Source organism: Glycine max, chromosome 19, assembly GCF_000004515.6.
Source record: "Glycine max cultivar Williams 82 chromosome 19, Glycine_max_v4.0, whole genome shotgun sequence".
Taxonomy (NCBI): domain Eukaryota; kingdom Viridiplantae; phylum Streptophyta; class Magnoliopsida; order Fabales; family Fabaceae; genus Glycine; species Glycine max.
Genome location: NC_038255.2, coordinates 47,831,593 through 47,903,030, shown reverse-complemented (window position 1 = coordinate 47,903,030; position 71,438 = coordinate 47,831,593). Strand labels below are relative to the sequence as shown.

At 32.2% G+C, this 71,438-nt stretch overlaps 7 protein-coding genes across 12 annotated transcripts in view; 2 read left to right on the top strand and 5 right to left on the bottom strand.

Annotated features, from left to right (window-relative positions):
* Window positions 1-1,643, bottom strand: part of LOC100784196 (chitinase 10-like) — a 1,690-nt gene extending 47 nt beyond the window's left edge. Inside the window, exons 1-2 of the mRNA NM_001289245.2 lie at window positions 1,134-1,643; window positions 1-555 (exon numbers count right to left, since the gene is read on the bottom strand). The exon at window positions 1-555 is cut by the window's left edge and continues 47 nt beyond it. Of these exons, the coding sequence (NP_001276174.1) occupies window positions 189-555; window positions 1,134-1,585 (819 nt within the window). The 5' untranslated portion in view covers window positions 1,586-1,643 and the 3' untranslated portion in view covers window positions 1-188. The remainder of the gene's footprint in view (window positions 556-1,133) is intronic.
* Window positions 1,644-21,819: 20,176 nt separating this feature from the next.
* LOC100783661 (probable WRKY transcription factor 47) lies at window positions 21,820-26,673 on the top strand. Of its 3 annotated transcripts, XM_006604702.4 has the most exons (7): window positions 21,820-22,143; window positions 22,244-22,315; window positions 22,397-22,537; window positions 23,421-23,543; window positions 23,610-23,774; window positions 25,432-25,545; window positions 25,787-26,673. In XM_006604702.4, exons 1-7 carry the CDS (start codon window positions 21,895-21,897, stop codon window positions 26,405-26,407), a joined length of 1,485 nt encoding a protein of 494 aa, XP_006604765.1. In that variant the 5' UTR covers window positions 21,820-21,894; the 3' UTR covers window positions 26,408-26,673. The 3 variants fall into 3 exon arrangements, with proteins under 3 accessions (XP_006604765.1, XP_006604764.1, XP_014626911.1); XM_006604701.4 differs by having other exon boundaries at window positions 21,821-22,143; window positions 23,421-23,774; XM_014771425.3 differs by lacking the exon at window positions 22,244-22,315 and having other exon boundaries at window positions 22,064-22,198; window positions 23,421-23,774.
* A 6,904-nt stretch (window positions 26,674-33,577) lies between these two features.
* On the bottom strand, window positions 33,578-37,513 carry LOC100782602 (probable polygalacturonase). 3 transcript variants are annotated; one of them, XM_006604700.4, is made up of 7 exons: window positions 36,807-37,513; window positions 35,974-36,291; window positions 35,547-35,667; window positions 35,297-35,471; window positions 35,082-35,152; window positions 34,101-34,772; window positions 33,578-34,002 (listed from the first exon to the last, which is right to left on the bottom strand). In XM_006604700.4, the coding sequence occupies exons 1-7, from the start codon at window positions 36,822-36,824 to the stop codon at window positions 33,971-33,973; spliced, it is 1,407 nt and encodes a 468-aa protein (XP_006604763.1). In that variant the 5' UTR covers window positions 36,825-37,513; the 3' UTR covers window positions 33,578-33,970. The 3 variants fall into 3 exon arrangements, with proteins under 3 accessions (XP_006604763.1, XP_003554577.1, XP_025982962.1); XM_003554529.5 differs by having other exon boundaries at window positions 33,578-33,999; XM_026127177.2 differs by having other exon boundaries at window positions 33,578-34,772.
* A 12,783-nt stretch (window positions 37,514-50,296) lies between these two features.
* LOC100782067 (proline--tRNA ligase, cytoplasmic) lies at window positions 50,297-55,229 on the bottom strand. The gene is made up of 13 exons (XM_003554528.5): window positions 55,063-55,229; window positions 54,891-54,973; window positions 54,711-54,796; window positions 54,460-54,552; window positions 54,147-54,263; window positions 53,594-53,781; window positions 52,705-52,771; window positions 52,234-52,356; window positions 51,997-52,149; window positions 51,631-51,915; window positions 51,306-51,524; window positions 50,700-50,793; window positions 50,297-50,529 (listed from the first exon to the last, which is right to left on the bottom strand). Exons 2-13 carry the CDS (start codon window positions 54,946-54,948, stop codon window positions 50,465-50,467), a joined length of 1,548 nt encoding a protein of 515 aa, XP_003554576.1. The 5' UTR covers window positions 54,949-54,973; window positions 55,063-55,229; the 3' UTR covers window positions 50,297-50,464.
* A 2,106-nt stretch (window positions 55,230-57,335) lies between these two features.
* On the bottom strand, window positions 57,336-62,426 carry LOC100781518 (protein transport protein SEC23). Of its 2 annotated transcripts, XM_003554527.5 has the most exons (6): window positions 62,204-62,426; window positions 61,348-62,103; window positions 59,405-61,225; window positions 58,149-58,265; window positions 57,994-58,065; window positions 57,336-57,852 (listed from the first exon to the last, which is right to left on the bottom strand). In XM_003554527.5, the coding sequence occupies exons 2-6, from the start codon at window positions 61,813-61,815 to the stop codon at window positions 57,715-57,717; spliced, it is 2,616 nt and encodes an 871-aa protein (XP_003554575.1). In that variant the 5' UTR covers window positions 61,816-62,103; window positions 62,204-62,426; the 3' UTR covers window positions 57,336-57,714. The 2 variants fall into 2 exon arrangements, with proteins under 2 accessions (XP_003554575.1, XP_006604762.1); XM_006604699.4 differs by having other exon boundaries at window positions 61,348-62,426.
* A 3,236-nt stretch (window positions 62,427-65,662) lies between these two features.
* LOC100780978 (PSME3-interacting protein) lies at window positions 65,663-68,356 on the top strand. The gene is made up of 7 exons (XM_003554526.5): window positions 65,663-65,858; window positions 65,996-66,070; window positions 66,168-66,225; window positions 66,528-66,583; window positions 66,864-66,926; window positions 67,120-67,188; window positions 68,057-68,356. The coding sequence occupies exons 1-7, from the start codon at window positions 65,802-65,804 to the stop codon at window positions 68,312-68,314; spliced, it is 636 nt and encodes a 211-aa protein (XP_003554574.1). The 5' UTR covers window positions 65,663-65,801; the 3' UTR covers window positions 68,315-68,356.
* A 435-nt stretch (window positions 68,357-68,791) lies between these two features.
* On the bottom strand, window positions 68,792-70,959 carry LOC100783128 (acyl transferase 4). The gene is made up of 2 exons (XM_006604698.4): window positions 70,466-70,959; window positions 68,792-69,861 (listed from the first exon to the last, which is right to left on the bottom strand). The coding sequence occupies exons 1-2, from the start codon at window positions 70,877-70,879 to the stop codon at window positions 68,977-68,979; spliced, it is 1,299 nt and encodes a 432-aa protein (XP_006604761.1). The 5' UTR covers window positions 70,880-70,959; the 3' UTR covers window positions 68,792-68,976.
* Between the last annotated feature and the right edge of the window lie 479 nt (window positions 70,960-71,438).

Sequence of the window (71,438 nt, the reverse complement as noted above, 5' to 3'; positions counted from 1 at the left end):
ATGGTGGCACTACACGATCAAGAATAATATAAAACTTTGTTTGTCAACTTCTGTTTTGAGTACATTAGGAAAATTCCATGAAGCAGGTAGTATTTGCTTTCTTTCAATACATTATTAAAGTCTTGGCAGAGAAAAAAAAATTAAATTAAAGGAAAAGAAAAACACAAAACAAAAACATAACGAAAGAGTTAGAAGGGTTTCTGATATGCACAATCCAAGTTAGGTCCAGTGTCCACGTTGAACAACTTCGTATACCTTTCGAAAAACCCAATCCGATCATTCACTCTTGCATCACCAGGAATCCCACATTCCAGTCCACCATTGATTATGTTAGTCACCAAACCATAACCCGCTGTTCGGTTTGCTGCTATGTCATCTTCTGTCGGCACATATATCCCAACCATCACATTGTGGCATGAAGGTTTTGGCTTTTGCTCTGTCATCCAAAACCACATAGCAGTTTTGAAGGCTATCACAGAATTGTTCGCCACAATCTCTGGGTTCCTCAGCCCATCAAATCCCAAAGCCTTCCCTGCTGGACCATAGTTGTAGTTCCTGCACAAAATCTTACCCTAGTTATTAAACAACTCAACTGCTTCTCTTATACATTAAGTAACATTCACAATTATAATTGCATGTGCATGTTTTTCTTTATATAATATATGATGTGAGGGGGTGAGTTTTTTTTTATTGCAAGTGATAAAGTAATTAATATATATTCATATTTAAGACTCAAATTCAAGATTAATTGTTAAATCAGAACAAGAATAAATAGGTAAATTAGCCTTGAAAAATGTAATGTGATGATAAATTGATTCTTAGAAAATAAAAAAAAATATAAATTTAATTTTTAAATGTGTAAAAAATATGATAAATTAATCATGTAGTTAAATTTATAAAATTATTTTGTCATCAAATTGTAATACTTAAGAATCAATTTAATATTAAATTATATTTTTTTAGAAAAAAAATATATTAAGTTATATAATTTAGGAATCAATTAGTCATTAATTATATGCAAAATTAAATTATTTAAATTTAAATTTCACACTTTTAAGGATCAATTTAATTATTTAAGTTATAATAATAAATAAGAATTAAGAATAAACCAAAGAAGCAATGATCATACATACCAAGAAAGTTGAATGGGTCCTCTACCCTTGTAGCTTTTGCCTGGGAAACAAGGCCATTGGGTGTTAGTAGAATCACAGTAATTACTCTGAGGACTAATTTCTTCCTTGAAGCAGAGACCCCATGCAAATGGGCCGTCGGGTGCGGTGGCCCAGCCGCCAGTGGTTTCGTGGGAAATCTGAGCGAGAAACGCAGCAATCTCACGCTTGCGTGTTGCTAAACATCCGGTGGTACCAAATGCAGGGAAGGATTTGGATGCACGAATGAAGGCGTCGTAGGGGTAGAAGTCTTTGGCTGGGCATGCAGTGTCATCTTTGTGAAGGAAAAATTTGTCATAAAGACTTTTGCTGATGAGCGAAGAGACGGGTATGTAGGGCGAGGTCCATGCTTCAGCTCCAAATGATGCAGAGTAGAGAAGAGCAATAGAGCAAAGCAATAAGGTGGAGGATGTCATTTGGCCACAGGTGTGGTTAAATGTTACTATGTTGGTGACAATTACTCTTAATTTGTTCAAGTGTAGGAGCAAGGGAGAAGGCTTTTTATAGGCTGGTGTGTGAAGAGGGAATAATCACACAAAAAAATTGGATAGCAAAATGACGAATTTGGCGGATCTGAATCACATGGAATATTAATTATAAGTGGTTTTTATCAATTGATCGGGACATGCGTTGTAAGTTCATTTGGTACGGGTTGAATGCTTTTTCATACAATATTTCTACTGTTATTTTTCATCCTCTTTTTCATTATATATTATATAATTATATTTTATAAAATATGACCCTTTCCTAAAGCATCAATATCGTCATTTGTGTGTTTATAAAAGTTACGTACACCAATTTGTTTCTACACGCAACCTATCTTGAGTTTGTAAACTATTTTTTTTCCTTGTATTCCACTCTACCAGGCGGCTTAGGCCATTTTAATGGAATTCCTTGTATTCCACTTTTAGTGGTGTAAATCTCCTTAAATATTTGAAAAAAGAAATGTTGTAATTTATCTTACTCTATTTAAACATGAATTTAAAAAAAGATATATACATGACGATAAATTGAATTCAGCCAATTGACTCGTTCTAACTCATTTTCTAAAACTGACCATCATCCCTCCTTTTTTTGTTGGTTGACTCTTGGGACCGTTTGCAATTAGATGAAGATAGAACAAGTAGGATCCACACTCATCCACTGTTCGTATCAAATATGGTCTTTTCCTTGGTGGGGATCTAAATCCAAATTTGGCATATTAATAGGAAAATAGATTGTTCCATAACTTTTTATTATACCTCTCTTACATACAAATGTTTATCTTGTATAATTATTGTTATAATTTTAAAATATGTTTTTTAATTAGTGATGATATAGTAAGCATAAAGAAAAGGTTAAAAAAACAGTGAAAACATCATGATTTGAAAAGGTATAAGGGGGTAGGGGACAAAGCTACACACTATTGAACAATTCTGGGTAGTTAACGGAGCACTTGTTAAGGTGGAAATGGAGTGTTGACAATGACATAAGCCACAAAACACATGAATTTGGATATGATTATCCGCCTGCAGGCTTTTGGCCACGACTGACATAAATTGAATAAAATGGTCAATAATTTTCTAGTTTTTATAAAAAGAGGTGAATAAGACTAACTAGAGACGAGCGAATATGTTACTTTGTTTAAACAAATAGCTCTGGCTCGTTCTCTGTTTTTTGCACTAACTTGATTTTTTAAACCCGTGATAAAAAAAATATTCATTGAATATAAACTTTAAACTTAGGCAGAATAAATTATTTCAAGTTGTCAAAGTAAAGAAAATATCACATCTTCGCAATATAAGTATAACTTTGGTTTCAAATGGGCTATATTATATGCCAGATACTTAACCATACTATCCAGGTTTGTATAATGATTTTATATACGATAAGAACAGAATTATATTTTTTATTTGGTACACAAAAACATACATTTTTATATAAATAAATTGTTATAAACTTTTTAATAATACATGAAAAGCAAAAAAAACGAGTATCAATAGTTTTATGCATAATAGATTCCAAAATGATCGAGTGAGGAAGACGAGTGGGACGAACATGGGAAAGCATTAAGGGAGGGGCTAACGTATTTTGGGGTGGTCAATGACTCAGTAGTGCCCTGCCCACCAAATGAAGAATGGTTGACCTGACTCGAGCATCAACTTTGATTCCTTCCACGCATGCAGGTGCGCTTATTGATGACTCCATTTTAATTTATGAGTTGTGTCTGCTAAATGGCACTGTTAAAGCAATGCAAAACTTTTAGTGTGTTGTTAGCTTTCTTCAAAAAAAAAAATTCCTTATCACGTAGCAGGAATAAATATACCTGTTGGAGTGAACCACAGTAGATGTGCAGTTTTCTTCAAATTTTAAATTGCATGTTTTCTTTTTTAACACCACCCGGCACTCCGGTCATGTCGACTCATTCCATGGATACCAGGTAGTCGAAATGATGTCCGACTCACTCTATGCTCGAGAAGACGAAACGATTAAAAGTACAATACAGAGTAATACCCTAGAGACGTGGCAACAAGATCGAACCAGCTTAAATATGTGTTGTTTTTATAATAAAAGTATTTTAAAAAATATTTATTTAGTAGTTAATTTTGACTTAAATGTTAGGAATTAATATTTTCCTTATTTATAATTTTCAGATATGAAAAGAGGCATAAAATCCAAAAAGATGTAGAAAATATAAAAAATATGAATAAGAAAGATTTTTTATATTAAGTCTAAGTCCACTTCAGTACTATACAAAGGAAGTCAAACCAAGAAGAAAAAACACACCAAGTTTCTTATAGCACTCTAATACACACCCAATGTTCTGAGAACTCTTTCTTAGGAAATTTTTTCTTCTCTCTAATCATTTTCTATTTCCTTTTTCCATCTCTTCTCCTTCATCAATTCTTATACTCCTTTTCTAGTGTAAGACCCTTTATGCTTATGAGAGGCTAAATCCTTAGTTAGGGTCTGACAGACCTAAAAAGTTAAAAGATGTATTGTACAATTCATATATATCAATGCAAACATGTGTTTTCTTTGTTATTTTAATTTCATGTATCATTCATCTTTGCATCATCTTTGGGGTTAGGTACTCGAGAGAGGGTAATTCTTAATAGAAATACAAGAAAAGTCTTGCTCGACAGAGGATAATTTCTAATAAAACTAAATGGAAGGGATATCTTAATAAAATCATTGCTAAACATAGAGTGATTGCATTATGTTCATGCATCAAAGCAATCATCTAGAATTAGAACTTCATACATTTTATCTATTGAATTTTTGCAAAGATATTTGGGAGATAAATAGGTAAAATATGTTTGTCATCGTGAGATATTAGGGACAAGAATTTTTAATAGATGTGGGTAGAAAAAATTTACCTAATTGGTAGAGAAAAATATCAAATAATACATCTTAGGCAAATAAGACATGTTAGGTCCTAACATTCTCATCTCATTAAATTCCCTATTATTTTTTTTTGTTTTCTATTAATGTCTATTATTTAGTTACTGTTCTTTTTACTCATCTTTTATCCCATCTTATCTTTTCCTCTTATAAATTAGAAATTATCCAATGCAAGTACAAAATAAAGTCTATGTGGAAATCGAAGCTCGAACTTCCGAGTCTTTACTACTTGTGACAAATTGGTACACTTGCAAACTAGTTTACAGAGACACCGCAACCTTACATGCCAGACACACACAATCACACATTTCGTACTATGTACGAAGGTGACAAAACTAAGGTCGCACCAATGGCATGACAAAAAGCGAATAATAAGATTGCAACTCATGGACGGTATTGTTAGATAATATTATGTATAAATAGAGGTGAGTTGCATGCCTTACTTCAAATTCATGATTAGACAGAACTAGAGGAAGACATTGATAATGACTTTGAGCTAGAGTCCTTTGCCTTCTTTCCTTGGTATTTTCCGACGTGAACACTTTTCACTAATTCTTTGTTTTTATTCAAATTGGTTTGTTTCTTGAATATAATTAATTGTTTATATTGTGTGAATTTAATTTATTGTTGACATTGACTAATTCAATTGGACACAATTGGTATTACACAATGGTGATCTATTGTACACTACAAAAACAACGTATTAGTGTGGGCCTTTAAGTTGTCATCTAAGTTGTCTCCCAAAGGAATAACAAAAGAATTTCATGTAATTATTTAACTAAGAACTAGATTTTTGTATTTTTGTTTTGTGATTGTCACAAAATAAATTGCAATAAAAATTAAATGACAACAAAATAATTAAGTAAAGATAGAAATATTAGACTTGGATGGTGACATCGATCTTGCTGAATGAATGTCTAGGTTTAAACTTAGAATTCCCTTGATCCATTGTAACTTCACAATTTTCTACTCTTCTATCTTTTTCATCCCCAATTCACTAATGTATTATATCCCAGCTTCCGCATGGTCGTAGATTTTAAGCTACTTGCCCGATATATAATCCCTTGGACATAACGACACAAGCAATCAACATTAATGGTTGAGAATTAGTGAAGTTTAACCAAGATTATTCTATCCCTAGAGATAATCTCAATTAAGTATTTGATTCATGTTTGATTTTCAACAAGGCTCGTCAAAACACAAGTCAATTCCTAAATTCATCTATAAGATGATCATTCAAATAAAAACATTAAGTACAGAAACAAATAAAGAACTCAGGATGAAGTATTGAATTGATAGAATTAAAATGAAATAAGGTTTTTCATTTCCTCTCCTAGGTGGAAGGAATTTTACTCATAAAAATAATACAATGAAACCTAAAGTGCCTGGTGGAATAATGGAAGCGTCTAGTAGGTGGAAGCCTAAAATATAATTCTAAGAACTGCTCTTGATTTCTACACCGTTACAATTAATGCCTAGTCTCATATTTATAGAATTGTAGCTAGGTTTAATTAAGATAATTACAAGAAATTACAAAAAAAATATCTCTAATTAATTCAAGTAATTATCTTCTTCTTCAGTTGATTTATCCTTGAAAAATATCTTGCCCTTGATTTTTTTAGCTTTTATTTCCAACTTTTACAATTTCTCCTTCTAAAACTTTTCATTGATTTTGGGCCTTTGGAGCGCTGGCCAAAATGACATGTTTTGCTGAAAATTATCAAAAATTCATTAAAAATAACTAAAGCATAAAATTCTACCTAAGAAAAAGTAAAAACTAAATTTAAAACTAATTTAATTCAAAACAAGACCCAAAGTTAACTAAAATGTCAAATAAATGTTACAAAATGCATATGAAAATCTAATAAATTTGACGCTTATCATTCTCTATACAAAACGTGATGGCATATCCATTAGTTAGACACGTGCAGAGCCACGTCAGAGGATTGTACGTGTCTCTAAAACTTGTTTCATCTTGCTACTTTCATTAGCACCATCTCTTTTACCTTGTGTCATGCTCATTTGTTATTCATTTCTACTAGGTAATGGTTTTTGGTACTTCATTTTTTGGATTTGGGAATCCTTTTCCTTGTTAGGGAATGAAGAAGAGTCCTCAACCTCATTCGATGAAGATTGAGCAACACGAACAGAATCATCCCTAAATTTGAGTCCATTGCCACCTTCAAACTATGTTGATAGAGATTGAGAATGACTTCGGGGTCCCCTAATAAGTGATAGTGTAACCACATGACTTTTCGCCCCACCATAAAACTTCACATCATCATCCCCAAAAGACAACATAGGACCAACAACAACAACCTCAGATGAACCTTTCTTCAATGTTGCCTCATAAACACCAACACCTATGTAATCCTTAAACCCCTTATTCTTGTCCTCATAAAAAATTGAAACTTTCCCTGTTTCCTGAGAAGACCCTTGATCGGTTTTCACAAATTTCTTCGATTTATCGATTCAATCCTTATGTTCAAAAATGACAATGAACTTGGTTTGAGAAATAGAGGATGCTGGCGTGGGTAAGGGGCTATCGGAGTCCTTACTCTCGCCGCTACTAACGTTGATTCTTATGTCACTGGTGCTGCTCCATCGCTGCAGCACGTTGGAGAAGAGGTGTTGGAGCTTCGACGGCTTGCCTCCAGAATACTCCTTCTGCCTATTCTCGAAGAGGTTGATCCTGTCCTGCACACTTAGCGTCCGCCCCGACGGAGCAATCACTGGATTTGACGACTCTGTCTTCTTTTTGGTGGGGGTGTCGCTAGTATGGTCTTTCGAGTTCACACTGGTGTTGCTACGTCGCAATGAAACGAAGTTGGAAATAGGCTTAGGCTTAGGTGGATCAATGGGTTGGGCCTAGACCTGGGCGTTAGGATGACATCATTTGATGACGTGTACCACCCTTTGACGTGGCTTCAGCGTGTATTGTTGATGTGTCCAATTAACAGACACGTCATCACATTTTGGACGGAGACTAACATATGAATCTCCTACAAAACTTTTGAAGTCTCAGGAATCCAACGAAACAATTTTTTTTCAAAGATCAATTACGAAATTTAAATATATTTCAGGGATCTCTAACATGTTTAAGCTGACGACTTATAACCAAGATAACTAGCATCGCCTACAAGGCCAACTATTAGCATCAGTTATTGCCTACGTTGCAAGTGTCACCACTCAAACCAACAACTCAACCTAAATACATTGCCACAACTTGATGTTCATGTGTACTCATTATTCTGAAATTGTCACATTTGAAAGTAAAAGTCATGTTGGTTAACGATTTAGTTGCAGCCACATGAAAAATAAAAGTGATTAATTTTTATGGCAATTTTGATTTTGTTGTTTAGTAAACTCAATCCCTTATAAATGTTTGACAAAACAGCAGATGCATAGGTCATAATTTAGAAGACATCACTTAGAGCATTAATCTCAAGAAGCATCGTTTAAATGTATGCAAGTATCCAAAAGCACCAAAAATAAAGTATGTTCCTTTTAGATATGAAGGATAACCTATATAAGCATACAAACTTCAATACATGCTTTCGAAAGGATAATTTATATTGATAGAATTAATTACGATACAGGTTACCCTTTAAAATAGTAATCAAATTTATTAATATTAAACATATAATTTGTATCATAATTAAATTAATTACTATTAAAAGTAACTTTTTTTAAAATTAGCTTGCATATAGAATTAATTACATAACAAAAATAAGTTTTTTATACACAACGGGAAACTTGTTTTCATTGTATGTCATAATACATAATGGAAATTTTTTTCTGTTTATGATTAATTCACACCCCTAACAAGGAAAAAAAAATATTGTGTACTGATTATAGCAGAAACGTGTTTTTGTCAAAAAAAATATTTTGAAAACAACTGGGATGAACTTACCAAAAACGAGGTTGAGAATAATAACTCTCCAAGTTGGGTTATTCTTTCTGTAGATGGTAGCTTCCACTTTATAATAAACCCAGTTTTTTCAATCTCAAGAAAACAGTTTTTTTTTTTCTAGGCCCATCCTTGATCATAGAAAGCGTCCAACTAACCATTTGTTTTACTTTTACATCTATCTTTTAGAGGATTCAGCCTATGCCTTACCATAATTTTGCGACATATAAGCAAGCTCAACTCAATGATTTAATTTTTAAACTCTAGCAAAAGAAGGAGTATTTGAATATCCTCATTCTTTTCCATAGCCAACTCCACAAATTTTAAACTCATCGAATTAATTTGACTTTGCAGAAAAGATGCATCGATTTTCCATCCAGCCATACTATCTATATACATGAAAGCCAGATTGCATCCAACAAGCTTTAGTGTCCTTTTTACAATCAATTAGACTTCTGAATTGTAGAATAATGCTGTTTTGCAGTCATTTATCGTCACACTAGTCAACTATACTTGATACTTCCCATTCTTTGGTCAATTCCCCGATCACAATTTTCTTATTAATTTAATCACTCGCTGATTTTTAAAATGTTAGAATTGAAACTTGTTAGTATTTTCTTTCTTATATAATTTTTTATTAATAGTCTTCTGAATATTTTATTTGTTAACATTTCAATTTGTCTATTTAGTCTCTCTAAATAAATATCAACAATTTTTCATTTGATTCCGTATATAGTTAAGAACACAGAAAAACAAATGAAAGACTAATAGACGGACTATATATACTTGAAAAAAAGAAAAAGAAATACTAAAGGTACGGTAAATTACAATTTTAACAAAAAAAAGTGAGATCAAAATCAGGAAATTGATTATGATATTTAGAGGGATAAAAAAACAGATATTTAGGTATAAAAAAATGTTTTAAAGTTACAATTTTATTATGAATACTAGTAATACTGTTACATTTTTATTAAACTCCAGTATATTTGTATGTGGGGAAAACAATAAAAAAAATTAATCTGTACTGTAATAGCCATAGTTTGAAAAAAGGATTTAGGTCCCTCATGCATGTGTTGTGTTTGATTGTAGAATATATGAGTGTGAAAAAAGTATCAATTAGAGGACTTGTTCTTTAGTGTTAAAGGTGTTGATAAATTAGTCTTTCAATAACATTTACTAAGTAAAATGATAGTTTGAGTAAACCACAAATTACAATTAGAAAGCATTGGGCCGGAGAGCTCCATGTTTAATTATATTCTTTGAATAAGAAACTAGTTACTTAAGTATATATATCAGTGAATGACGGTTTGACTGAAATTCTAAAGTGTGTCTGAATTCTTATGTATATATACCTATATCAATGTAAAGCTTAAAAAACATGTTATTCTCAATTGTAATTATTATCTGAAACAAGAACTATATATGTTGACATATCTTAAATAGTCAGCTATATGACTTCATTGGCTTGTAAAAATCGGAATGGTAATTAAGGTATATGTGTGTGTGAGAGAGATTATATTGAAGGCAGGATCATAATAGAGGGAGGGTGGGTAAGTTCGTTGATATATATAGTATATAGTCATGAACTTTATTTTCTTCCCGTGAATGCTTACCGTAAAGGAAGCGGATAATGGAGTATTCTAAACATAGAAGATGTCACTTTTGAAGGGGGAAAAATTAAAGATGTTAACTCTTGATAAATGTGTCAATTTATTTTAAGTAATAAAAGATTTGGAAGTCGAGTAAAATAAAAAAAGAAATAACAAGAAAAAATAAACAATGATTTAAATATAAAAAGATGAATTCAAAATGTAATAATGTTGGGACTTAACATGTCAAAACTATTTGTAATGTAAAGTTAACGATTTTTGAAATTTTTGTTTCCACTCACATCTATTAAGATACTATTTGTGGTTTCCCGCAACGAATCACCTAATTTATTTATTCTTTTTTCTCAAATTTCTTTGCAAAGATAAAAATAATAAATCACATTAAGATTAGAGATGCAAAAATTGGACAAAACAAATATCAATCTATTTCTAGTAATGAATTTATTTAGATATTCTTTTTCCAATTCTTTAGAAAATAATCATTTTTCAATACATTATCCTCTAAACCCTCTAAACATTATATGAATGATCAAGCCATGATAAGCAGAAAAACACAAAGAAAAATAATAGAAATAGAACTGTATTAAATAGATGGTAGACAAAGTTATATAAGTGTTGATCTGTTAGGCTTTCAACAATGGAGATTTTACCTCTCATAATTATGAGAGACTTTACAATTCAGAGGTTAATGTGAATGGAAGAAAGAGCTAGATCACTAGAAGAAAGAAATGGAGAAATGACTAAGAAGGAGACTTATTCTTATTAGAGGTGCTCAGGTTTTAGATTTATTCATCAGAGAGCTCTCAAACTTGGTGTGTTATTTTTTCCGTCTGCTTTTTACTTCTTTTATAGGCTTAAGGTACTTTTCACGCTTCGGATTAAGTCGAGATTGAGCGCTAAGCTTGAATTGCACATTAAGCGAGCTGTTCAATTTTTCTAACTTTTATTTAAGATTTTTTCTTCAAGTTTTTGTATTAATTCTCCTCTAAAGCATTTAAAATCTTCTTCTTTTGACTTATGTTTATAAAAAATTACAAAGATATTAATTTCTTAATTATTTCATTAAAAACAATAATAAATCAAAAAAATTATAATCATTATTAATCAAAATTAATTATAATTTTAATTCAAAATTTGCCATTATCATTGATCTACGCGCATAGTTGAAAATTGGGGACTACCCTTAGACCTTTCTTTCCCTTTCTCTTCTCGTTGGGATATATATATGATATGAGGTCGCTACCTTTTCCAAATTCTTAACATGGGTTGGCCTCCCTATGATCACAATAACTTGGTCCAACGGGAACCGTGACTTTTAGGTTAAAAAGTCGCCACCCTAGCTATTTGCTATGTAAAGCGAAACAAGATAGAAAAAATGGGCAGAAAATGATAAAACTGATTTGATTGATTAAACTTATATTTTAAGTACAATGAAAAGCATCTCTTTGTCGGTTTTTTATGACCATCAAGATGGTTCTAGCTTCCAAGCATTCAGATTACAACTACTCATACGTGCGTGCCGTCTCGCTATATATTTTTGCTAATCTATGTTTTGTCTTATTAATTAACTTTTTTTAATCTCGGGCGCGCACTTATTATTATTATTATTATTTTTATCTTTATTTTATATATATATATATATATATATATATATATATATATATATATATATATATATATATATATATATATATATATATATATTATTGACAGACTTACGTAGGACTCACTGACTCAGAGTACAGATGCACCCTAACTTTGTGAAAAATATGAAGATGTATTTAGTGATATTATTTTTTGCACCCCTAATTCCATAATTTGACCCAAGTTTCTTTAATTTATTTAGTTGCCTTCCATTTTTATCTTTTATTGACTAGTTTTTTCCTATGTTTTGTTCAGTTGAATATTTCACTCTCTTTAAGAAGGTAAAATATGATTTTGGTTTTTCTAAAATTTTTAAGGTTCAGTTTTAATTTCTCTAATTTATTTATTTATTTTTCATTTCCTAATTTTAAAATGCATCACTTTTGTCCGTCACAATAATTAAAGATAACACTTTATAGAGGGTTGAGAAAAGATTTAGATAACATTTTGAAGATAAAAAAGGATGTATTTCAAAGTTGATAGAAAAAAAACAAACAATTTTATAGAAAAGACTAAAATCGAACTTAAAATTTTTTAGAAGAACAAAAATATTTTATTTTTATTATATGTATGATAATAAATATTTATTTTTTAAAAGGATCCTGATCCGCCAGTCTTTATCAAAATACAACAATAATACTAGCAAAATATGTATTAAATGAAGATGGAGATAGATTAATTATTCAAATTTATTTTTTAATCTGTTTTGGCTTGCTGCAAGTACTTAGTTACTAAAACCCTTTGCAGGTTTGCACACACTTGGACAGTTGACACTACCTCGTAATTTTATCTGAAAACTGTTATGTTTAAAATAATAATACAATGGAGTGGAGAAAACAAGACCCTTAAAAGTTAAACCAATTTAAGCAACAGTAGAACGAGGGAGTTCTCTGAATACAAAATATTGATGGTAATAAAACAAAACTAGTTGACAAACGTAAAAGATTAAAGATCATTTTCAATTAGTTGATTTTTTTTCTTTTCTTTTATCTTTCGTCCCCCATTCAGAGATCCACGCCATTCATGCGTATGTTGACATCAGTTTTGTATAAGGATTGATCTTTGGCTCAGGAAAGTGAGCAATTTCAACTAATAATGAAATAAGTGATAATATTACAATACACACATATATGTATATATAACTAATTTAATTTTCATTAATAAATTAATAAACAAAAAATAAAAATAAAATCTGTCAATTTATAGCATCAAAATCCCTTAGACAAATTCAAGTTAAAAGGTTTTCTTTATGTTGGATTAAGCCTATAGAAAAGCCAAGTTTTATATGTATATAGATAATCCCTTAGAGAATGATGAAGTCAAATCAACCTTTGTATATAAAAGATTTCTCTTGAGATACCAAATTATTTATTAATTTAAAGGAGCCAAATTCTTAACGTACAAGGAAAAGAAAAGCCAACTAACAGAGAAATTAACATTGTCTTGAATGATTTGCGGTGATTTCGGTGCTAGTACTAAACCTAATGCTTAATAACAAGAGATTAAGCGTCTATTACTCTATTATAATGGAAGCGTGAATTAACTAGGAAGGGAATAGACTCACATACACGTGAAGTTTGGGTTTGAACTTTGACGCTTTTGGATTGAACGTGCGGGTAATTAAAGTTGGAGTGTTGGGTGGGGACTGGGGATCTCAGCCCTATATTTGCGGCTATGTTATTTACCCCTTCCGAGAAAATCATAAAATAGAACTACTCATTTTCTCTTTTCGTCTTTTTATTCTTTTTAATTTATATTTGATAAAGCTAACCGAAAAATTAACTTAAAAATTTTCATGTTATTGCTTATTATTAAATTGATAGTTTATAAACTAATTTATTAAATTAGAATTATTTAATAAAGTAATTTTTAAATTACAGTAATTGATAAACATAAAATGATATGAGAATTAAGATGTATTTAGATAACTTTGTTCTTACAAACTTTTTAGAGACCTTGACTTAACTTAATTAATCGAAGAAATTCTTTTGATAGGGATGTATGAAGACAAGCCTTCCTATACAATGACATATTATAAAAAGGGAGAGGTGGTTATGTCTTGGATGAACAGACTTTAGTTATTCATCAAGAGTTTGTCCCTCACCTCAAATGACTTTTAATTTGTTGAGGGAAATTGTTAAGTTAAAACCTCATCCTTTAATTATGCTTCAATTGATTTCGTAGTTCAATTTTCCTTAAACGATATTAATTAATGGATGTAGATGATTCAAGTGCTTCAGGGCATAGTTAGTCTACGACCTGGTATGAGATGGTCGGTTCTGTTGCATCCTAGAAGGTATACAGACTATGTTTGATTTTCCGTTCGGAGAACTTCAAACTCAATTTGGAAAAAAAAAACTTATTTTAATGACATGTTTAATTATTCCTAAAAATACTTTTGCACAAGAAAATTTTACTTAAATTTGATTCCAGCTTAAAGTTTTACAAATTTTACTCCAAAAATGTACACAATCCTTAAAAGTCACTAATGCGTTCATGTTTCAAAGGGTACAATTCTTTATAGAATTTTTTTATTTAATAGTAAAAAATTATGTTTGTAGGTAATTATAATTATATTTTAATTAATTTAAATCTAATTAATTTTTTAGGATTAAAATTTGATAAAATAAAATAAATAGAATAATAGAAATAAATAATCCTATCTAAAACTAACCAAAAAATTAATTAAAGTAGCTTACAAGTTAGTATAAACTGATGAAATAAATTTATTTCTCAAACACATTTTTTATCACTGTTTTTCTGTGTGCGTGTGGGTGCAATCGGTCATGCATTAATTGAAGTGTGGCGTTTGTTTAATTTGACTTCGCCTTCGTATCTGTTCCCACAGTTGCCGACCCTAACTAGAAGTTATTAACTCTTTTTGGCTTCTCGATTTAGAGAAGGAAAAACTCTAATTATCAGATATATTGAAACTAAAAGAATCGTTTAATTTCAATTTTAGTTAGCTTAGTAACAAATACCAAGACCACTTTTATTTGAGAGTAAAACAAGTAAATTTTGACTATTAAATCTTATCTGAGTAATCAAAATTCAAATATAGAGGTTACGCAGTATATATATATATATATATACATTGAAGAGTGAAGACTCGAGAAAATACCTAAGTTACAATAGAGTCGGGAGGGGTATCCATATCCAACGCATAAGATGGTCCACGTTTTTGTTCTCACTCCAGCGTCCACCATGATACGTACGAGAACAATGAACATTTGTTAGCATCTCTAGGACTCAAAATAAAACCACATTCTTGGAAACTCTTAGTAAGCTCCAATTAATATGTCATCAATAATAGTAATGTCAATATGAGGAAAGAGGTTTTGTTTGCTTTGAATATTCTTTTGAAGCATGGCTGACTGTTACTGCATGAGGATCACTTTCAATATGCACCTTTTGATAACCCCGGTCCTGCAGCAACTGCAACTTTACCGGCCCTTCATGAACTGCAAGTGTTTCCAATATGTCTGCTAGTAATTCCAAAACATTTAATTATTTCCCCAAGCTACACAAAAAGACCCGTCCTCGATATTCCTTAGCACTCCAGTTCACCAATTCCAGCTTTGCCATTCCATCATAAAGCTGTGTCAACATTTATCTTTACCAGAAATTATTAAGTGATTCAAATTTTTCATGACTAACATGATCCATACTAAAATCGATCGCCAATAATATATATACAAGAACAGATGGAAACGGGGCAGGCACCGATCCAAGGTGTAAAAATACTAAAAAAACATTATTACTTATTAAAAGTTAGACATTTAAACGATTATAAATGAAGAAAAAAAATTTAGTCCGCTTTAATATGTTTCTAGATCCATCATATATATATATATATATATATATATATATATATATATATATATATATAATTAAGTGTTATTAATATTTTTATAAATTAAAAAATATATATAAATTAGTTGAGATCACAAGTAACTATCTATAGTAGGAGACTTAGATGATACAATAGTTAATAATCTTTTAAAGAAGATTTTCAATAGTGAAATCTCTTTGCTTCAATGTTTGAAAGGAGAACTTTTTTGTTGATAATGATCTATCTCTAGGTTCAAACAAAATTGTTTTCAGCTAATTGATACCAACAAAATAAAGCAGATTTCACAGTGAAAGCTCCTTATGCTCCAAATCGATCGCCAACCCCAGGAATCTTTTGCCCCTCTAAAGGAACAAGGTAATTAAACTGCAAATGATGGAGTGGAGGCTTTTACGACATGCATTTTCATGGTTTTGACTCCACCAAAATTTGGCCATAAGTTAATTCATCTCATAACAGAAAGATTTGGAAAGTCTAAAACACCCCATCATGTAAGTTGGAATAGCAAGGGACACTGCGTTTAATTAACAAGATTTCCTTCCCTTCCTTGGATAATAATTTTCTCTCCTTCCTCGCTTCCTTTTCCATATATAAACTCTCTTTTAATTTACATGTTGGAATGGATTATTTTTGTTTCTACCCACCGTTTTGTTGCTAGACCCAAATGCTCGTTGTATTGTATTGCCTAATTTCTCTCTTCTGCTTCTTGTAACATCACAATCAATCCCTCGTCATAAATTAGGAAGAGACAAGGAGAAAGAGTGTATACTCAAACTTTGTAATAAGAAAATAATCTAAATTTAATTTTTAATCAAGATGTGTTGCCTTATCTCTTAAATAAGAAAAATAACCTCATGGTTAGATTATTATTTGAGAGATATGGCAAGAAAAAAAAAAAACAAGGGCTTTTCAGCTTCAGTTTTCAATTATTATTTATTTAATTAATCGGCAAATTAATACAAGGAAATTATATTAATTTCTAGGGCATGCAAACCCATAAAATACCACTGTTTCAACTTATAGCTGTAACACTAAATTCATATTCCTAGAAAATAAATGAACCAGCTGCTAGCTGGGAACCACGACGTGCATGATAACAAGTTGTACATTTCTAGTCTATGGAGAGCCAACTTTGTCTAACTTACCAACAAAGAAAGATGAATTTAATACAAATTTATGTAACCTGGCATTGACTTGAAGATATTCATATAGCTTGCACATCTTATTCACATGGAAAGAGAAATATGGCTTAATTCCTTTTGTGGGGTAATGACAATAGATTGGTCATTCTCTGCCATCGTTGAACATACTTGGTTTTTCTATATGATTATTTACTACTCCACGAGGAGAAGAAAGTCCAAAGAAAAGCCAGACAGATATTCATATCAAATCAAGTGGCACATCCAGATTCCATAACCATTAAGTCATTGACCAATTAAACTGAGACTAATTTATATTTTAATGTTTGAATGTGATCCTCGTCGAACAGCAGGCATGCGGTGGTTTTGGCGTGTCATTGTTTAATTTGAGAAGTTGATGACAATAATATGAAATACTTTATATAAATTTCATCTAAATTTAAATTAGCTTATCATAAAAGGAAAATTATATTCTCCTAATTTGAGATATGTGTGTTTTAGATTGTCTTTTTCTTTTACATTAAAATATATACTCATCTTTCTTGACAAATTTGAGTTTACAAGTCTTTATTTGTTTAATCATCATCAAAATATTCTTACATTATCATTCCTTGAGATGATGAAAGTATTGCATTGTTCTTTTTCTTTTGTTAAAATATTTATTTTCAAGATGAAGACGAGTAATATAAATTTGAGCATGTGTGACATTTATTCAAAGATAAACCTAAATGGACAATGGTATCAAATGAAAAATGCTTAAAAAGAACAAATATTTATGCTTCAAGGGGCATACTTATCATCTTCCAACCTTGAGATGCTAATAAGTTATGAATGTGACCTAATATCAACACCGGTTCACCTAATGGAACAAAGGAAAAAGAACAAGGAAAAAGTTGCAAAATAACTAAATTAACAAAAAAAAATACATATTAGTTCAACACTAATTATGAATGTTGATATAGAGGGCAATGCTAACTGATTATCACTAATTTGTATTTTACTTGTAATGATTTTCTCTCTCTAGCAAATTACACTGACATCTCCTAATATTCATTAAGAGATTGGTCATAACTTATATTTTCTAAGCGGTACAAATTATGACATTTATCAAATAATTAAGATGATTAGTATAACCTATAAAGAGTATAATTGTAATATTTTTTAAACATTAAAAAAGAGATATCGAGAGGCATTTGACAAAACGTCAAAAAATATTAATGTAGCTTATTCTTATTTTTTCTATCTTTTTTCTACTTCAATCCACCTTAAAATGAAGTGTATGTTTATTTTTATCCTTTTCTTTGGCTTATATTTTTCCTATACCAGAAAATAAATATTTTACATTGGTTATTAAGAACTTTTAAAATCGATTATTAATCGATGTTAAAACTACTGACGTTAATTTATTAACATTAACATCAATTGTTTTAAAATTGATAATGTTGTAGCAAAAAACAATATTGGTTTTTCTAAAAACAAATGTTGTTTTGTGGTTTATTTTGAAATATCATATTTGTTTTTTTAATTACCAACCTGTAATTAATGCATATCACAACTTATCATTGAAAATTATACAAAAAAAAAAAAACCATAAAAGTTAGTCATGCACAAAAAGTTATAAACAAAGTATATTAATATATCATGCACCAAAAGTAGTTATAAACATTTCTAAACAAAATAACTTATAAACAAAAATTTACAAATTGATGATAACATATTAGAGTAGTAATGTACTTTAAATATAAACAAAGTCAGAATAAAATAAAGTTAGAAGTTGCATCTGTGAACTTTAATATTATTTGAATTCCAGGAAGTAAATTTTGTGATTATGCAAAACTCCTCCATCTATTTCTGATTTTGTAGTCTTCGTATGATGATTATAAACTATCCTACACTCCATAATCTCTTCTAAGTTTAGATGAGTAAATCTTGCACCAAGTTTTATAAATGGGCACATGATATTAGCACATCATAAAATTAACATGAAATTCATATTAGATAAGTAAATGGTTTTAAATTTTAACATACAGAGGAGTGTTTAATTACTCACAAAACTATTGCAAGTCACTTTGTACTCACTTTACAATAAGATGTTGTTTTGTGGTTTATTTTGAAATATCATATTTGTTTTTTTAATTACCAACCTGTAATTAATGCATATCACAACTTATCATTGAAAATTATACAAAAAAAAAAAAACCATAAAAGTTAGTCATGCACAAAAAGTTATAAACAAAGTATATTAATATATCATGCACCAAAAGTAGTTATAAACATTTCTAAACAAAATAACTTATAAACAAAAATTTACAAATTGATGATAACATATTAGAGTAGTAATGTACTTTAAATATAAACAAAGTCAGAATAAAATAAAGTTAGAAGTTGCATCTGTGAACTTTAATATTATTTGAATTCCAGGAAGTAAATTTTGTGATTATGCAAAACTCCTCCATCTATTTCTGATTTTTGTAGTCTTCGTATGATGATTATAAACTATCCTACACTCCATAATCTCTTCTAAGTTTAGATGAGTAAATCTTGCACCAAGTTTCATAAATGGGCACATGATATTTAGCACATCATAAAATTAACATGAAATTCATATTAGATAAGTAAATGGTTTTAAATTTTAACATACAGAGGAGTGTTTAATTACTCACAAAACTATTGCAAGTCACTTTGTACTCACTTTACAATAAGGTTACATTTAACAAGCAAAGTAATATAAGCAAAAGTATTATATCAAGTCATGTTTATTTTAGAATAGTCTTGAAATAATTTCTAACATCATCAATAAAATGAAGAGTGTTAAACATTTCCTCTGATTCTATGTTAATCTTCATCATTGTGAGGGTCATTTCCTTCCCGTTCTGTTAATGTTCATCCATCGTTTCTAAACTCCATTTATAATATAAACATGACATTAATATGCATGACAAATTTTACATAACTATATGATACCAATAAATTAAATCTTTACAACCAACAATATGATACCAATGATATTCCTATTTTGAAAACTAACACTGATATTCCTATTGTAGGGGTATAAGGCTGTGACAAAATTCTCACACCAATATAAAGTCTCATATTAATAAGCACATACAAACAAAAAGAACCATTACCAAAACCATCAAAACCAAGAACAAGCACGACAATAAACAAGCATCTACAAGCATTACTAACACCATCAAAACCAAACAAGCATTACCAATTACCATAGAGCCCTAGTTTCTCGTGAGTGAGTGAGAATGTCAGAAATAAGCATTACCAACACCATCAAAACCAAACATATCTACAAGCATTACGTACCAACACCATCAAAACCAATAATGAGCCCAGCTTCTTGTGAGTGAGCGAAAACGCGAGAAACAAGCATTACCAACACCATCAAAACCAAACACAAAAATACAAATTACAAAAGACTAACCTTTTGTAAGGCAAGAACGGCAGTGCGAGGGAGTGAGAATGGCAGCGCGAGAATGACAGATCAAGAGAGTGAGAATGGCAGTGCAAGAACGCAAGAATGACAACTTCGAGAGAGTGAGAATGGCAGCGCGAGTATGGCAACACGAGAAGGGTGACAAGGAGAACACGATGGGGTCGCCACAGAGAGTGTGTGAGAGTGAGAGTGAGAAGGATAGCGCCAGAGTGAAAAGGAGAGCAAGCGAAAACGAGAAAAATGGTTCAGAATGAACGCGAGAAGAGGTAGAAACTAATGATTTAATTTAACTAACACAACATCGATTTTTCTAGAAAAATCGATATTAACCAACCAATTTTATTTATGAATATATGTCACCATATTTTTGTTAACATCGGTTCTCTAAAAAAAAATGAATGTTGATGTAGCAATTTTATATCCATTTTTCTACTAGTATACTTTATATTGATAGAAGAATGAAAAAAACTTAAATATAATTTATTTTAGGTATTTAATGTTTTTCTTTTCATATCATTAACTTATGTGCATCCGGACCTTTAATATAAATCTTTATTATAGTAAATGTTACAGAAGTAAAACTCTAAATCTAATTATAAAGAAGAAGATAAAAAATCCTTCAAATCTACATGTAAAGTCCGTGTGTCCTTAAAAATAAGAAAGGAATACAAGATTGTCCTAAAAAAATGAGGAAGGATTGCAAGGTTGGGTCTTCAATAAACCTCGATTGAGATGGACGGTTGATCCCAATGACGTCGTCGTTGCCTTCAAAGTCAGTGGGATTAGGTTTTCCAATCCTGTGGGCCCCACTCACTCCAACTACCATCCGATAGAGAGAGCCGTGCCGTCAACTGGGTTGACTTTATGGGACTACCCCACGTGGATGGGTTGCCTGACCATAGGCTTTTTCCGATCCCTAACCCCGTTTTTTCTTAACGCCGTTCCCAAATCGCCATAAAAATCTGTTTTCACTTTTCAGCGTTTTCTTTCCCATTTTTTATTTTTTTTATAATTTAGTGTTTTTAATTTTTAAAATTATTTTTTTATTTTTAGTCCTTATAAATAATATTTATTTTATTTTTCATTTTTTTTCACTGCTATGGTCTGTTTACAGATAAATACTACTCAAAATATTATTTAAAATATTTTAAACATTAAAAATAAAACAAAAATAATTTATAAAAACTAAAAATAATAATTTTTTTTTAAAAAAAATATAATTATTAAATTAAAAATACCAAAAATATATTTAAATGTTTCTCTTATGAAAATAACAGGATGAGTTTTTGTTTGATAAAAAGTTTTAACAATATTGTTTTGAACTAGTGCATTCAATTATATTTATAAAAAAAAATTAAATTAGTTATTAAAATTAAATTTATTTATAACTATAATATTTTTAAAAATTTATCCTTAATTTAATTAGAAACCTATTCTTGAAACTGTAGAGGAGAGAGAAAAATAAAATTTAAATAAGAAAATAATTAGACTGAAAGACAATTGAAATGAAAGTTGGGTCCCTCCTGAGTTAATCTCAGCGTTGAACCTTTTCCGTGGACCTCTTACTTGCATAACAGCATTACCTTTTTTTTCCATTTTGTGGGACCCCTAGCTCAAGGTCCAAGGAGGAAGGGGGTGCAATGCAATGCCACATTTAAACCCATTGCGTTGAATGCCAACATAAACTACCACTTTATTTCTTCTACCTCTTCTCTCTCTGCATCTCACTAAATACATACATACATGGACAACCCACACCACCGTCAATTGACCTTCTTCCTCAGCCATAGTATAGATCACACAGATCCTCCTTCTGTCAAAGAAATGGATTTCTTCTCAACTTCATCGGCACCTGATCATAAAAATAACACTAGTACCAGTGATACCAATGATGATTATCAGAAGCGTGATGATCAACATGACACTCATGATCGCCATGGAAGCATCACCGCCGATGGATCACCAACACGCGCCACTGACCACCATGTAAACGTGAGGTTTTAGACATGGATTTGCCAAATTCTGCATCCCTGTGTACTTAATGCAGGTGAATTTTCAATAAATTTATTTTGATGTTTGTATATATATGCAGACTGGACTGAATTTAACTTGTGCAAGTGCTGGAATGACAAAATCAGACAATAGTGAAAATCCTGAAACTGAGGTTTGTATATGGTATGTAATTATTTTGCGTGTTGGCAGAATTTATTTATTTATTAATTTTTAATTTTTGTTTTGTTATCAGCTGAGTTCTCTTGAAAACCAATTGGGGAAACTACAAGAAGAGAATAGCAAGTTAAGAAGTGTGCTGGACCAGATAACCAAAAACTATGCCCAACTACAAGCTCAGTTGTTCAACGCCTTGCAAAAACAAAAGCTTCCTAAGGCGAGTTTATATATATAAATTTCCAATTTTTAATTATATGCCTTGAAATGAAACACCTTTCATCCTCACAAGCATAACCTAAAGTAAGGATATATTTTCATCAACGAGCTGATCATATAAATTTTTCCTGCCGTGTTGATTAAAAATTCATTTTTATTTTTATTTTTATTCAAGCAGTATTATGAAATGATTTGTTTGTTATATGTCTGTGTGCTATTTTTTCTTTATATATATATATATATATATATATATATGTATGTATGTATGTAAGTGAAGAAGCAGGGTAGCGTGCCTCACTTAAATTAGAAAGCCTGCTATTTTCATTCATCCCGTTTTTTCAAACTCATTCTACTTAGCATATATAAATAAAAATACATTCTTTCAAACAAATTATGATATAAGTTTTTTTTCAAACAGTTACAAAATATATTCAACATTTAACTTTTTTTTTTCTAATTTATTTTTTATACAATATTTTCTACTTTCTTTTAAATGTATTTAATTAATGTCATGAAAATAACTCTTAACAAATCTCATTATTTTTTCCTCCTTTGAAAGCACCTTCACTGTTCAGACTCTATGAAATACCCATTTCAGCTAAGCGGCAATTAATACTAACAAGTACTTCCAGATAAAATTGACTTGACCCTAGCATATGGGAAAAAAAAAATCTTATCTAGCTGCCGATAGAAGATATAGCACTCCGGAGATAACTGCAAAAAATTCATTTTGCAAAATTCATGTGCACACACACACGTACTTCTACCGGCAGTTAAAACTCAAAGTACTTTAACACATAACTGTCAAAATTCATGCACACACGTACTTGTACTAACAGTTAAAAATCTATGTCCATAGTACTGAACTGATACTTGTGGAACAGAATGTGGAAACAAAAATTGTGGACCCAGGAGCAAGCACGAAATTAGACGTGGTCAATAATGCATCGGTTTCGGATGAAAAGACTGATCAAGATGTATCGGTTTATCGTTCAAACAACGCGGAGGTAATGTCAAAAACACATGATCGTGATGACGACCCTCAATTGACTAAACTGAATCTTGGAAAGCAGGCTTGTCCTGATGCTGCAGAAGATGTTCTTGACCGGTCCTCTTCACAGAGTTGGGGATCATCCAAGTTAGAGGAACAACCCAAAACTGCAGAACAACTTCCTGCAGAACAGATTCCTCTCAGAAAAGCCAGGGTTTCCGTCCGTGCTAGATCAGAAGCTCCCATGGTAATTAATTTCCTTCCATTTTATAAACTCCGCATACTCAATTTTAGCTAGTTAATTAACAAAAGATCCGGCAATTCTAAATCATAGTTTTTACTTTGAGAGCGCAAAAGTTTAATAGACACATGAACCGTTGTTTATAAAAGTTTTTATCATTAATAATTTTTTTTAAAAAAAATACTATCATTACTAAAAGTTTAATAGACACACGGTCTTACCAACCAACCTCAAAGTCAAAGAAATCTAATTCAAATAATTAACAAAGTATATAAATTATTATTAAAAAAATTATATATATTTTTTATTCTTAGGAATAAAAAATACTATTATTAATCAAAAAGGAATTATCATTAATATAACATTGTGTGATTGAATAACAACTTTTAGAATTTCAACATATATAATATTTATTTGACATTGAACTTTTATTTATTAAATATAAAAATATTAAATAAATTTGATTAATTTTAAGATATTAAACATATGTTAGTTGTTAATTGTTAATTTTTTATTGTTAGAAAGATTGGAACACACACAACCTATTTTCTCCTTCACCACCAAATCTTATAACCTCTTTAAGATATGGAATAAGCACTTTCGTTGTACTTGGTGATAATTTCATTCCTAAATTATGAAAATCATCAATTTAATCTATAAAAATATAAATATATCAACAATTTAATTTGTCCAAGTGTCAAGTTATCTTTGTTAACATTGAGTGTATATGTGGCGAGTGAAAGTTGACATGATAAGTGCACGTGCTTTGAAAGACTTTTATTATCCGTCAACAGTGTTTAATTTAGACTAAATTGTGAGTAGAATTTTTTTTTTAAATGTTGATCTTTTCATGGATTAACATGCTGATTCTATCCAATGTAGAACATAAAATTGTCTCAGCACAATTTCCAAAAAAGATTAATCTAAGAAAATAACTTGTTTTTCAAAATAACATAACAAAGAAAATTGCAGCTAATCCATCAAAGACTAATCATTCTTCATCTTCACGGCATCCATGCATTGGTCAAATTCTTGATACATTTGATGCCCTTGCACATTTCGAAATTAATCCCCTAAGCTCCTTATCTTTCCATGGTTTGTAAAATTTTCTAATTTTCTCCATAAATGCATAACACATAATAGGCATCCCTCTTTCATCTGCCTATAGCTTCTCTTTGAGCTCCACTTCGATCCCACTTATCAAAATAAAAATGAAAATCTTGTGAGGAGCATTAGGAAGAACCTCTCACTATTGGAACCAAACCCTACGTGATTGTATATAAACATAAGTAACAATCAAAATAACTTATAATTTAAACATACTAACAAATTGGTTCCTAATGTAAGACACCTAATGTTAGAGTGGTCGTCATACTATAATATATAAGGACAGATTAGTCCGTGAATCATGCACAAATAATAGTTATTCATGCATGAATGCAAAAAATAAGTGAAACTGTTATCTTCTGAATGTTAGACATAATGTTTCAACCAAATTGTTTTTTATCACCTGGATCTTGGTGCAGCGAAGTCAAAAACCACATACTTGTCTTCAACATTGACAATACCATATACAATAAGAAAAATTCCATTGTTAGCATCTTGTCCAACAACACACAGTAATTGAATGAACAATTAATGTTCGATGCTATGGCCCTTTCAGATAAGCGATGGATGTCAGTGGAGGAAATATGGACAAAAAATGGCCAAGGGTAACCCTTGCCCTCGTGCTTACTATCGCTGCACTATGGCTGTAGGATGCCCGGTCCGAAAACAGGTACTTTTCTTCATGTCATACATTATATTCCTTGGACGATGATCTTTAGACATTCGCAAATTACAGATAGTACTCTATTAACATATCTCTTCATATCATCACATCATCAATCAAATCAATTATTTATCTTTTCTTTCTTCTTATCTTTGTCAAGGCACCTAGAGAGATGTGAAAGAATCATTTTTCGTACTCATTTGTGTGTATATTGCTAAAAATATATACTGGTATATATTCAACACAGGTTCAAAGATGTGCAGATGACAAAGCAGTGTTGATAACAACCTACGAAGGCAATCACAACCACCCTTTGCCGCCGGCCGCCACCGCCATGGCAAATACTACGTCAGCAGCCGCAGCCATGCTGCTATCAGGTTCGGCAGCCCCAAGCAAGGAAGCGCTAACAAACTCTGCAGGATATTACTCTTCTTCTTCAATTCCCTATGCTTCAATGGCAACCCTATCAGCTTCAGCTCCATTCCCAACCATCACTCTCGACTTGACCCAAAACCCCAACAACGCCATGCAGCTGCACCGAGTACCAGCAGGCCATGGCGCCACGTTCCCTCTGCCACTGCATGCGGCAGCTGCTGGTCCCCACCTACTAGGTCACCCCTTGTTCTTCCAACAGAAGCTTCCACCGGCAGCATTAATGCCCCTTCTTCAACGACAACCTTCGTCGTCGATGGTCGAAACGGTTAGTGCAGCCATTGCTTCGGATCCGAACTTCACTGCAGCTTTGATGGCAGCAATCTCATCAATCATTGGAGTACCAAGAAGCAGTGATGATAATAACAATGGAAATGGTGCTATTCCAGGGTCACCACAGCTTCCTCAGTCATGCACTACTTTCTCCACCAACTAGCGGAATTTTGAGAAACTATATACTTAATTTCTCTATGTATATACACAACTTAAAAGAGAAGATTAGGCATGCGCGGTGTTTACTGTTTTTATTTACTTATATGTAAAACAGATTAATTAAGAGTCACCTCTGATTCTGAATGCATGACTCTATAAACACAAATCGTTTGAACCTCAAGTTCGACTTGCAGGAGTGTGCATGTAAGTTGATGCTTTTGGTACAATAGTCTGGATATAACTTATGTTATATACGTCACAGATTTGCAATTTAATTCCCATGTGATTTTTTTAATTAAGTATTTACGGATAAAAAATTATTATTTGGTTCTCAATTTCTGAAAAATTATTTCCTTAAATTAATTTATTTCTTAACACGCACTTAATTATAACACCGTCTGTCGACAGAATTATATGATACAGTAAATTAACATTGGGGGCGAAATTAAGTTAAATAAAATGTATAAGGATTAGTAATATTATATTTATTTTTTGTATGTGACTGATCAATATTTTTAATTCAATCTACCAAGTCTTGTCATTTTTCTATAATTAATAGTTTCATTCAATTCTCCAAGTTTAGCATAGCAAGAGAAAGAGGATATTCAAAACCATTGCACGCAAAGAACTAAATTAATATTTTATATAAGTATTAATTAAATTGAGAATTAGAATGTACTTTGAAAAAAGTAAATGTATTTTTTAATTTAAAGTCATCACTATACGCAAAGAATAATAATGCACTTCATAAATTTATAATATATATTATTTTTTTCTTTAGGTATATTATAACATAATAGGTGTCATCAAATATTTTTCATATACAAATATGACATTTGACTAATTTAACTAAAATGAATTATAACTATTGGAAACCATAACATTCTCCCTCTAAATTTTTTAATGTATTATTCTTAAATAATAATCATAATCCTTTAAATTAATAGTTGCGAGCATGATGATTGAATAACTTTTAAAAAGAAAATTGTTTCTAATACTGTGATTTTTATGTATTTTTTAAACAACAAATATTTTCTTTTTTAATCTGCGCCTTTACAACCTTAGCCCTTAGGAGACATGCACGTTCATCCATTCAAAGATGTGTGCCAATATTTTTGAAGATCCCGAAAGCATATCCTGCATTCATGCGGATCTGATAACATAACAAAACTGCGTGACAATAGTCAATCGGGAAGTCGAATGGAAACAACTATCAGTACTATATATTGCACGTACATTATTTAAATTAGGTGTAGAAATCCGAGATATTGGATCTGGAAACCACAATTACACCCTAGCTCTTTCCCACGGTACCCATACGTCTATGCACTATTATTTCATTATGACTATTGACTAAGCAAAATAAATAAGGCAGTTAAGAAAAAAGCAAAATAAATAAGTGTTGGAGGTGAGCAATAAGTGCTAGTATTGTCATATAATTTGAATTTTATAATTATTATTTTAAAAATTATATTTAAGGTATAATTTCTAATTATGCATGTGATTATGTAAAAAAAAAAAAACTACAGTATCAAAATTAAACTCAATATATTAACTCGTCAATCTGAATTAACTAGCAAGTTGTGGTGGGATCTCGGTTGGACTGATTTTTTTTACTAATTTCAAATCTCCCAATTAAAATCTCAATATAAACATACTTGGCCTTACCTGAAAATGGCTGAAATATGGAATGTTGAATTTTTGGCAGCCTTACTACTATCTTGTTGCCTTGTTAATTTTCAATTATGATGGTGAACTTTGATATTCTTAGGTGCATATATGAGTATCGTCAGCAAGAGAGAAATGTTAACACGCTCTCTAATAAAAATAAATTTTTCATTAAAAATAAAAAATTTCGTAAATTCTATTTCATATTTAATGAGCTGCATTTATAATTTTGTAATTTTAAATAAATTTTAACTAATATTAATAAAATGTGTGTAAGAAGAAATGAATTAGAGAGTATACTTTTATTAAGATTAGATGATCATACTTGGAATGGGAACTCCTTATAAAATGTTGTACATGCATGGATTTTTTATTAAAAAAGTAGTATCCCAATTCTCAGGTAAATAAGAAAAGTGGAGAAGTTGTAGTAAAAAATAAAAAATAAATATGGAGAAGCCTGTAAGGATAAGATCATAATCCAGATATCTCCATGATTTAAAGATATTGGAGGTCAGTTGATTACCCGAAATTGATTTCCTACAGATATTCAAACAGCACAGTTTAGTTCGATGCACTTAAAATACTTTTTTATTTAATTTGATTTTTTATTATCTAAGTGAGTTGACGGATGAACCAAACCAATCATAAAATGTGGTCAGTTGACTTTCTTAACCTACTTTCAAAAAAATTAGTTAACCTTTTACCCTTCCCATTTTTTGACAGGTTAGTTGGTGGATGGAGTGGACTGCCACTTCTAATTTAGAATCAAATGTCAAGTCCCAAATTTATCAATGTTTGAATGTCAACCTAATAGAATTTCTCTTTTGACAAGCGTCGTGCGTATTCTTTTGATGTTATTAGAATCACGTTTGGATAAGCTTTTCTAATTAAAAACATTTATGTTATTTTATTTTTTACAGAAATTAAAACCATTTATCAGAAAAGAAAAACAAGCAAAATGAAGTAACTTTTCATTATTTATATCAACTTATAAAGTTTAACTTTATAAAAATTACCTCAATTGACTTTTTAAAAGACTAATATGTATAAATTGGTTGGATAAAATATGTTTTATCCTTCTAAAATATGGAAATTTTGAATCAATCTATCTAAAAATTTTCGTCTCATTTTAGTTCCTCTAAAATAAAATTTTAACATGTTATTATTCATTCGGTATGCTAAAGTATGTTTAACCTGTTAATAAATCCAACATATTAATTAATCCAATAGTTTTAACTTATAAAAGAAATGTAATCATTTTACCTTTATATTCACTTCTTTCGCAAGTGTTTATGAAAGAGTTTATCAAACCAATATAGAAAAATAAGTTATTTCGAACACAAAATAAGAAAGCACGAGAGCATAATATATTTGTTTTAATAAGTTCTACAAATTATGTGACCCAATTATGACATTACACATTTATTTTATTTTTGTCATTCTTTAGTCGGTGTTCCTTTTCCTGGAATACTGCGTTGATTTAAAGAGAAGATATGGGATCAGGCAGGCGGTTATTGCTTTCTGCACTTTCCATATTATTTCATGCACTTTTTCATTTTGGAATGTTTAATTTCAAAATGTAAAATTACATTATAAAATGCACTTCCTTTTTAACTTGTGGAATAACATTCTGAAAGGTTAAAAGATCATTCTGGAAAGAGCACAAGAAGCAACATTAAATTCAAGAAAGCAACAGCCCACCGGCACACGGCAAGAGTTGGGCCTACAATAAGGTTTGGAAGGCCCATTTAATGGAAGAGAAACTAAATATTTTAAGCTGAGTGTTGGAAAGGGTCCTGGAACATATATAGAGATTTTGTGCTATTTTTATAAGCAATAAAAAGAGTAACGATGTATAATAATAATAAGAGGATAAAGGAGTAAGCAATAAACAGGGAAGAACCTGCAGTCGCGTTGTTGAAGGATTCAGCCAGCCTGGACCAAAAAGATCATAAAAAGAAGGATTTGGTCAGCATTAGACCATTTTTTTTTAGCCGGCATGCTACCCAACGAGTAGCACATCAAATAATTAAGAGAGATTATATCATTAAATAATCATTTCAAAGATATCAATTAGATATTTTGGGTTAAAAAATCAACTAATTTTGACAACAAATGAATAATGTAAAAACTACTATCTTGATTTATTAATTTTTTTTTTTTTGAAAAAATGAGGGAACACATATGATTGACTAGCAATGGAGAGAGTTTTTTTTTTCCTGACAGAAACTGAATCATGACTTTTCATTCTAAGTTGGAAGATACAAGAGGGTATATAATAAAAAACTGAGTATAACGTAAGAAGTTGTCATCCCTGGAAGAGTGTGAGCAACGATATTTATTTGCCTCCTAACAAACTGAATTCTGAAGTTTGGTTTCTGCACAAGTATATTTTTACATTAATGGCACCTATTTCAGACGTATTAATAGACAATGCTATGGGAGGCTCCACCCAACGACATCAACTTTAACGTTCTCGTAGAATGGCAATGGAAAAAGTTCAGGAAAGGTGTTTTCTTAATGAGTTAGCTAGGACATGTTTGAGTACACGTTGCAACCCATATTCTGTCATTCAGAGGCATATATAAACGCACAAGTAAGAAAACTACATCCCTTGCGTTTTGAGCATTGGGAAGATAGAAACTACATTGGTAACAAACTACACAAACTAACAAACATACGCTTAATGTTATGGGAGGCTCCTCCCAGAGACATGAACTTTAACCTTATTGTAGATGGATGGAGATTAATCTTATTTCCTTTGGCCTTATTTTTAGATTTACCGAAATAAAATAAAATAAAAAATCATTCCATTAAAATTTGATTTAGGTTTTTACTAAACAAAATTTAAAAAGCACTAAGCTAAAACTTAGTAAATATTTCATATACTATATGAATATTTATAAATATTTGTAAAATGCACATTTCAAAATTTTAATTTTGAAAATCTAAAAGCATAGATTAATTGGTTGACAAATAATTTAATGGTTATTTGAAAATATTTTATTATTCCTGGTGTTTATTAAAATTTAAAGCATACCTCAATTAAAAAATTAAAATACAGTTTTTATTACATAAATATAAATATTAATTAAAAAATGTATATATATTATAATATAAGGAAGATAAGTGAATATATATATATATATAAAGAAGCTAAGAATATACAAAGATTAACTTATCCTAAAGAACAAAAAATTTAAATTTATTATTTAAAATTATATTTGGACCTAATTAATATTTTTTTAACTTGTCCTGAAATTTCATAAGTTGTGTAAAAACGCTGCTGCTGAAGTGTATTTGGATTTGGATATCAATTGCTAGAACTCAAACCAACGTTTAAGTTAATCTATCATGACACGTACTTTTCCGGGCACAAGATTTAGAATGTGTGATAATAAACCAAACACAAACCAAGCCTTGTAGTTTTTGCATGAGATGATCAGCCTATAAAAACATTCATATATTAACGAAAGACAATTATACATTAGGATTATCTTTAATAGTATAGTCTTTTTTAAAAAATAAAATAAAAACAAAAAATAAGCTATTACTATAGATGTTATTATAAATATACACAAATAGCAGAATACGTTATACTAATAATATGATATGTTGATAGTATACATTAACTTTTTATACTAACAAAATTATTTGTTAGTATGATGCACCATATCTTTAGTGTAAATACGTGCAGTAATATTTATGTCAACAGTTAACTTTTATATAAAAAAATAGTTATATCATCAAAAAACAAACTTGTCGGTTAACCATAGTACTTGACATTTTTAAAGCATTTTTCTCTTTCATTACCTGATGAAAAAGAACCAATTTATGTCCATAACAAACCATAGGAGTATTTAGAATGTAAACTATCAATTAATTGGTGGAATAATTCTGTTGGGAAAAGGAACTACCCAACAGGCCAACATATTCTTTCTTGTAATCATTTTCGTCCTGTTTTTGCTCACCAGTAGTAAAGTCTCAGTTTCTGAGAAAAAATTGTGTTCCAACTACCTAACAGCGATTACTTAAATTTGAATCTTTTCCAAAGGACAACTCATCATTGGAAGAGGGAATTCAAATGTTATATTTAGTTATTTACATGGTGAGAGGTTTTAAAAAAGGGATTTCTTAACATGGATACCTTTATTTTTTTAGCATTAGTGAACGTACTCATATTAAAAAATAAAAATGTGTACTTTAATAAATCATTTTTAGCATGAATAATTACGTAACTAAAGTTAGTTTAGTTGATGAGTCTATATTTAATTAGAGTTAACTTAATTAGTTATAGTTAGTTATGAGTTAATGACTCGTACAACTAACTATATAATCAGTTATAATAACTAACTTTGTGGGCTAGTTCATTTTCATGTTATTCAATTCCTTCAATATCTGATCTCTTTCTATCTTCCTTTGCAAGCTTTGCATTCATCGATGAGGTTTATGAGCATTCATAATAAAAAATAATAATAATAGTGTGTGCATTAACAAAACCCTTTAAAAAAAATGATCTATATCTGCGATTACTTTGGCAGCACCATCAAAGTTTTTGAAGTGTCTATTATCACAATTGTGGTCATAGAAGCCACAGGAATAGAAAAGGAGCTTGAGAGAGGGAGCTTCATGTAGAGTTTGCAGTCTCCAGTCTGTATTAGACAGCATGAATATTGGAGTATTATTATCTTGGGTAAGATAGACTGCATCATTTTAAACGCCGCTCTTCTTAACCTTTCAGTGTAGTAATTTGTTATGGGTTTCAAAGGTTGCCAAATAGAATTGGAGAGACAGAGCCCCTTGATCAAGAAACGGAAGTTTCACTGTCACCGCTTCACGTAAGCTTTAGCCCATACTATTGAATGCATAGGAAATGCAGATTTGGCCCTACAACCTTTGAAGGATTTCACTGTTTTGAAGGCTTTCAAGCCCAAGAAGGACATCCTTATATGGCAATAAATTTATAAAAAATAAACTCTATTTCTATGTATACTATATACTATTAATGATAGAATCCTAATCAGTATATTTAAACACCCACGTCTAATAAGTTGGGAGAGATCAGTTCCTTATCTCGAAGGATTAATCTTTAACTTTAATCAAAGGACACCTCAGGTTCAACAAAAAAAAAGAAAAAAAAAATACAGCTGAACCTAACCATGTCAATTTTTTAATTCTCGTATTAAAGCAATCATGATATTAATTTTCCTAGCATTTCAATCACTGGCTATAACTTCTGAGTTTTGAGCATTGTGCCCCTACCATAGGCTGATAGGCATAGGTTTCATCTAATTATTACCATGTTTTTTTGGCTTCATTTTCGAGAGGAAACATTTTCTCTTTCTCGATTACATCTGCACCTTGATGTTCTTATTATTCTTTCCAGTTCCAGGTACAATCCTGAGATCATTAGACCTCTATGTACCAGCCTAAAAGAGAAATGAAAACACCAGCAAATAATAACCCTATTGATGTAGTGAGAGTAAAAGAGGAGGCAAGTATGTAATTTTGAGTAAATTCCACCTTTCTAGGAAGTTTATTTATTGGATTCCTTATTCAATCAAAAGGGATGTAAAGCCAACAAGCACCAGCCTCGTACTACTGCAAAATCTCCTGTGTCCGATAACATTTTTGGCAAGAGGGAATTATGTCAGGGTAGCCATATCTCACCTCTATCAATAGCCAAACACATTCTTTCCCTTAGAATCATTAGAAACACAAAACTTTGCAATTTTCTTTTCCAAAGCCATATGTAGCTAGAAAAAGCAAGACATGAAATCATCCAACTTCCTATTTCTGATAAATCACTCAATTATTTTGTTACTGCACACAAGTTACAAAAACCAATCATTTCTCGGTATCTTTCTGCAGATGGACAATCACAGTTGGGCAACTCCACTCAACCTCTTATGTCACCTGAAGTTTGTCCTGCTGAAAAAATGCACCAATCAAATTTCAGCTATAAAGTGAGTTTTGGTAGCATAATAATGCTATAAACTCCACAATTTACCAAGACATAAACCAAGCACCTCTATTTTGACTATTCGAACTCTGAATTTGATTTGTCAAATAGTAACAATCTGAACAATGATCAGGGAATATTCTCTCCTTGAGAGGCTCACAAGCTTCTGGCTGGACTAAGTCAGAATATCCTTTAACGTAGGAGCAGTTCCATGGATAGTTTGAGGTCACGTTAAGGATAATGTTTGACAGGCAAATGTTGACAAAATTGTCACCTTCTATACCCTCTATAAGACCTGCAGTTTTGATATTTTCTCCTACCACATCCTTGATTGTAACTTTTTCTATTACAGGTAGAGCATTTGGGTCATAAGCATCATCCGGATGCTCCCCATATGAACCAGTGAACCAAATAGCAATATCTACATTAGCCAAGCTCACGTTAGAGACATAGATATTTCTAACATAACCACCCCTGCCAGGAGAAGTCTTTATTCTGATTCCATTATATGAATCATAGAATTGAATATCTTCTGCATGAACTTCAGATACACCACCAGACATCTCACTTCCAATAGCAATCCCACTTGTTTGAGTTTTACCAACTAGCCTGTGGATGATAATGTTTGTGCTTGGGCGACCGTATGCAATGCCATACTCATCCCACCCGCTCTTGATGGCAATCAGATCATCACCAGTGCTTATATAACAGTCTTCAATGCATACGTTGTCAGAAGAATCTGGACACATGGTAAAGGAATGTGTGTGAGAATCTAATAAATCTTAATTTTGAGGATGTTAATACTGTTTAAGGGGTACATTGCTCTAAAGCTAGGAAATTACCTTCGCCATGATGCACAATTGCATAAATTTAGATATTCAGTCTTCATTTAGCCCAAATGAATTTTTTTTCTTTAAAACACTTTATGAAAAAGGCTTGATACCGCACCAAAAGTCCAAAACTTTTTCAAGTTAAAGTAAAATATTTGGTAATTGTCAATTACACAATAGTATGGTATGATATTATGACATAAAGGGAGAAAGTTCACCTGGATCAATTCCATCCGTGTTTGGTGAATCATGAGGAGCAAGGATCCTGACATTCTGAACTGTAACTTGGCTGTTCATCCATAAAAACAGTCTCAAATCTCCCCCTACTCATGAAAGCTCCTCTATTGCACAGTTTTTAAAAGGCAATGGAAGTACTTGAACTACGGAAAACAAGGAATAATATATAAACTCAATCTTTCAGTGGGGGACAAACCTGCAATATACAGGATGGATTGTCCAAAATGGAGAATTCAAGAAGGTTAAATTTGAAATGAGAACCCCTGTTGAATTCATCAATTCTACCAAATGGGGACGTGTATAATCCAGAGTTCTGTTCATAAACCTGTTCCACCAGATACTCCCTTGACCATCGATAGTTCCATTATTACCTTCAGTGAAACATTGATAGCTTCAATATACCAATATGTATTGAGAAAATGATAATTTTGTTGAATGTTACTGACCTGTTATGATAACATCAGTCAGATTGTGCCCATAAATGAGGCTCTTATGCCTTCCACCTGGCAATTCTCTTCCTCTCCCATACGACGGTAGAGGATCAACAACTGGCCAATCTTCAGGGTTCTGTAACAAGTAGTATAAACATATCATAATTGAAACTGCAATGTCTGAGCTCATTAGACTATCAAAAAATTTGTAGGACTTAATCCCAGTGCAAAAAATTCAAACCCAAGTTAACCAAATTTAGTAGTTAAAATACAATCCTTGCATTTTATGGCAATTGATTAACTAAAAGAGACCACTGCCTAGTAAGAATAAGAAAACTATGCTCAGAGTGGTCTTCTACTTTGGAAAAACTGCAGATAAGCCAGCTAACAACTATATTAAACTTCCTCTTTTGTCCTACATTATTCACAAAGAGTGGCATACCGTTGATCCAAGAATTACTGCATCCTTGTCCAACCACAAAGTTAGATGACTGATGAGATCAAAACTACCAGTTAACCACCGGCCAGCCGGAACAAAAAGCTTTGCTCCACCTTTGTCTGCAAAGGAATTTAGGTAGAAGATGGCATTCTGAAATGCTTTTGTGTTGAGAGTGACCCCATCGCCAACTGCACCAAATTCAGTGATGCTGACACTGTGAGGTCGAACTTCCTCGTTCGTCTGTTGGCAAAGAGTGTTGCTGCTCCACACTGTCCATGGGCTAGAACAGAACAATGCAAATACAAGAAGCACTTCCACGAGCTGCAAGAGAAAATTTCACCTTCAGTTACCATGTGCTACCAGCGAGAACGTGAGCAATTTTCCCAATTTATCAAGCCATGAACAACAGCAATTCACATGCTTCTTCAGAGAAGACCAAAAAAAAATAAATGAAATTCATGTAGGATCTAGAAACAGCAGCACACGATTCAACATTGAGGAATTGAAAATCTCCTCAGATCATCATCAGCTACATTTTCTCCACACAGTTAACAGTGCAAGAAGAGGCTTAAATTAAACACAAAAAGAACAAGCAAAAGTGAAAAAGCCAATCACCAGCCAGTTAGTTTTCCACTAACCGAGTGCCACTTCTTTAAGAATCAGTGATACAAATTACAAAACAAGGTGAACAGTGTATGATCCAACAAGTGCTATTCTTCATCTAACTTTGCTTGTAGATCTTACTCCATCATCCACTACTAAGCTAGAGATTGGGAGTACTCCAAGGGAGAATGCAGAAAATGAGAGAGAAAGAAGTAATGAAAAAGAGAACTCACAGTTGAAGGTATCCTCATATGACTGAGATCCAGGTTTCCCTTTTTGAACCAACTCCAATTCCAAGTCCAAGTTTTGCTAGTGATGAAAAAGACCCAGAGAGAAAAGAAAGGGTGAAGAAGAAGAAGAAGAGGAGGAGGAGGAGGAGGAGGAGGAGGTTTGGTTCATTGATTAAAATCCCCACCCCAGCAGCAGCAGCAATAAGCAAGTGTGAGTGTGATATTGATTGGGTGGGTCATTCTCATTCACCACCCAAGTAAAAATCATTGACAGGGACTGTTACTGCCCTCCAAACAATAAGAAGTAGGACCACCCTCCCTTCTTCAAAAATCAAAACTCTCCAGAAAAAAAGAGAAACGCAAATGATTTTGAAGATGGGACTGGTGATGAACTCGTTAAGCACAAGCACAGGACTGGTTTCTAGTATTGCTAAAGCGGAGACAGTGACTTGCAATACACAGAGACACAGACAACTTCAGACAACGCCAACTGCAAAGGTAACAGCACCTTTCCTCATAATTTAGCTTAGCTTTGCATGTAGATGTAGCTAGCTACCTTCACTTTACTGTTTAACTTCACTCACACACAAGTCACAATTGTTACTAACTTAGTTACTTTGATTCCAATCCCCATTTTCGTAAACTCCGTCAAGTCAAGATTCTTGATCAATCATCATACTATGTTGTTTCAACTTTAACCGCTTCATATTACTAATCATTTGTTCTATTCTATGATAATGTTTTTCTTATACCATCTGTCAAAATAATAATAAACTAAAAAGTGGTTAATTTTCTTTGTTCTAAGTCAGATATATCACAATTTACTGGATATAAATTAATTTCGTTTACATTGTTGTCACTCACTTAAGAAAGTTAATACATAAAAAAATCAAATAAGATTCTTTTATTAAATAAATTATTTTTTTCTACGTGTTAATGTGACGAGACATTATATCACGGTATAAATCCTGATTTAAAAAAAGTGTTCATTTAATTTTATGTATGTGATTTTGTAGAAGAAAAAAAAGAATAGAATAAAATATAAATGAAGGGTGAATGGGAGGGGGACAAAATTTAGCCATAAAAAGCAAAACCGGTGAGCATGGGGAAGTGATGGTCTTGTCATGTCAGGGAACCACAACCTTGTAACATAATGATAATAATACAAAATAGAGTTCACACTCGCAACGCTCGCTGATTTGCTGAATCCTCGTACTTACGAGTGGTAATCAACCGAATCAACTAAAAAATAGTTTAAAATGTGATTCGAAAATCAATTTGTTAAACTTATTCATTAATCAAATAAATTAAATTTAAGCTAAAAATTAATCTCGTTAAATAAATAAATATGCTTGTAATTTAATTATTTATGAATTGGTTTGATGTATTTATATATATTAAATTTATATAATTGATTGAATTTTCTGTTGTTTTATTAATGCAAGATGAGGTAATTTTTATTTATGGTTGTAATTATATTTTTTTTAATATTATATCTTGTGGTTATATAAAATTAATAAAATGCACTCAATTTTACCTTCTTAAAAAAATTAAACAATTATTTTATTTAAAATTTACTAATAAATTAAAAATTAAAAATATATAGAATTTAAAAAATTGATTCATGTAATTTAAACTAATGAGTTGAATTAAGTTGTACACGAATCAAGTCGAGTTTAAATTAAAAAAATTTATTTATATCATACTTAAATCAAATTTTAAACTAAATTAAATATTAACCAGATGATGAGTTGAATTGACCCGAGCTCCATTCAAATTTACTTATTTTCAATCCTAACCATGGTTCAATTGGGATTCCTCTCCCTTCATTCAAGAAGACTACAGTCATTTTAATTTAGGATAACCACCATTCCTTCCGTTTCTATCTGACCTTCTAATCCATTATTCTATAATGCGTATAATCAACAGCAAAAAAAAATCATATTTGATTTACATTATATAATATTTTTAGAGTTTATTTTTTTTAACACAAGATATTTCTCAAATAAAAATCAGAAACTAATCTCTGGAAGCCAATGGCGGATCCAGAAAAGATAAATTGAGGGAACAATATTTATTTACCCTTCAACCGTATCTCTTAACTGATGCGTTTCGATATTATATTAAATATAACTTAAAAAATTATAATCGAAATCGACGGAGTTATCATACATGTGATTGGATGACTTAAACTATGATATATTACATTTAAATTCATATTTTTCTCTCTCTTTCACTAGTTATACACAAGCATATAAATATAACTTTTCTCTTTAATTTATGTTGATTATGTTAACATAGTAAAAAAAAGCATAAAATGGTATTTTTAAATAAAAAAATACTAATATAAAATTCGGCTTTGTGGTGTATTGGACCGAAATGAAGTTCGTCGTTTATTGGCCAACCAGAAAAAAAAAAATAAAATAAAATGAGATTCGTCATTTTCCCATCCATAACAAACAAATCCAAACCATGGCATGCATCTCATCTAGTCCTTTTTTTAAAAAAATAAAATTAATTGTGTTACAAAGTTGAGCTTCACACAAGGAAACAACTAACCCCGCCCCTCTTTCCACCACCAAATAAACTGTCTTAATAGGAAAAAAAAAATACAAATTTTACTGTAAACTATTTCTTCAACGAATGATCAATTTATTAAAACATATATATGTCTAGAAAGAGGGGGACAGGGTCCTAGAACAGACAATATCAGAGACACAAAGGTCTAAGTTTCACCCTCTGGCATGTGAAAAGTTAAGCTGTCCAAAGTCAGGTATCCTATGCCTGATAAACCAAACCCTAACTAAATTGAAATGATTTTATTCCACACAGTAAAGCATCTATACCATTATAAGGATGAAAGAATTGACAAACATATAGTATTTCATGTAAAACTGAAAATATCGGCAAATTTACAGGGGTGGGGGTAATTTAAAAAAAAAACATTACAAGCAATGAATTTTAAAAATATTATAGATTAGGGATAAGTTGTGTTTTAAAATATCACTTTAATACTCTAATTTTTTGAAAATAATACTAAAATCGTATTTTGTATTAAGACTTTAAATATTTTATTTGTTTTAAAAAAATATTAAAATCATATTTTTTTTATCAAGACTTCAAGTATTTTATATTAAAAAAATACTGAAAACGTAATAAAAACACGATTTTAGAATTTTTAAAAAAATATATGATATTTTAAAGTTATATTTTAAATCAAGATTTATAATATTTTCAAAATCTATTTATTCATGAATTTTTTTTAGAAAATTAACCCATCGAAAATATCGTTTTCACTAACTAGAGCTCGAGTCTTGAAAGGAACACCTCTCACTCCAGGGCAATAAAGTATTGTTTTAGTCTTTTTAGATCTTATTTTCAGTGAATTAAATACACTTTTCATTTTGTTGTTTTTTTATATACTTTAAAAGTATTTTCTTGATAGTTGACTAAAACAGTTTCTTTGTCACGTTAGAAGGCAATAATTTCATAGCCAACTTGTGCATTAGTTTTTTTTTTTTTTTTTTGAAAATTATTGACTTAAATTTTGATCTGTGTTATCAAATCTAAGTCATTGGTGAGAATGGAATTCATAATCTTTAGATAAAAGAAAGGAAAAAAATTAGAATTATAAAAATGGATTAATATGATATGTTGGACTCGATTCCTCTCAATCAATCTTATAAATAGATCAATCAACCTGACTCTCATTTAAGGTTGAGTCTTGAAAATATTAGTCTATTTTCGCACATCGAGTTGATGAGTTAAATGAGTTAGCATAATAATTCACCTAAAATTGAAAAAATTATTTTATAAAAAATCAATAGAAAGTCAAATTTTTTAGAAAAATAAATTTGAATAAATTAAAAAAATATTAGTTAAATTAAATCATTCACTATCCACACACTACACCTACAACAAGACATATTTTCAGAAGTTAAAATTGTAATAACAAAAATTTAGAAAAATGATAAACATTTCATGTTTACATAACAATCTAAAATAAAATAATTTTGAACAAGACATTAAATAAATAAAATTAAAGTTTATAACTTTAAACTTTAAAGTCTTACAACAATATTACAAAATATAAAAGTCTAAAACTTTCAAGTGTTAAATAATATTATAAAATACTAGATTTTTTTAGGTGAATCAATTCGATCCCCCAAAATGGATCACCACATCATAAGTGAGTCATGTCCAATTTTTTAACCAATTATAACTCATGTAATTTTTTTTGGGTCCATTTCGAAGGGTGGTGTGTTGGGTTGACCCATATACATGGGTTAGGAACATGACTTTAAAACAAGCCATTATGTCATTTGCTTTCTTTGTTAATATTGTGAACAATATTTCTTATGCATAATCACATCACACTATTAACTTCTTTTATCTCATTATAAAAATTTATAAATTAAAAAAATCTTTTTTTATCCATTCTAGCTTTATAATTGGTTTCATCCTTATTCCTTAATGTGTGATTTATAATGATGGTAGTTATGCTTAAACAATAGAATTAATAAAACGTAAATAGCATTTCAAAGCTGGAGTCTCACTTTAAAAATGTGTACATATTTGACAAAACCAAAAATAATACCTATTCCAATTCTATTAGGGGTTTACATTAAAAAAAATCCAGTTCTATTAGGGGATAATGCTCCAAATCCCGATCCCCTCCCTTGATGTGGAAAAGAATATTTTAAGTAATTGTTTGTAATAATTAACTCTTTTTTAAATAATGTAAATTACCGATACATTGTGTGATTTGTTTGTGGCATATAAATTACTAGCATGGTGGATTTATGAATATTAGGAGAGTGAATTCTCTAATTTGTTGGCTAAAGTTTGGACTCAGTCAATGAATGTAAAGTTAAAAGCAGCCCCTTAACCACAATATCATATCTTGATTTAAGGTTATTTTTTTATTTTTTACTCGTTTAATTATGTAAAAGTTACGCTATTAGTCTGATAGCAAGCATAATTAATAAAAGGAGCTATTAAAGCACGGTCACATAATTTGGTAGATTTTATATCCTTTACATGAACCTTTCCGTACAAAGCTTGATGTGGTTATATATATGTATTACGCAAAGAAAAATAATACTGAACATGCTTTGTGCAGCATCATTAACCTTAGTATAGTGTTTATGCTTTGCGTAATTTGTGACTAAGATTTTAATGAGGTACACATTTCATGTGTTGTTTATCTAATTAATGACAGAATTAACCAACACCCGACACATTCCGAACATGCCTGAAATCAAATGCGTGGGTTTTCGCGACATAGATAATTAGATAACTTGAAATCATCAGACAACGTGAATTAGCCTTAGGATTCTAACAATTAAGGGTGACGATAAATCATCAACTTCTCTTCAAATTTGCGTTTTTAGGAAGAGAGCGGAAATATTTATATAGTATCTCGCAAATTGTTTGATACAAAATTAAGATTTCAGTGAGATCCAATAAGTAAAATTATTCAGATCAACTGCTTCAGCTAATTTAAAATTGGTTAAATTATATTTTTTATCCTCCTATTTTATTTAATTTATTCAATTTGATCCTTTTATTATTAAATTATTCAATTTGATTCATTAATTTTTAAATTTGAGTCAATGTTTTCATTCTGTCAGCTTAACAATATTGTTGTTAGTATTTTACACTTTTTGACATTTAAATTTTTGAACTGTTAGTAAGTACACATATTTAAAATAATTAACCGTAACACATTGATAATTTTTAATTATCATCACTAAAATAACTTTATTTTAGGTTTAATTGTACTTTTTTGATCCTTTAAGTATTGTTATTATGTAATTTTGATCACCAAGTTCCAATTGTTTAAAGTATGGCCTCCATATATATATAGAAAGAGAATAGATTAAATTATACCTATATAACTTTGATAATTATATTATTTTATAAATTTTAGTTCGATAATATTTTTTTGAAATTTATTATTGGATTGAAAGTTCATTTCATATAGATCACATACATAAAATTTCATATTAATTTAAAATTATTTCCTACCTCATTCATATAAACTAAAATCGACGTAATATAAATATTTCAAAATATATTAAAATATGAATTATTTAATTATGTTTTTGTTCACTTTTGATAAAATTTGACTCAAATGATCTTGATATTATGTAGATAATTCAACGATTGGATCAATAAAAATTATATTTTATATCAAGTTATAAAAATAATATAATAATTATCAAAGTTACACCGGTATAATTTAATCTCTCCTTTTATATATATATATATATATATATATATATATATATATATATATATATATATATATATATATATATATATATATATATATATATTCATAGTGAACTTTTGAAAACAAAAATATAAGTTTGACAATAATTCTAAAATTTGAAAAAAAAAATGAAACTACAAAAACTGAAAATTAGTTTTAATTTTAAAAAATTAAACCGTTAGAATCATTTATATATGCTGGTGGAGGTACATTGTTTTTTTTTATCACTTGTAAAGAAATCATCGGTACTACTCAACACTTGCTAATGAATAAAAAGAAACCATTACATGCGATTCGATATGCATTTCAATTTGAAGATATACTGTAGTATTGCCAAAGTTGGATTAAGGTTGAAAACATTTGCAATATGAGGGCTATTTCTTCGTTTTGTGAATTGGGGGAGGGGGTAATTGTCAAACTCAAAACCACGTAGAAATATTATAGAGGCATTATCACTATAACACATAACAACAAAAAACATAACAGACTTATTTCTCATAAGTTCATTCTCATAAAATGCAACCAACTCTGATTGTCGTAACATGACAAAATAAACTTGGTGATATTGAACTTTTTTAGAGTATATATTGATTGAATTCTCTAAATAATTGGCTCTATTTAAGAGAGACTTTTTTCCTTAGTAAGATCGAGAATATATAAGTTGGAAAGGTGAGTAAAAAGGACGAAACCTATCACGTCCTCTAGAAAAGCAAATGAACGACAACCTGAAATTTTTTTTTTTAAGAAACACACACACATTTGGCTTCAAAACATGAGAGTTAGCTTCAACATGAATGCTCCCATGTGGTCCCTTAGAACTCCACCACAAGCTGAGATTTGGTGACAAGTATGAAGTGAACCATTTGAGTTTAATTTTATCCATTCAGGGCGTGGGGGGTTTCAACCATTGATGTAAAATATGAGGTTGGTAAGCAAAAGTTTAGACGATTTGGCTTTCATAAGCGTGAATACAAAACTTTAGCTTCATCGATCGTGGGACCCTTTCATGCTTGTTTCTTTGGTTCCATATATAATCTAGGATGGCTCCAAAAAAAAAGTGCTCCAGGACTGGATTTTCTTAATATTGGCGTAAAGCCAATGATATTTCTTCCAATGGAAAAAGAGAGGGTTTAGTAAAATGAAGTGCATACAAACCCAATTAACCTTGACCTTGTTATGCTAAGCTGCAATCTCTAGGCACATGTATGCTACTCTCCACTAGCTTATGGCACAAAGGGTAGGTGTTGTCTTGGATTGTATGTCTTTTGGCTTCAAGCAAATTAGGAAGAATATCTTTGGCTATTGAAGTCTTTAGGCGCTAGGGACCTTGTCATTTTCAAATGTCATGAAAAAAGAGAGAGCTATTTGATAAGGAATGTGTCTCAAAATGGTTTGAAGAGTAATAGTAATTATGAGTTGGCCATCATTAGAATGAGTCCAAGCTAGAAAACCATCATCCAATGAGTTTGATGGAGGGAGACTTGCTCTTATTCTATTTGTTTAGCATGTAAAGTTGTTCTTTGGGAATAATTTCAGTCGCTATGTTTAGCAGGGTGCATGCATATACTAAGAACTCAAGTGTCCTTCAAAAACTTCATGTTATTTCACTTCCCAACCTGCAGCCAAATAAGGTTGTCCACATGATTCTAAACTTTACATGTCAATCCAAAAGTTCGAGGCATTTTTCCTTTGCTTGATAATGCTTATTATTTGAGTCACATTTGTACTTGGACCTAACCATAGAGACTCATAAGTCCGAGGGCCTAATTGTCTATTCTTCCAAGCATCCTTCCTAAGCATGGCATCATTCACATTTCTTGCTTTCCTTGATCCCAAATCTCCCGAGACCTTCAATTGTCAAGCTTGTTGCCACAAAATCAAATGTTATTCTCTAGAATTCTCTTGCTCACCCCACAAAAATTCTGTATTTTTTTTTTGTCTAAGACATCGATCTGCACCACATATTTTCCTCAAAGATAAGTCTCCTGCATAGAATAAGTGTGTATTTGGATAGTCTCCAAAATCATGATAGACTAAGGTGACATAGATCAATTTTGATTTTGATTAAATTTTTCATTTTTGTATTATTTTTAAAATCATGATAAAAACAATTATAATTCATAAAAATCATGTTAGAATTGAAGCAAATAGGAGTAATTTTTACTTCTATCAAAATCAGTTCTATAATTATCAATTATGTAAAATCAATTTCATTCAAAATTCACCAATCTAAATACACACTAAATGGATATTGCGTGGAGGACCGATTGAATCAAAGTAAGTCTCTTTGAAACCAAAAGATTATTAACCTTCTATATAGAAAACCTTATCTCTCGTACATGACAATATGTAATTACATAGTGTAAAAAAAATTACATACTCATGCATTCTAATTGAATTCCTAAATTAAGATTAGTATATATCTTTATTTTTTCGCTTTACATACTTTTTTAATTTTAAATACGTTTAATCTCAAAATTTAATTGAATCTATGCATGAGTACGATTATACGATCCCAATGATAATTTAAAAAAAAAAAAAAATACGACCCCAATGAAAAATTTAACTCTGGTCAACCCATACTTCACGGTAAGAATTAGTTGGTAAATATTAAATATTAATTAGCCCATCTTAACGCTTAGTTGAATCAATGTGGGTAGTTGGAATTGGCAGATGCGTGTGCCTTGAAGTATATCACCTTCTTGTCATTCATTATTTTACTTTTAGTTTAACAATTTTATGAATTTTAATATTTTTAACCAAGGCGATAAGAATTTATTTTTTAAGTAGAAATCAAAGAGAATATCACGATCATAAGTTTACAATTGATATATTTTATTCAACTTGAGATAGACCCCTTTAGTAACATGATAAGAATTATGAATCCATATTTTAAATCTAAAAAATTGAGCATGGCAACAGATTTAGTAGTGGAATTAATAACTGTGAGGATGAAGATTAGAAAATGGTTAAATGTTGAGATATAATCATACAATGATTTGACAAAAATGGAAGCCTACTTCTATTGGACCCCATCCCTTTAATTACAGGACATTTTTGTGACACCTATGTGGTGAGGACGAGCTCAATACAAATTCAGATATGAAAATAAATGTTCATAAACACACAAAAAATAAATATACTCAACCATATCATGAAGCCCGACAAAATATTAAAATTACAGTCCTTATTTTTCCTCAAAGACCAAAAGACAATAACAACCAACAAATAAAATTCAGACATAAATACGTAATGAACCAGTATATACCCTTCTCCCCCCTTACTAAAAATAACCAACAGTGCTTTATAATATTCCTAACTAAAGCAATGAACCCAACGCCCAACAAACACGATGGAACACTAGTAAATTTTCTGAACCCATATTACCTCGTTTTTTTTTTAGAGAGAACAAAACTTAACTCATATCATCAATAAGAAGAGAGTCAATACATTAGGGAATGGTATGATAATCAAAGAGACTAGCGTGAGATGCAGCAACCCTTCCAAGGGAATGAGCTACTGCATTAGTTTGCCTTGGAACAAACTTAATTAACAGAAAAGTTTGGAAATTAAATAAGAGAGGAGGGATCGACGACACTCCTTAATGATAGAACCTAGTCAGAATGATCTGCAAAGGAAACCCTGAGCTTGTCAACAACAATCTTACAATCCATGTCAATGATAACATGGGAAACAACAAGCTCCTGAAGCCACTGTATAGCGAGGAGGTGACCCATGGCTTCACCTTCAGAAACATAAAGAGGTTGATTCGACCAAGCTGTGCGAGCTATGATGAAAAAACCAGCTTCATTCTTGATGCACAAACCCCAATTGACAGAACTGGGATGCGGAACAATTTTCAAAAGAATGGGAACAATTAATACCTTTGGAGTGGAGTTTGATGCGGGTGGGAAGAACTTTGATGAAACCATAGAAGGCGCCAGTTACCAGGGACATGCAGATCAAATTGGGTAGTGAAATTTTGCATAAGCCGTTTATAGGGAGATTTTAACAGAATAAACACCATTCTTTTCAAGGGGCCAAATAAGCTTATCTTCGGTAGTAGTGTCAAAGAGAGGGGTTCTCTTAATGGCCTCAATGTCCTCCTCATTGGAAATATATTTTATAATATCCCAGTTCCAAGACTTGTGATGGGAGTGAATAAGGTTGTGGACAGTAAGCATGGATAGGTTAGGATTCATAGGTGTGGTAAGTCAGAATTTGGCAGAGTAACAATATTGATATATGAATAGTGTGTCTGGCTAGGATTGTCATGGAATATTTATAGGTAAACGGATAAAATGTCAAGTGGTTCCTTCGTCATAAACCTATCTCATCTCTCAAAGCGATCCGTTGCACAATGTGGCGGATGTCTTTCATACTTAAGGCTTATACTAATAGGATATGTTTGATTGATAGTGATAGTTACATAAATGACAATGATTGATAGTCACGTGATCATTGTTCTTGAGGATTTGTTCTTGAGGATATAAACAAATCAGCTTTATTAAATTTTTACAACAGGTCACAATATTTTTTTCTTTCCATTAATATTTTGGTCTATCAAAGACTTTTCACAAATATCTTACTTTTCTTTGTAATTTGTTTCATACTCCCTGCCATTGGGTCTGCTACGCAATCAGCTGGGTAGTCTTATGCATCTGAATTCTAGTTGATACCATTGGCAACGAAGATGTGAGATAAGATAGAGTAAGACTCCCAGTAGGCAAGTATATCCGAAACATGCACACACAACTGCTCATTTAGAATTAGTTAGTTTTAATGGACCAAAAAGTTAGTTAAATTTAATGTTGGCAAAGTAAAACGGTTTGACTTGCATCATCATCACCAACCCACAAAAAACAAATAGGGATAATAGGCTTGTTTTATTTTTCGAAATTGAGTTAAAAAAGGCATGTCCATTCTATTTTGTGACTGAAAGGCTGGTCAGCCTCCAAAATAATGTTGAGTTGTTGATAAAAAAAACTTCTAAACATTAAAATTTTAGAATAATAAGCAAACCTCCTTTGTCTCTCTCATCATGTAACCCTCTTCCAGAAAATACATTACACTCGCATACCCTTTTCTTATGCTTCACGTTTTGATGAGGTACAAGAATTGGGTTGCCACAAGACCTTGAAATTCTTCTCCGTGGTTGGAACCCACAAGACCTTGAAGATTATGTGGTTGAGTACATGGCTGATTCATTGCTCCTGCAATTTGCATCACTAATTGCATATTACATGTCAAATCCTAAAGTTGCAGGCACGAAGGTTTGACCAAAGGTTGTCACCCTTGCATATTCACATGTAGATACCCTTTCTTAAACACAATTTAAATACAAGGATAATGCTGATCAACGTTCAAAGAAATCAGCACCATTCTCGACACCTTTTGTTCTAATGCATCCACTTTGCATCATTAGAATTCTATTTACTCTTTTTGAACAAACCTCACCTAGGCTTCTGTCACCACCAAATCCATCCCTTCTATCCATCCCAACTTTATATCAAAAACCAAAAATTTTAAAGTTAGTGATTTTGGTGATGGGATCATAAAATGGCAACTGTCTCTGCTTTTTTAGGAAAAGAGGTGAGGGAGTGAGTCTTACAGGGTAATTTAGGAAAACAAACGAGAAGAGGAAGTGTACAAGTAAAAAAGAGGGAGTGGAAATAGCAATCACCTAAAATTTAAATAAAGAATATAAACTGAAAAAATAATGAAATAAGATAAAGGGTCTGTTTATTTAAAATTATCTGTTAAAAAATACTTTTTTTCAATAGAATAAGAAACTTTTTAAGTTTTCTGATGTTTGTTTAAACTTTTTTTAAAAAAAAAATAGTTTTCTACTTTTAAAGTGAACCCCATCTACTGAAAAAAATAAATAATAAACAACCATTTTTTAGAAGCACTTTTTTTTTTAATTTTAAACAAACTGAAAAAAAAATGAGTTTAAGATTGGGAACTTGAGATTAAAAATTAGGAAGGGAAAAAAATCTAATGGGCGCAATTTCTATTCTAAAGAGGGGTTGAATATCTAACATTCCATTGATAATGAAAACTATTTTCTACAATAACTATATATTCCTACTATATTCTTCTGCATCTCTTTTTTTAACTTTTACTTTTCAAATAAATAAATTTTAAAATTTTCTAAAATTATTAAATATCAATCAAACACGTCTATAGGAATAATATTTCAAGGTATAATATAATATTGCTGAAAATGTGATTATCAAGAACATAAAACTACATTGTTATACAAATGCCCCCTATGGGTCAATTTATTCCATCCTCATACAGGTTGATGAGTTAATAATAACCTACAACATATAAAAAAATTAAGTATAAATGACTCATCAGATCAAATCCATTTTATCAACTCTTTAACCAATTATTATTAAGAATAAAACGCGCTTAGACCAACAATGAACTGGCATTGGATGGAAGTTTGTACCCTTTTGTCAGAAGTTTGTTGTCATTGATGCTTCTTGACTTAATATGTAAATGTAAAAAAAGGAGGACAAAAGGAGAGCATCCGCATTTGTGATGAAAAGCACCCTAAACTTAGCAATCTCGGTACAAAATCAAACGCATGAAAATATAGGAACCTAAAATATAAATCTGCATTTGCCAACGTTTTAAAAGCATTCATTTTAAGAATTGAGCATAAATAAAAAAAATATATTTACCTTAAAATTTTACACATTAACAAAGATAACTTGCAGTCTACACATTAACAACCAAAACCACCGCCACAACCCTAGAACAAGAGAAAAACTAGGCAGGGGTGTCAATAGTCAATACACAATTCCAGCACACCACTTTATATTCCTAATAATTCAATAATTCAATTAGATGAATCACAAAAAAGTTATAATCATTCAGGAAGGCATTCTAGGAAGACATAATATCAATGACTCTTCAAGACATTATCCAGTAAGGAATAAATACACATTCAAATGCAAGTATTGTAAATATATTTTTTAGTATAGAAGTGTTAATTAAAACTCATTTAAAAGCTTAACATTCGTTAGACTTTCTTCCTCCATATTATATTATATACAAACTACATTTGATTGTACAATCAATTTTCACTTCCAGTAATGATGTCGTTCAATTGAGTGAAATTTTATCCGAAATTTTGGATCATCACAACCAAGAGTCCAATACGCTCCCCAACAATAATTGGACGGCAACAAATGTAATACTCATCTTTTAATCCAAAATAAATATTGCACCATATAAAAATCAAAGTAAAACTATCAGTTGAAAAATATTCCCAAGAGAAGAAAACTAATATCTGTGTGATCCACAAATTCGTACAAGGTACCATTAAATACCAAATTAATTCCAGAAAATACCACAATCAACAGCCAGTAGCCTAGTAACTTCTTCCCCAGTATGTCCACTTTGTTGCAGGCTTTCCTGATGCAAAGCACTTGGTGCCTGTAAACCAACCACAATCAATAAGCAACACAAATATTAATGATGTTATTCATTAAAGGGGGAAAACATTAGCAGATAGTAAGTTCATACAGAAGCAAAGGCTGCATATAGATTTTAAAGCTCTATTGCATAATAAAATAATAACACCTAAATATGCAAAAGGATTATACCTTCTGGGAGTTCTGGCTGATCAAAGGGACTGCAAAGAGTCTTAGCTGCTCCCATCTCACCCTTTGTCCTCGCTTTGACATCAGCCTCAACCTCCTAAAGCATTATAGACCAAAAACTATTACACATAATACAGTTATGTAATGTCCCATGATAAAAAGAAAATATACATTACACGATGGAGTTTCTAAAAGTATCAAATAAACACCTTGTTTTCAAGAGGAAATAATTGATGACACAACCAATTCAGTTCTATTTGGATTTTATGGTATTCTTAATAGCTAATGAAGTGCAAGCTAGAAGGAAATTATAAAATGTAGACTAATTAGGATTGGCCCAGTCAAATGCATTGTATATCATTAACCTTGCAATGACAAAAGACATTCTATACAGGAATCAACAGACTGGAAGTTTTGAAATAGTTTGGATATATTCTTATGCACAACTATGCGAAATAAAAAAATGCACCCTAGCTAGATAAATCACAATTGATCTCATTCAAAGAGTGACAACAGTAGTGTACTACTCAAACAATGAAGTTCCTTAAAAATCAAAACATATCAAGACATCAGGAACATTATATTTGAAAGAAAATACACAATTCATACCTCCTCGTCACACCAAGGAGCTAAGATCATTTTTCTTTGGTTCAAAGCTTGCACAAATTCATCCCAAGTGTGTATGATCTGAATGCATTCATCTCGTTTTTGTTTTGCAACATCAAACAGGTTCTGTTGAATAGTATCGAGCAACTTTTTTATTTCCACAACCAAATCAGCACTAGCAATGTCTATCTTTGCACCATTATCACGTCGAACAGCGCGAACCTATGCAAAATTCAAAGAGATTTATTTGGTGTTCACTGAAAAACTAACAGTGTGGAAGCAAAATGACAAATATGAGAATTGATAAAACACTGGCAAAGTTGATGACCTGCTTATTTGCTAAATCCTTTGGCCCAATTTCAATTCTTAGAGGAACCCCTTTCATTTCCCAGTTGGAATACTTCCATCCAGGAGAATAATTATCTCTAGAATCTGACTCAGCGCGAATACCTGCTTCATTCAATGTATTCACAGTTGCAGAACAGGCATCAAAGATTCCTTGAGTATCGGCATCTTTGTAAGGCACAGGAATCACAATAACTTGTACTGATGCTACTTTAGGAGGTAGTACCAATCCCTTGTCATCACCATGAACCATCACCATGACCCCAATCTGTTAAAAAAAACAAATATAGATGCAATATGATGTAGAGGAATCCTCCAATGAATGTATATTCAAGAAATTAAAGCTTACAGTTCGAGTACTATAGGCCCATGAATTCTGCCAGACCATTGCTTTCTCTCCCTTTTCATTTTCAAAGTTTATCTCAAACATTTTAGCAAAATTTTGGCCCAAACAATGAGAAGTTGCACCTTGGATACCACGACCAGTGTTTGGAATAAATGCCTAGCAAAATTGAACATCAAAATTTTATAAGCAGCTTACACCATTAAAATAACACAACTGTTTATGCAAGAATCAGACATATACCTCAACACTGGTAGTGTAGAGTCCACCAGCAAACTTCTCAAGCTCACTTTTCTTACCCTTTATGACAGGAACTGCCAAATACTCTTCGTATATACGCCTATATAATTCCAGAATCTCAAGAACCTGAAGCAGTATAGTTTAGAATATATTGAAAACAAATTTCCAAAAGATGGACATCAGCCTGCTTGGGTGGAAGGAAAATACAAAATAACATGCAGATAGTATGTGCCTAAAGCAAAAGGGAAGATCATAACTAACTTAAGTACTACAGAACCCCAAGAAAGAAAAGATAGTGACATTTTATATTTTTCATTTAAGAAAAAGAATTGTTCATAAAGCACAAGACGAGAGAAGGGCCTTGACAACTCTTCATTAAGCATGCAAAGACAGAAGATGACGAAATCAAGGCAGCTTATACAACTGAACTGATTCAAAAAGACAAATTCCTAAAATAACTATTTGATGCAATACCTCTGCATCTGCTTCATCCTTTGTTGCAAAAGCAGTGTGCCCTTCTTGCCAAAGAAACTCGCGACTCCTGAAATCAAAACTTCTATGAGCACCACACAATGGACTAGACAAAGTTCCATAATATAAATTAGTTTACATAACAGCAACAGTATCCAAAACCATATTAATAATTAAATATTTCTTAAGGGAAACCTAGTGCATTAGGCTCCCACCTGATTTTTTTTTTTTGATCAGCAAAGATAAAATATATATATATATATATATATTAAAGAGTACCAGAGGTACTAGATAAGGTACAATTTACAGATCAAATTAGATTCCAGGTAGACCTAATTCTGACCATAGATAGAGTGTGGATACAGGAATGGTAATAATACACATATCATGGTATGCTTAAAAATCCTGCACTAAGATTGGTAGACCAGTGATTATAGTGTGTGTTAAAGTCCTTCTCCAAATTTCTGAGCCACGACCATAGTAGGAAGACTGCATCGTCCATCAATTTGTTGGCATTAAATGTACCAGGACATGAACGCATGACCTCTAGATCACAAGGCCAAGGCTACCCTCTTTATATTGATAAGATATTTAACATGTAACAGTTATTATTTCTTGCAAATTTAAGGTAAAAAGAAAAAAAGAAATACAAGCCTGCTTCGCTATGACCTATTTGTCATAATCACCACTGGAGGAACATCCAATCATAAATAAAACATGGAGAATGCACAATGTAAGAGTATACATACAAAGGCTGAATACTCCATAATTTGAAGCCTCTTATTTAAGTTTGAAATTGTTCATTGTATAAACACCAGCCAACTAATCCTTATATAACATGGCCAAAGGAAAACAAGGTGAAAGAAAAAAAAAAAAAAAAACTACTCACTACCTGATGAATGGAGTGGGGTTGCTGAACTCCCATCTTACAACATTGCACCACTGATTAAGTTTCAAAGGCAAGTCACGATGTCCCCTTATCCACTTAGAGTAGTAGGGATACATCACTGTTTCACTAGTAGGACGAATAGCTATAGGAATTTCTAATTCGGATTCCCCAGACTTTGTCACCCAAGCAACCTGATGGAAAAGTAAGACAATCAGACAAGTACTAATCTTTTCAAAATAAAATGTCCTTCTGGAAAGAAACAGCAAATCATAAAAAATAACCATTCCAACACATAAAACTGCCATTAGCTAAATGAAACAAACGTTGCTAAACTTTTTTTTTTTGTACATCACAATACAGCATAGCATGTCCCTGATCAAGAAAGCCCTAGACCATTGAACAAATAATTGATTTAAGCATGCAACAATCTCCAAATCTTTACAACCAAACCAATCTATAGGATATTCCGGGAGAATATTCCTTAGTTAAAAAAAAACTTAAACTAACTTATTGAACAGTCAACATTGCATGGCCCAACAGATTCACAAACTCTCACCTCAGGAGCAAAACCCTCAACGTGGTCCTTCTCCTTTTGCAGAACTCCAGGAGATACAAACAATGGGAAGTAGCAGTTCTTGATTTTCATTTTCTTTATTTCTGGATCGAAAAACTCCTGCACATTGTTTTCGAAATTAAAGCAACTCTGACTTATGTAAATATTTAAAAGAAATAAATCTGCAATTCTGTATTCATGTTCTTGCAATATAGCACTCATGCATTGAATGAAACTCTAGTATAAAACAAGTACACTATACACAAACGCATCCACTTATTCATTTATCTAAAAAGAAGAAGAAGAAGAAACTAACTTGCATGATCTCCCATATTGCCATTGACCAAGGCCTCAGAATATAGCAACCGGAAATATCATAGTACTCAATCATTTCCGCATTAACAACCACCTGCCAAATTAATCCAAATCCAAAGTCAACCAAAACACACACACTACTGAAATTGTCATACAGTGAAACAATATCAGTTCAAGGATGAACGAGCAACTTTGACCGAACACAGATCAGGTCAAAACAACAAGCATAAACCATTAAACGACTCAGAATACCTCGGAATACCACTCTCCGAAGTTCTCCGCCTTCCGATGCGTGAGACCTAAGCCAGTTTCCTTCTTCACCTCCTTCTTCTTCGCACCTGCAAGGCTTCGTTCGGACGCCGTCAGAAGAACGAACATATAGAAAAAACGAAACGCAAACGAACATGCACGAAAACGAGTAATGCGAATTACCGGATTGCTTAGCGGCAGGTTTTTTGGATTCAGTTTTTTTGGCTTCAGTTCCCGCCATCGTGAAGGACGAGGAGCACCTGATCCTGCAATAGCCAAAAGAGAATTATTACCGATTAGGAACTGAAGCAGAGAACCATCTAGGCTAGGGTTTCAAATGCAAGGTATGTGCTACCCGTTGCAAAGATGCCGAAGGCGATTGTGGCGTCACGGTTGACCCTAGGTAGGGTTTTTGCTTTCAGATAAAGTGCGCCTTTCGCCCTTTCTAATTTCTTACACTGCTCTTTTTTTTTACTCCACTCTGCAGCTTCCTTCGGCTACTCACTCTCAATGTAACCGAAGAAATTGAAGCAAAAAAACTGAATCCAAAAAGAAATTGAAGAAAAAAAAAAGAGAAAATTTTTAAATTTGAATTGAGAAGAAAAAAAAACTTAAATATTTATTTCAACAAGTCAATCTTTTTTTCTCTTTAACCAAATAATAAAAAATATATTGTTATCTATTTTCTTTCTTTCTACTTTTTTTTTCATCCAAACCCACCATAAATAACGTATTACTTTTTATTGCGACGAGTGAAGTGGAGTAAATTTTTGCCTTACCTTCGATAATATTTTGCGTTATAAATAAATATAATAAATAATGATGAAAAAATCTCCACATTGGTGGCAGTTTTGTAAGGATGATTTTCTGAAATCCGGTTTGCAAGGAATTAATAATAAGGTTCATTAAATAAGAGTGAAACTTACATTTTTTTTTTACTGGAAAGTCAAACTTACATAATTTTATAATTTTCAATAATTTTTTTGTTAATAATGAAAATGTGCGAATATGTCAAAAAAATTGTTTTTAGTATTTCTTTTAAACTAACACATGGGATTTCACCAAGTCAATTTCTAGAAAATGTGTAATTAAACCATTTGTATTTACTTCAGGTCTTCAACAAAAGAAGAATAGGCATTTTCAATAGTTTTTTTTTTTATCTTGATCCTATGACTAAAAAAATATGAACTAATTGAACCATCGTATAAAAATTTCCTGAATTGATTTTCCGTTTCTAAAAGAATATAATTAATAACTTTTAAGTTTCAAACTCTGGCCGCAAAATTTGATCCTCTTACCTAAAGGTTCTTATGAAGGTCATGGAACCGATTTAATGAGAAAAATGTCACGATAAGCACCAATTTTGTTGGACTCGTGAAGGTTTTCCAAAATCTATGAGGTCAAAGTAGTAAATAGGTAAGCACTGAAAGGAATTCGCTGTTTGTATTGTTGAGGCACAAAGGCTATTACAGAACCGATCAATGCAGAGCAACTTTAAAAGGGTTGAAGTAGAAATCTAAAAAGAGAACTCGAGGAGAATTGCCTAAGACATATTATATTAGACTTGCGAAAAATTAGAGGAAGATTAGGAAAAATAAATAAATTAAAACGTCGTAAAGTTGCTTTAGTTTTAAAAACCTAATTTGAAAAACAAGTTTCCAAAACATCTGGAGGACAATATTTTTTTTTGTTTTGAAAATAAAAATTATATTTTAAAATTAATTTTCAAATTAAGATCCCCTTTAAGCAATATTCTTAAAACACTAATTAACAGTAATCTATTATTTTTAACTTCTTATTAAATGAGGAACACATAGAAAAGCATTTAAAAGTTTGACAAGGAGAAAATTTTTTCACACCTGAGAAACATAATTCTTGAAAATATGTAAAATAAAACTTTTCATCCACTCGGAAAAATTAGATTTCTATCTACCTCCCTCGTTAAAAATATTTTTGCAAGAAAATAAGTTAAAATTGATTCTCAAAAATCATAATTTTTTTACAATCTTTTTTTAGTAATTACATACCAAACATGAGGATCATAATTTTTCATTTTAAAATTCTTAAAAAAGTAAAAACATCTACCAAACCTAAAAAAAAAAAAAACTAATAAGAAGAATGTTATAGTTAATAATTGATCTTCAATTGAATCACATGGTATAACATAATCTCACCTAGTAGAAATAAAACTTTTGTCGTTGTAGCATCCCCTGCCTATCATAACACAACAAACAACCTCATACTTATTTGTAAATTTTCAATCAAAAAGTTATTTATAAACCAAATTCAATTTTCTAAACATCCTCTAAGAGACTAATTACATGTTTGATTTCATGATTTAGATGTAACTTTCCACATTTCCGATGTGATTTTCACAATCTAATAGTTATAACTTTCACATCCCAAACATGATTCTTCCATTTACAATGAATTTCCCAACATGCCACAAGTACCTATCTTATCAGTTACCAAAATCAATTCTCCAAACGCAGAGTCACATTTCAATATAAAACTTCTAACTAAAACTAATTCTGACACGCATCTCAATCATGTTCAATAGTTTAAACGCATCTCAATCATGTTCAGTAGTTAAAATTTACAAAATCTAAAACAAGCAGGCACTAGGAATGAGAGACTAAAGAAAGAGATTGAATAAAACACTTGGCAGCCAACAAGTGGTATAAATATAAATAACGAGAAATCCTTTTATTGCTCTATGGTAACATCTTAACCGAAAATTGTGAAAAATTTCTTTGTCACAGTCATCCCTCCCCCCACCCCACCCCACCCCCCAAAAAAAAGCTTTTTTTGCACCTTGCAATTTTTTGGACGTTTTAAGTGAACAAAATGAATGGGAGGGAGGCACTGAGGCGAGAGTCTCGGGGGACATCTGCAAGATCTCATTGTGTTCCCCAAATCATGCAAACAAACTTGGCTTCACCAACTTAACAAAGAATAACGAACGAGTTGGAACATGCACCCAAGACCCTTTAGGTGGTCTCCAACATCAACTTGGTTGTGGTGGCACCACTTTCAAACTTCGCATCCATTCACAGAAACTAGGATCGTCGAAGTGAACAAAACTGGCTTTCAGCTTTGTTCGCTGTTCTGATGTCAACGACCTCAGTTGTGGGAATCTTGCCTCCTGCAAAAGTTGCATCATTCAAATAAAAGTTAATGAGACTATCCCTTCTGAGGTGAAGAAATCATTACCAAAGTAGATATAGCCTGTCCAAACAACACATTTGAGTCTCAGGATTAAGAAAAAAGTGATAGTGCTGTTTACCTGCTCATAAGGAGGATCCTTGTGAGCAGGAATGAGACGAGAGACAAAATATCGAGCCTGGGAGCTACCCTCCTGTTTCAAATGTAAACTGTCAAAGTATATCTTATAAGCAGAAGATGAAACTTGGTATGACGTTAAAAGTAAAGAAAATTAACCTTAAATGCAAGGATTCGAGGTGCTGGAAAACGGTATTCAGTCAGTTCTTCAGCCAATGTCCTACATGCAGCTAGAGCAGCAGCACTTCTTCCTTCATCAGCTGCTAGTTCAGCACCCTAGGATCCACCCATGAATATTAAAAAAACTCAAAAACATATCTTAGGAGAATGCAAACAGAACAAGAAAACGAAAATTCTAAACAAGGAAAGAATATGGAGACGTGACAAACAAAACAGGGTCTGCTCTCATGCTGCTCTATTTATAGTCCTCAAATGTGAGCAAGTTCAGTACCCTAGTATCCACCCATCTCTAATTCTCCATGTCAGTAAAGGCAGCAAAAAAGGGTCTCTCATCATCAAATTTGACACCACATAAGCAAAAATGTTTTGCCATGCCAATTATCAACAAAATTTGTAGGAGGCTTAATTACAAATAGTTGAAAACAGAAATGTGTAATTTAGACAAATTTTTTAATAAAGATTTGTAAACAGACCTTAAATAAAAGGTGTTTTCAACAATAACCCGTCCTGGCATCCAATAATGAAAAAGATGAAAAATTACAGACCCAAGCCCTCATTTACCTCCATGGCTAAAAGAAAGCTCCCTTACTATTACAGTACAAATAACTCAAACCTTAAATATGAGGGAGCAATGCCCCTGAGCACAAAAAAGCCACACCATAAGCAGAAAAAACTGTTATGCACCATCTAAGTCAAGACACTAAAAATAAAGAACACGGTTTCTTTTTCCTTAGTATGGGTTGCTAATTGCCAAAACCCTGGCTAGCCATCTGACCACCAGCCACAGCTGCTGTTAGCAACGGCAGCAGCCACTGGCCTGATAGCAGAAAAGGCTGGAGACAAACAAGACAGAAAAGGAGAAATGAAGACAAAAAAATTAGGAAAAACAAGGGACAAAAACATCTGGGTGTTACTGCCCGGGGCTCATAGCAATTACACCACACACTATTGCACATCATTAACAACTATGACCAGACTCAATTTGGTTTCTAAATTTCATAACACAATCCATTATGAAGAAAATTATCCTTTTGTTTTCATTGATTATACAAAGCAGGAAGCTAACTGAAAACAACATGAGCAATCTTTTAGCGGGAGAGCAAGTGTAGTAACAATAACTGATTAAGTACCATCCCACCCCCACCCCAAACATAAAAAAGATAGAGATTATAAGTAAATGGTCCACATCTCCAACTAAGAATATGTCATGCTAGAACACGTAATAGGAGACATACCAACCAAATGAAGACATCAGTGCCATGGTCAAGTACAACAGCAGCATCAGACTGCATAGCAAGATCATACGCCGGTAGCTCCTCAAAAGTTCCCCCCTCCCTGTGCATTAGACAACGAGGAGCTACCATTCTGAGTGATAGATCAAAGGATGCATTCAGAAACAAGTTTCTCAGCACAGACCTCTCATCTTCATGGCCAATAATGCTTCCCAATAGTGGTCCTCTCCTGAGATGGAAAAGGAGCTCCGGTAGGAGAGAAAGCTCCTTAGGGAAGCTATGAAGTTTAGATTTAGGTAATTGGGAGCCAAATTTTAGAGCAATATCCTTGATTCTTTCGTCTATTGTTGCTCGCATATCAATTGCATCAGAATGGTTTTTGGCTCGTAACAGGGTTCTTTTTGCAATGAGTACAGCGGCCACTTCATCCTGAACACTCTCAAGATATGCAGAAATACTATCTACCGTTGGCAGTCTAACAGTAATGACCCTCGACACATCAGCTTGATACACATTTGAATACTGAATTGCAAATTGAAAAAAGACAAAATCACTTTTGATATCTCCTTCAGTTTCCATGGAGAGAGAGAAACTTTGTGTTTCCTCAACACTTAGCATTTGAATATAAAGAGCAGTGTCATTTTTAAATGTTTCATGGGTATCTACATGTGACTCTTCCCCAGGACCAACAACTTGAGTAATGAGAATATCATCTGACGTGCGCAATTCTAACAAACCATGAGAGCCTGCTGATCTGGCAGATGCCCTTTGCAAATTAACACCAAAGGCTTCCCCAAAATCATCATGGAGAACCAAAACTCCACCTGATGTTTTTGCAAGAGGATGTAAGATAGGAACTCTTACAGGGCATGTTCCAGCACATAAAATATCAATTATAGTATTGTGTCGATGAGCCTCACAACCAAGATTCTCCATCCATTTAATTGCTGTCTTTTCCATGTAAGGATAATTAGGGTGACTAAAAGAATGAGGAACAGATCCAGGCCCATAAGTGTTTGGTCCGCCAGCACAGACAATAATTCTACTATTTCCCCCTGACCTTTTGACCACCCCCCGGGACAGATCAGCAGATGGGCCCTGAATTATAGCAAGAGCAACCTCAACAGCAGTTCCTAGGCACCGATCACGAGAAACTTCTGGTACATTCAATTTATATGCCCTCAATGATGAAAATATGGAATGTGCAACAGCCAGCGAAGCATGCATTGGTGACAAGTATATACCAGTACCATAAATCAATGCTTTCAAAGATTCTTGACTTGGTGATTTGTCCCCAGGAAGCACATCAGCAGATGCCATAGCCTCTTCTGAAAGATCATACACTGATACAGTACGACCATATAGTATAATTCCTAATCTAGTTATTGGCGGGAGAGAATCAACAAAAGCATGCAAAGAACTCTGTAGATGGTGTAGATGAGGTTCATCTAAACATTCATCTATAACAAGAACAATTGGGGCAGACATTCTGGAATCTGAAACTGGAACAAAACCAGGTCTCTTGTTCCCAGTTTGAACATAGTCAAACATGGGTGAAGATAATTCCGGAAATCTGTGAAGATCTTCCTTGCTGTGCGCAATGTACTCCCCCTCACTTCCATTCAGTTTCCGACATATAACACACTGCCACTGGCCTGATCCAAGCAATATGTTGCAATATATATTAGCATAAGCACCACAGCTTTGGCAGCGATGAGGGTCACGCTGTATTATCTGAGGGCCCATTGAAACCTCCCTCCCAGGAGAGACCAATGCCCCAAAACCCAAACTGGGTACATTAGCTTGTTTCTTCCGTTTCAATACCTACTTAGCAAATAGAAGGGAAAGTTAATATATTATAAAAAATTAAGCATGATGAATGATAATTCAATGGAAAATTCCATGCCTTGATTATGAATTAAAGAAACCAGAATACACATATATACCTTATGAGCTGAAAAGAGAACAAAGGATGACTCTCCCAAGGGAACATGGTCCTCTATACTATCAGAAACTTGGTGCTGCGACTCAAACGATCCATTTGAAAATTGCAGCGGCGATGATGATGTTGGCAAAGAAGAGGCGGAAGAAAATGCAAGTGGCTGAGGTGATGCAGGCGACGTACGAAACGGAACAGCAGCTGGACGGACCGGCGACGTAAAAACTGGGGGTCCAGGAGGGGTGCTCAAGTGAGGAACAGGACTGCCAGTGGTAACCCCATTGGCTGGTGATAAAACGTTTGGGGTTTTAACGGAACGGGAAGAAGCTTGATCTTGCTGTAAATGCAATTTTGGTGGAGGAAAACCAGGTGGTGAGGCTACAAAACTTGGAGGGGGCGGAATTGGACTCTTCTCAGGGTTTGAACTCTCTCTCTCAGGGGTGAACCCAACATTAGGTTGTGTTGGGTTAGCCATTGAAAATCAAGGAGGCCACTAACAAGAAAACACTCACAAACCCAATATCAAGAAGCAAGCTTCACAAAATGTAATGTACTAAAGCCACAATTGAAGTGAAAAAAATCAAAACTTCCAAGAAAACAAACAGAACCTAATCAAGATTCATATTCCACTCACAGCAAAATAATAATCCACTAACTAAATTCTACCAAACCTGCTCAGATACTCAATCAAAGGGTATCACGAATGAACAAATTCAGGTGAATACCCAGCCACCATCCATCATCAGCTGGTCATAGATCCCCTCTGCAGAGAGACAATTAGATCCCAAATTCAAGAAACGAGTTAGGGTTTGAAATGGAGATCAAGATTTGGTCAGAAGAAAGAAAGTGTGGATTTTGGGTACCTGAGAGAGAGACGAGAAAGGTTGGGGGAATGAATGAATGAAGAAGTAATGGTGGTGAAAGGGGCAAGAATCGAAATTGTTGACTTTTGGGCACTCTTCTTGTTAATTCCGAGTCCCGCGAGTAGGATTAGAGAAAATGCTGTTCTAGTTGTGTTATAATGTTATGTCCCCTTCTTCGTAAATTGGATTTTGGACTGGGGAGGGTGGGGTTTGAGATTTTTCACACGCGAGAGAAAAAAAACAACAGCAACGCGCACGCAGTGAAAGTGAAGGTGAAACCTCATTTTTTTCATCTCTTAAGTGTTGCTTTCCTTGTTGCCACGTTGCTACTCGCTACCTGCGACACTAGGACGTGACCTCCAACGTCCGCACTACGTCTCTACTTCGCCCACTGTCAAGCACGGAAACACGTGCCCAAAAGGATTAAAATTTACTATCACTAAAATTTTTGGATAAATACATGAAAGTCTGAAGTGTGAATTGTGAAGTGTGAATAAAGGATGATGAAAAAATTTAATTTAATCTTCAAAAAAGTAAAAGTAAAAATACGATTAATTAATCTTACAAATAATTTAACAATGAATCCTAAATTTTATAATTTAATCTTAAATTTATCATAAAAAAATATAATTTATCATTAAATTAATTCTTAAATATTATAATCAATTATACTTTTTGAACACTCAATAATTAAATTTAAATTTTTCATCTTTCATTATCAATTTGTTATCATCTCATACTTTCAAGAATTAAAATACTTATTTATTCATAAAATAAAATTAAGATATATTGCTACTAATTAACTAACATATAAAAATATCTAACTATACTTCTAAAAAATGTTTAACTTATACTCATATTTTATTTTATCTCATTTTTTCCCTATCTCTTTCTTTCATATCAAATATTTTAAGTCAAAGACAAGTTAAAATCTCATGTACATCTAGATTGATAACTTATAAATAATTAATGATAAGCTTAAGAATGAGTCCGCGAAGATTAAGAATGCTTAAAGTTTATGTGAGAATATTCAAATGTTCAATCCTTTTACAAGAAAGACAAAAATAGAAGTTCGTATATGAAATATTCAAATGTTTCATATATCCTTTTAAATGATGTTGAAGTGTTTACATGTAATTATCCATAATATCCTGTTTATCTATTTTTTTTCATACTACTTTTGTACTCAATATAGTTCTATATATATATATATATAATTTACTACTATCGATTCTTTTTATAAGAAACAAATGATACTTCAAAACATTTCATGCATCCATGACAGAAGATTAAAGGCATAAGCTAGACCATCCAAACAAGAATACAAAGTTTTTGTGCTTGATCAGGATTTTGTACAGACAACAAAGGTGGAAAGGAATGTGATGGTGCGTGGGAGGAAGTCCTTGAGCATTTCAAGAATAGTAAAAGGACAAATAAGGCCCATAGAAAGGCTCAAATAATAAGAACATTAAGTTAGAGTCTGAAGGATTAATCAAAGCGCAATAATAATTTGTGCTTAAGTTTTGCTCTTTGACGACCTCTCTTCTAGTTTTAGTCTGACTGACATCAACATCAGGGGAGTATCGAGTAAAATAAGGAGTTTATAACATTAGTTAGTGGTTTAGTAATTCATGTTTATGTGTCATTCCCTTGTAACAATCTATCAATAGTAGCATCGCCTAAGATTAAAGGGTGGGGAACTTTGTACTAAAAACTCATTCATAAAGCCTACACATACGTCCTCTTAGATAAACAAGCATCTAGAGGAGAAAACATATAAAGTTCCAACAAGAAAGAAAAGTTTGTTGATTTTTCTTTCTTTCGTTGTTTTTATTACTTTTATTTGTTTTGCTTCTCATGTTTCTAGTGAATTATTATATTTGTTGTCCATAGCCCTTCTTCATTCTATCATCTAACAATTTGCTGAGTTTTCTTGACATTATTGAATCAATGCAAGGCTATGAAAAATCATCGTCAACACAAGCCTCTAAACCTTTCACTGAAAAAAAAATTATAATGTTTCACATTAGGAGATTGAAATAACACATTTCTTCTTACAACATGATTTTTTTTTTACATTTCTTGCAATTTGATTAAAGGTATTAATGAAAATTGCCAAATTTAGCATTAAGTAGATAGAAAAATAAACATGATTACAACAACAACAAACTCATACTTTTGGTTCACAATTTTTAGGATAAATGCATCCTAATGACATATGCTTTTGGCTATGCCCCATAGGATGTCAAATTTTCATTTTTAGAGAAAAGATATTGTTAATCCTAAGCCCTAGTTCCTTAGCTAAGGCTCAACAATGAGATTGGTTTTTTTTTTTGCCCTACTTGAGAAATAACTGACTCATCTTTTTTAAAAGTCTCATCAGGTGAAAAAACTCATTGTGAAGTGTAATCTAGATCATACCAATAATCATAGAAAATCTCATATGTGACACCTTCTACTCCTCACATATATATATTAATAATAAAAGGAATAAAAAATTAGAATTAATTTAAAAAATTTAAAACACATTTAAATACAAGCTTTTCGAAAGGATAAAAAATATAATTTATATGTTAAAAAATTAGTTATAATATAATGTATTTATTTAAAATATTTATTATAAACCTAGTTATATGAAGTCAACATTTAAGATATTAGTTAGTTTGAAATCTTCAATTCACGTATTATTTATCCTTTTCCTTATGACCATAGATTTTTTTATATCAAAACACTAAAATATTTGTAATATAAATAGTGATCCAAGTGTTTTAAGTGTTAGAAGTCCCATATCTATTTTTTCCAAACATTTTTACCCCCTTCAAATATAAATCTCTCTCTGCAGGTCTCGTATTTGTTTCACTTGTCATCTCATGAGCTTACACTTCCCCTAAAATGGACAATTGGCTAAATTATATCTCATATGTGAGATTTTTTTCTCCATCCACAACTCCTTGTCATCAAGACTTTTCAAAGATTTATCATATGTTGTGTGATTTTCTTCATCATTAACATCCAAATTGAGTTCTCTATAACGATTCTCGAATTTAATGACTATATCATTTGGGTTCTTAATCCATTAAAAGAATCTTGAGGTTCCTCACGAGGCAATGTTGGATCCTCTTCCATTGGTGTAATTATTTTATCTCGAGAATACCTTTGAGATGTATTTTGTGATGAAATATTGACATCCTTTAAGTGCGAGGAAATGAAATGAAATCCAATTCAACAATATAATAAACATAAATGAGATGTAACTTTTGTATGTGTGTTCAATAATATAATCATCTTAAATAAAATGGTAAACATTTATTATTGAAGAATTTATGCCAATACAAGTTGACGAGACATTTATGATGAAGGTAATGTCGTTTTTTTAAAACATACTAAACCCAATAGGACAATAAAAACATGATGTTAGTATTTATTTATTATTTGTAGTTGGATTATTGTTTTTGTAACAATTTATAGCTGGATTCGGTACCCGTAATCAAAAGACACAGAACGGCCCAAAGGCTTCTTCACCATCTTAGTTTGCTACTTTCTCTTTTCTGTCTTTTCGGAATTGAAGTTTCAGTCGCAGTTCGCAAAACTTGAAGCCATGGATGAAGATTCGGATCGTCCTATCAGGATTATGAACTTCGTCTCCGAAGACCAAGTAAACAAACTAACTCTCTCAGTCTCAAACTCGCACTTCATTCTCGAATCCACCAATTGTGCATAATAAATTAGGGTTTCGTTACCGTTTCAATGTTTTTTTTTTCTGCGTGATTGTTCGATTTATTGTTGGAACAGTTGGTAGAAGCTAAAAAAACAAGAGGTGAACGAGTTGAAGACGGCACTGCCCAGAGGGATAGACCTCTCTACGAGGTTTGTTTTCTCATTTTCTTGTATAGCAAAATTTGCATTGTAATCCTCACGAATTGATTATAAGGGGATTGCTTACTGAAGAAGCTTTCGAATGCAGATTCTAAAGGAGAATAAGGATAAAAAAGATGCGGAATTTAATGAAAGGTTCAAGCACAGTGAGTATTCAACCATCATTTTGCATAACCATTATATTTTGCCTTCACCTTAGGACTTAGGAGTACAGTGAAACTCCTTGCCTTTTTTTTTTACATTAATTGAATGTGCTAGTGTTTGGCAATGCCAACTGCCAAGGCAGTTGTTAATTCTTTCGTGCTTACTTTGTGTTTGCCCTTTTGAGATAGGCATAGTTTGTGCTAGTTGTTTGACTTACGTATAGGCAGCTTTTTTTACCCCACTTTTCTACATGGTTGTCTTTTGTTGTTATTCTGGATTGAATCTCTAATTATCACATTCACAGGACCTCCTAAAGCTTTAGACGAAGATGAGACTGAGTTTCTTGATACTTATGAAACAGTGAGTTCTGGTTCTCTCTTTACAGCATCTTGTTTCATGAAATTTTCATAGATGGATCCTGAAAGTGTAAACCACAGGATTTTAGATATGTGTCCTTTGCTTCAATGGTTGTACAGACCACTGGCAAGACAGCTATTTTAGATCGTTTGGAAACAATTTGATGACATTTAACATTACAGAGAACAAAATCAACAAATGAAATGCTTGAACAAATTGTTGATGCAAAGTTTATTCAAGTGCTTGTTTGTCTTTCTAATATTAATTTTTATTCACCTTTCAGACAAGAAGGGAATATGAACGACAAGTGGCAGATGAGGAAGCCCAACAAATCCGAAGCTTTCAAGTTAAGTCATTACAGTTACTGTATGAGAAAATTGCTTTATTTTAAATAAAAAATGCAAGTTCCTTGTACTTGTTATTTGATTTTTCTCTTGGAGTATGTTGGACTTGCCATGGCTGAAGTATATTTATCATCACATGTCCATTATTTGGTCAATGATTTTTCTAACTATATTGCTCTTGTATGCTGATTTCAGGCAGCGGTGGAAGCACAGTCCAACATCGTGCATGAAGTAAAGGAAAAAACTCCATTACCTGTCGTCCAGGTTGGTTGGTGACTTTTATGTGTTGCTACCATTTTTTCAAGGGTTTGGTTTAATAATGTTTTCATTTTCACACAATAATGTTGCAACTGGTTTCCTGATTCCTACAATAGCAGTTTTACATAATAGGCCAATATTGAGGTCTATTTATGCTGAATCAGATCTTTGAATGCTAGATTATCAGAAGGGGATGACCTCTGCCATCAATTTGACTCTCATACCAACACTTGTCTATAGTTATTGTCCTTTCTTTAGTTCTGTTTTCTGAAATTTAAAGTTTATACGAGCTATTATTTTTGGTGGTTTTCAAATCTCATGATTGGAGGCTGTTTTTTTATATTAACAGTGTAACTAGATTAGAACCTCTTATCCTCCCTAGACTGCTCAACGATATTATTTATTTGTTTAATTTCACTTGTGGTCCTCTAATTTAGACTTCGTGCAATTTTGGTCTCTTAAGTTTTAATTTTAATTTAGACTTTGTGCAAATCAAGCCCCTCTATTTTTAACATTAAATTAATTTAATTCTCCTCAACTTTCTTATATTGGATAATTTGAAATAGTCTTACTAGTTAGAAATTTATTGGAAATTTGATGGGTTATATTTGCTCAAAACCCTGTCAGGGGACTAAAACTACACAGCTATAGTAGGACTAAAAATACAATTAAACCTTGTTTATTTTGTCCCTTGCACTGTTTTTGTTCATCTGGAATCTTCAGAAGCCATAATTTGTAATCCTTCAATTGCCAATCTTTGAAGGGGTGTTTAATTCATTAGTTATTGCAACAATGCGTGCAGTTTTAAATAAGAAATCATGTGTTCTAGCTGTTGCTATTTTCATGCTTTTCATCACCCTGTTTTCTCGTGCAGGAACAGAAGTCTGCTGGAAAGAAGAATCCAGCCTCTGGCCCATTAGGCATGATTATAAAAGTCAAGCCTCAAGCTAAAAAAGCCAAGGTGGATCAAGGAAATGCTGAGGAAATTTCAAAGGCAGGAAACACTCCTGTGAATGATAAGAGTAAGTCGTTGGAAACAGTACAGCCATTGAATGGTGAAGCTGATAAGTCCCAAGTTGTTGCCCTAACTGGCCTTGTTTCGTACAGTGACGAAAGTGACGAGGACTTGTAATTTTGTATATATTTATCTGAAGAAGTTTCGTGATTTTCATTACTTTTTGCATGTGGCTTTTATTTTCCTTTTTATGGCTCTCATGCATATATTCAGGACAGCGGAAACCACCACGTCCAGGGTGGCACCAAAACTAAAGGTATCGTAATCACCTCGGAATTACTTAGCTCCGGCATTCCTTTTTACGTGGCATGAAAAATCTAACATTGATTAGAATATAGAAAATGTTTCTTTCGAAATAAAGTTATAGTCTACACAATTGTAAATCTAAAGAGTTTGGAAATAAGAAAAGAGAAGAAATAACGGTTTATCCTGATTCACAATGAGTTAAGCTTAGGAAAAAACTTAGGATGATTGTTACTCATGTCTATTGCAGTATTGCATAACAAAATATTCGTGACTTAAGAGGGTGTTTGCTATACTTTCCTCATGTTCATCACAATATCAATAAATATTTTTTAAAAAGTCAAAACAAAATTAGTTAATTAATTTATTTATGAAAGGAGGCTCTCTTGAACACCCACCCTTACAATTTCACTCGTGCAGCAGCCCACCCATAACACAATTCAGAAATTACAATCTATCTCAAATGGTAAGATCAGGGATTAAAAGGAACAGGAAATAGCAATTTCAGGTTCATAAAAGAAGGCAAAGTAGAATCTTCATTTAATTATTCTTCCGCTTACATGATTCACGACACCATGCATGTGATGAAGAAAAGGAAGGCGATGTGCCTCCTCCACGCACCACGTCATCAAACGAATCCCTCTGTTGGGAAGGGGCAGGGACCCCACAATGGCCACAGGTATGATGCTGGATCCTTGAATGGGAACCACGTGGACGGGTGGGCCCCACAGGTAGTCCACGTGGTTGAATCCCAACTTCCCCCACTCAGATACAAAGAGAGTGGTGTATGTGAGCGGAGGCGCAAAAGGGTCCTCTCCGTTTTTCAAATGCTCACCCTTCAAGTACTTGTCAAATTCCACGGGCAACTTGGCCTTGGCTTCTTTTATCAGCTTCACCACACCAACAATTGTAGCATTTCTAAGTGACTCACACGAAGCTGTGATTGTCACTGGGAAGAAACAATTGCCGTAGAAACCATTGGGTAGGGGAGGGTCCAAGAGGTGGCGACAATTTGCAAAGAACACTAACTTCAATTCAGTGTTGGCCTCGAATTGATCAATGGCCTTTGTTCTAGTGGTCCAACATGCTGCAGCTACAATCTCGAAGGCTGAGCAATTGAGTCCAGTTGCTAGTTGAAATTCTCGCTTCACACTGTTGATTCGATCCATGGGCATATCTATGTTGGCAGGTTCTAGCTTGTAATCTGGCATTGTAGGTGGTGTTGGTGGCAATGCAGTTTCTTGGGGTGTTTGAGGAGATGGAAAGAAGTCTCTGTTCCACACTGGCTCAATGCTGAGTTTTTCGAGTCCCCTTGCTAGTTCCCCGATTGCATTTAGAAACTGTGCAGCACCAAGACCATCGCATATGCTATGGCAGAATATGAGGCCTATCACGAAACCCCCGCAACCAAATTGTGTTACCTGAGGCAAATCAATATATTCCATAGTTTATTGACTGACATATTCACTCAAAGATAACAACACTAACTGCCTCAAGAATTGTTCTTCCATCAACATATAATACAACATGCTGAAGACTAAATTTTATACAAGTTATTTTTCAACAAAGTCTCCCTTAACAATGTTCTTCTTGGTTTTTTGCTTTCAGAGGACTAAAAATTATACACTTTACTTTTTTCACCAATGTTTAGTATCTCTTTATACGTGCTTAAATCACTTCAACCGATCTTTTATCATCTTTTTCTCGACCAATACTACACTATATTATAATATCTCTTCGTTTTCAAATGTTAACCTGTCATTTTTTAATCACACATTCATTTTAAAATTCTTATTTTTGTTATTTTTACATTTTTCTCTCATTGTCTCATAATTTGAAGCCCATCATTTTGTTACCTACAAAATAATAGTGATTTTTTTATTATAAAAAAAGTATTAAAATAAGTAAATGTGAAATTATTTTAACCATTTGATTGGTTGGTTATGCTTGGAAGCACTATGTTTATGGAACAATTGTTGTCGAACTTGAGCTATCAAGAAAATTGTAACGTGATGATTTATATACCTGCATTTGCACGAGGGGGTCGATGCATTGGGTCTCAGGAATAGCATCAGGAAGAAGATGATCATAAGGAATAGAGTGAACATCATCAAAGAAATTGACAGAGTGAAGGGTGGAATCAGAAGATGCTTGAACATACCACACGCCGTCACCAGAGCATTCAATTTGAAGGCACCCTGGTTTGGATTCTTTGAGTCTTCCTGCAAGAGGGTAATACGGAACCAGTGCTTTGGACAAGGCCTCTCTTATGACCCTTGGCGCTTCAGGACCACCGTGTTTGAACACGTGCAAGGTTCTCGCATTGCATCTTAGAACAGGTAATCTATCGATGGCTGATAGGTCCAGAACTGTGCTCAAGGGAGTCTCCTCTGCTGGCTTAACTAGGCCTCCTTTTGTTCTTATCACGGACATTGCCATGATGATGATACTGAATCACAACAAAAAAGGCTTAGTAAGAAATTAAGAATCTGCATATGATATGTCATCATAGGATTTATTTATAAGTCATTCTTTTCATATTTTATGTTTTCATGATCTCCTTGGCCTGGCTTTAAGTTTAAACTTTGTTTGGTGTAGGAAAAACTGTTCCGCCAAGCATTGTGTCATAATTTATTATTTTATGAAATCAGTTATCGTTTTATATTTTAAGGACTAGTAATATTTATGTATTCAAATCTTGGGGTTGCTTTTATTTTTTAATTTTTAATGAAATTAAGATGGAGGGAGTACGTACGTATGTGTTACTTTGTAAAGACGACATAAGAGTAATGTTAGACTTTTTTATATTTGGAATCTGAATGAGGCAGTTAGAGATTCCTTTTTGACATTACATATATAGAGTTTAAGGTTTGTTTCTTATCAGAGTCTATCTGTTAAGGAAAGTATCTCTCTCCAAGGCACCATGTTACTTAATCTAGTCTCAAAATGAAAGGAGCCATACTAGTATAAGTAGAAGAATAGACGTATTCATGAATAA

What these genes read in the sequence shown, in the direction of transcription:
- LOC100781518 (XM_006604699.4), bottom strand. Translation starts at nt 61,815, where the DNA reads ATGGCTAACCCAACACAACCTAATGTTGGGTTCACCCCTGAGAGAGAG. An exon ending in CTGATGTCTTCATTTGGTTG is followed by an intron (nt 58,266 to 59,404) that starts GTATGTCTCCTA and finishes GGTGGATCCTAG; the next exon opens with GGTGCTGAACTAGCAGCTGA. An exon ending in CTCGAATCCTTGCATTTAAG is followed by an intron (nt 58,066 to 58,148) that starts GTTAATTTTCTT and finishes CATTTGAAACAG; the next exon opens with GAGGGTAGCTCCCAGGCTCG.
- LOC100782067 (XM_003554528.5), bottom strand. Translation starts at nt 54,948, where the DNA reads ATGGCGGGAACTGAAGCCAAAAAAACTGAATCCAAAAAACCTGCCGCT. An exon ending in GGGCCTATAGTACTCGAACT is followed by an intron (nt 51,916 to 51,996) that starts GTAAGCTTTAAT and finishes TTTTTTTAACAG; the next exon opens with ATTGGGGTCATGGTGATGGT. An exon ending in TCAGCCAGAACTCCCAGAAG is followed by an intron (nt 50,530 to 50,699) that starts GTATAATCCTTT and finishes GTTGGTTTACAG; the next exon opens with GCACCAAGTGCTTTGCATCA.
- LOC100783128 (XM_006604698.4), bottom strand. Translation starts at nt 70,879, where the DNA reads ATGGCAATGTCCGTGATAAGAACAAAAGGAGGCCTAGTTAAGCCAGCA. An exon ending in ACCCCCTCGTGCAAATGCAG is followed by an intron (nt 69,862 to 70,465) that starts GTATATAAATCA and finishes GATTTGCCTCAG; the next exon opens with GTAACACAATTTGGTTGCGG.
- LOC100783661 (XM_006604701.4), top strand. Translation starts at nt 21,895, where the DNA reads ATGGACAACCCACACCACCGTCAATTGACCTTCTTCCTCAGCCATAGT. An exon ending in AAAAACAAAAGCTTCCTAAG is followed by an intron (nt 22,538 to 23,420) that starts GCGAGTTTATAT and finishes CTTGTGGAACAG; the next exon opens with AATGTGGAAACAAAAATTGT. An exon ending in GATGCCCGGTCCGAAAACAG is followed by an intron (nt 25,546 to 25,786) that starts GTACTTTTCTTC and finishes TATTCAACACAG; the next exon opens with GTTCAAAGATGTGCAGATGA.
- LOC100782602 (XM_006604700.4), bottom strand. An exon ending in CAGTAATTCTTGGATCAACG is followed by an intron (nt 35,668 to 35,973) that starts GTATGCCACTCT and finishes TACTTGTTACAG; the next exon opens with AACCCTGAAGATTGGCCAGT. An exon ending in GACTGATGTTATCATAACAG is followed by an intron (nt 35,472 to 35,546) that starts GTCAGTAACATT and finishes GTTTCACTGAAG; the next exon opens with GTAATAATGGAACTATCGAT.
- LOC100780978 (XM_003554526.5), top strand. Translation starts at nt 65,802, where the DNA reads ATGGATGAAGATTCGGATCGTCCTATCAGGATTATGAACTTCGTCTCC. An exon ending in ACTTCGTCTCCGAAGACCAA is followed by an intron (nt 65,859 to 65,995) that starts GTAAACAAACTA and finishes TTGTTGGAACAG; the next exon opens with TTGGTAGAAGCTAAAAAAAC. An exon ending in AACAAATCCGAAGCTTTCAA is followed by an intron (nt 66,927 to 67,119) that starts GTTAAGTCATTA and finishes TGCTGATTTCAG; the next exon opens with GCAGCGGTGGAAGCACAGTC.